Source organism: Artemia sp. Qi Xiang Cuo, chromosome 20 (assembly GCF_049724085.1).
Source record: "Artemia sp. Qi Xiang Cuo chromosome 20, ASM4972408v1, whole genome shotgun sequence".
Classification (NCBI taxonomy): Eukaryota; Metazoa; Arthropoda; class Branchiopoda; order Anostraca; family Artemiidae; genus Artemia; species Artemia sp. Qi Xiang Cuo.
The window spans coordinates 54,562,175-54,624,219 of record NC_142813.1 but is presented as its reverse complement, the minus strand read 5'-3'; the positions used below and the strand labels follow the sequence as shown (position 1 = coordinate 54,624,219).

Below are 62,045 nucleotides of genomic sequence, written 5' to 3'. Positions count from 1 at the left end.
ATCATGTAATTACATTTTATGTCTATATTTTAAATTTGGTCATATAGGAGAAAAAGTCCTACATTCAATGTAGCACGTGCTACAATGCTAGACATGATGAAACAGTGCTAAAATAGCACTTTCGTTCTACAGGTGGCAACCCTGACTACTATTCAAATGAAGACATATAATTACAGATTAACTAAATGAAGCCACATTGTTGAGGAATGGCCTAATGGCGATCACAATTAATACATATAAAGATTGATAAAGATGTCATCGTGTTCAAAACGTTGAAGCATATCTAATACTCTAAAAATGAGTTGGAAAGTGAGATTGATTTTTCTAGTAGTCTAGCTATAATACTCACCCTTAAAAGTTATAGAGGCGTATTTACTTTGATGGGATGCAGTCAGGCCTGCCTATGAATGAATACTACTACTACTACTAACAACTCACTCCAGCACCAAGCCACATGAGGCTAAAACAGCTACGCACGCTCCTCCTGCATCCCAGTCTATTCAAAGCCTCTCTCTTTACACCCTTCCAGGAAGTTCTGATTTCCTTTCTTTCTTTATCTTTCTTTATGACATCATCCTACCCCAACCGCAGACTACATGTTTTCCGCTTAGCCCTTGACGATTGGCCAAAAAGAACAATCTTCTGCAATCTGTCATCATTCATCTACAGAATGTGCCCAAGCCATCTTAAGCTTTCTCTCATTATAGCCCTATTATAGGCCACATATTATGAATGAATGAATTCATTTAATAGTCATCAATGAAGAAACAGACGGAGCACAAAAAAGTTAAACAAAACAAAAAACACAAGACACTAATCCTTCTGACACAAACAAAAACACAACAACGAGAAACAAATGCCGACTAGTGCTGTAAAACCTTAGTCCACGGGTGGGACTTGACAGGCAAATTATGTCGATCAATTTGCAACGAAACCGCTTCTTCAGGGTTGGTAACACTGTTCCGGCACGTAACTTACCTATTGCTGGTCCACCGTGGTAAACGCAGCAAAGACATTGCATACTTGTAGTACACTGATCGCAATTTCCGTTTATCTCTAGCCGTAAAAATGGGCTAAGGCACAGATAATGAGGCAAAACCATAGCATTGCACACCTGGGCCAGTAGACGACGGTCAAACTTCCACTTATTTGCCACTATACAGCTATACATGAAAGAAGGCCGCTTCTGAGAATGAGAAAAAAATAACATTCGCGTCTCTAGTATTCATTGTGTAATAGGAAAGGCTAGATATATAATGGCATCCGCGAGCTCAACAACAGAATCACCAAGTGTGGCCCTCCGATTTGGACAAAAATAATTTTTTATAATAAAAAAATATATCTAAAAAAGTACAAAAATTTATCTAAAAAAAAGTTTATAATCATAAAAATAATATAGACATTAGCGCAAAGACTCCCTGTCGTAATTTTAAACTATTAATCATAAGGAAGCCAATTTTTTCCAATAGTATATGATCTTGCACTTTTTTATACTGGTTATCAAGGTAAATCCTCATTATTCAGGTAGATTAAGTATTATGACATAATTTTATACTAATTGTGAAAATAAAGCCAGATTAATCTCAGTCACAGCAAAAAGCTGTATACCATTTATCAAAATAAAGTTCAATTATATGCCACAGACTATTTATCAAAACAGATACGAAAAATGTGATTCTATCCCACTTTCTAGGGTTTTATTGAGAGAAAGGTTGAGATGGCTCAGAACCGTTCTGCGGATGAAGGATGACAGATTCCCAAAGATTGTCCTTTTCGACCAACTGTCTAGGGCTAAACGAAAAGCTGGTCGTCTGTGGTACGGGTGGGAGGATGTATAAGAAAGATTTAAGGGTCCATTTCGACCAGCCATCTAGGACCAAACGAAAAGCACGTCGTCCCCAAATGGGGTGGAAGGAGGTTGCGAAGAAGGACTTAATGGAAATTGGAACTAATTGGGAAGGTGTAAAGAGGTCGGATGAAGGAGTGTTTAGCTGCGTTGGCCTCATGCGGCTTGGTGATGTAGTGAGTTGGTGGTAGTGATGAGTAGAATGGGGGGTGCTACTCCCGTACCCACACCATATATGGGCATAGAGTCATTAGGGAGAACACGTGGTTAATGGGGTCAATGACCTCTTTTTCCAAGGTCGATTTATTTGATGTTTCTTTGTGTAATAACTCCGGAACGAAGGTTGCACATGCGCATTGAATTCTAACGGGGAACAATGTTATTGATCTAGGACTCGAGGGGGAAGTGAATTTCCGAGAACTTGATTGCGTAATCGATCGTGAATGTTATGATCCAAAAATAGTATTTGTTATTGTTGCTCTCGCCAAATGTTATGAGTTTCGCGGAAACAGTTAGATCACGTGTTTCCTTCTCAGCCAATCAGCGATTCGGTTACATCCCCCTTCTCAACCAATCAGAGGGCTTGTTAAATATGGTTTTCCCCGTTACATAACAATTCACCCTTGAGATTTCGTATATAACGGGCATGCAATGTAATTCAATTATCAGAAAGTATTGTGACACAATTGAAACAACAATGGATAAATTTGATGAGTTAGAAGCCATGTCAACTTCAATTTGCAATGTAAGTACATTTTTTATTTTCAAACGAATTTTCCTTGGACATCCTCCAGTATATTCAACTAAAACGTAAATATATTCCTTTACCCCAAATCCCCCCCCCCCAAACCTTACAAACATCATTATAATCAATGGAAAACATAAAATATATTCTTTTTACCCTAACCCCCTCCAACCATTGTTTTACAATCCCAAATTCTCACAAAAAGAAATAGCATTTCGTTAAATTCCTTCCTTCTATATCCTAGCTAAAAGCGACCATTGACTTCCGTCAATTTTTAATGAAAATGCCGCTCTGGTTTTGACATAATGCTCTGCGTGAGGTTAAAATTAGCCTTCACCCTTTTCCTATGTGTTTACAAACACGGCAGCCAAAGGTTTTGTTTTGGCTGTCAAATTAAAACAGTTTTAAGCAAAAAGAGATTGCTGTATATTAAGCTTGTAGTTTCGTAAAAAGATTATTTTCAAATTAAGTTTAACAATATATTTAGAATATTATGTGAAAGGGGGAGGGAGCAATACAGTGCTTCTAACAGCTTCGTTGTAAGTAAATTTTGTAAAGGGGGAGGGCAATATCTTCGAGTCTACCGAAATCAGTGTAAAATGAAAACAAACAGTGCAGGGCTAGAAAAGTCTTTGGGAGTTGCATGTAGCTAATATTATGTATAAATTGAATAGCATTTTAACCTATGTTTGAAAAATATATGCCTACAGGTCGATGGGTTAACGATCTAATTTAAAGCCTATAGACCGGAAAATTTAATATTTTTCTAAATGGTAAAAATAGAAACAATGATTCCTATCCTATGGCTATAGACTACTGATTGTCTAATAAAAACGTTTGATTTCTAAGCCTAATATATTTCTCGCGAAATTTTTACTTTTTGCTTTACTGAAAAGGGAGAGGGGCATCTTTGAGATAAATGCTTTCTAGACAAAATTATGCCTGACAATAAATTCTGGTTAGGAGCGGGGGTACTAATTTTTCTACTGTAAAATGGGGAATCGTTATTCCATACTAAAATGTTTCTTCTTTTAAGGAAAATTTTGAAGAATGCCACCCACCAAGCAAGAGGGCTAGGCTAAATGAAGTGACTCCTGTAGGAGTATCACGGCCTTCCGTCATAAGGTATGCTGGGTTAACCAGGGGCGCACTACACCAAGCCCCCACGTCATCTATACAATCCGTAAGAGCTGAACCATCCAGAGCCACGCTTTACCAGCCCCCTGTGTCCTCGATGCAGATAGCAATACAGTCTGTTCAAAACCCAAAAATAGAATGGGTGACTGCTCACAGGATGGTGAACCCCGCTGGGTCATCTGTACAAGCCAGTGACATCGCCGCCGCAACCACATCTATGCAAGCCACTGATAGTGTTGCCATAATTACACAAGAGTGTGAGGTTGCCCTCCAACTCACGTTACCTGGTCCTTCGGGTGCCCAAGCCCAGACGGATTATGCAAATGTAAGCATTTTTTCCTACCTATCTATTTCTTCCAATGTTTTTTTTTCTTTTTCAATTCCCAATATAAACTTATCACAGCGGGATATTAGCCCCTAACCCCCCCACAATTGTTTTAAATTTATCCCTCTCGGATATATCTAAATTTAATTTTTTTGCAAAGAAACCACTCTTTTTAAATCTTTGCTATCCCCTTGATATTTAATAAGCGAATATTTTTAGGTAATTTCTATTAATAATCACCACCTTTGAAAATCAACATGCTATTTTTTCTAATCTTTACTATTTTCTCTATCGCTATCACATATATTTTTAGATACCTTTAAAACACCGACTGCTCATTTTCACCTAATTTTGAGAGAAATTATCCCATCTGTCACATATTATCGTTCTAATTTACACTGAATATTTCTATCGTGCCATGTTTCGTTCTTACATAGAATATAGAACTCAAATGTCCTAAAATATTAATTTTGCAGACAATTTTTTCTCCGCTATTTCAGAAATCACAGAATTACGCAAAGGCCATTGAAACCTTGATTGACTAAAACCGCTAGTGTAAAACAAAACAGGGGAAAGGAGATGCCAAAATTATTTATAACCTCGCACGGGGAGCTTTATGTCAAAACATAACGGTATAATGCCTAAGAAGTGTGTGGGGAAAGCGACTTAATGATTCTCAACATTTTGAAGTTCAAACTCGTTCATCTAACCTCCATAATTAAACACATGTATTTACCGAACCTGTATGGAATTAGAAATATTTCAACTTTTTTGGGACATTATGTAAATGACCGGGGGCCGCGGAGGCGGTGGGTCCTGGAAGTGCTGTGGGGCAAGGTTGGGGAAGTGCCACGGGTCAGGGAAGTGCCACAGGGATGCGCCACGAGTCAGGGGAGCGTTGGGGGAAGCGCCGTGGGTCAGGGATTCGCTGTGGCTCCGAAAAGCGTCGAAAAAAAAAAAAAATAAACAGCATGGTTGATTTGAACACTTTGAAAATAAGCTATTTTTTTAACAAGATCAAATTACCGCCTTCCATATAAAAGCGATGTTTGAGTTCGTAAATATCTCATTAAGTTGGAAATTGACTGCTTTCAGAATATCGATAGTTGTGGGGGGAACAGTGAATTAACCAAATGTTACTATGTGCATACTGCTACTACTACTAAGCGCTGACTTTAAATAATAATCCAAATTTTAACTGTAGGGATGATTTGAACGGGGACTGAAAGCCTACCACGGGTGGGACCCCCACCACCAAGGTTAGGTTTCCTAACATGTCAAGGTGACCACCCCCACCCCCCCAACCCCGGGGCCCCGGGGCCGAAAGCCTGATACGGGTAGGACCCTCACCACCAAGGTCAGGTTAGGTTAGGTTAAGTTACCTAACATTTCTAGGTTAACTTACATCAGGTTAAGTGGCGCGCCACTTAACCTGATGTAAGTTAACCTAGAAATGTTAGGTAACTTAACCTCAACTAACCTAGACTGACCGTTGGGGGGTGGGTCCTTCCCGGGGCAGGAGGCCGAACCCGTGGCTCCGGGGTGTGTGGGGGGGGGGGGGGGGGGGGGTGGGGGCACCTTGAAATGTTAGGTAACCTAACATTGGTGGTGGGGGTCCCACCCGTGGTAGGCTTTCAGTCCCCGTGGCCCCCGGGGGTGGGGGAGCTAGTCTAACGGCAGCCTCTTTTGTTAAGGTTTTTTATTTTGGGGGGGGGCTACGTAGGCTAAGCTAGTCTAACCTAAATTAACCTAACCTAACATAATCTAACCTAACCTAACCATACACCTAACTTTTTGTCTGTCTCTAACCTAATTCAAGGGATTTCAAGAGCAATGGTTGAGGGAGTGGGGGGGCTCCACACCTAAGAACTTTTCTTTCTGGTACATAGGATAAGATAGTAACCATACACCTAATCAATCTTTGATAGTTTTACAGAAATTCTCACTTCCCATTGATGTTCTCCTATGTCCAAAACAAAATCGAACGTAAAAATTAATTAATCTGCATTGAAGATGTCTCGTTTGACACAAATAGCCTATGTAATGTAAGAAGTATTGTTTTGAAACCATTCTCCGCGAGTGAAAAGTGGCAATTCTAGTGAGTGTTAATTAATATATAGAAAGGTAATTATTGTTCTAATTCAACTGTTTCCACAATTTCGTAAGTAAATTACCGTTAGGTTAGTATATTTATGAGTGTAGAAAAGCTTTAAAATTCAGTATATTCTGAAATAGAGGACATAATAGAAAATAATGGAAGGTTCTTCAAATGCAAGCCCGGCAATGTTAATGTGAGTTCAATAATATGTCTTTTCAGTGTGTTTTCCAACGAAAATAAGCAAAATATGATGAAATAAGCCTTAGCTAGTTGAAAATGTGTATGAATTCTTCATTTTTAGCCGTTTTGCAGAGGTAATAAAGGAACATTTTGTATTTTTTCTAACTTTTGTGTGTTTTTGCAACAGAATGGCTCATATTTAAAACACTTACCCTTAGCTAGTTGAAAATGTGTATGAATTCTTCATTTTTAGCCGTTTTGCAGAGGTAATAAAGGAATATTTTATATTTTTTTCCAACTTTTGTGTGTTTTCGCGACAGAATGGCTCATATTTAAAACACTTACCCCTAACTAGTTGGAAATATGTATGAATTATTCATTTTTCCTTCTGTAAAAAGGGGGCAAATTATTTTAATACTAACTTTTTTCTCTTCTTTTTAAGGCCAATTATGAAGAATATCTGTTGCCGCCGACCACTAGGAAAATAAGGGCCAATAATACACCCCCTGTGAAAGCCACAGTTGTACAGTATGGACAATGTCTAAATGCCCCCAAATCTCCTGGTCCATCCAACCTTCATATTGACTCTTCAAGACCGACGCTGCCTGTACAAGTCGCAGTCCAATTTGTACAAGAATGTAAGGCCACCGGTCCCTCCACCCTCCAACACACGTTACCTGGTCCTTCGGGCACCCAAGCCCAGACGGATTATGCAAATGTAAGCATTTTTTCCTACCATTCTATTTCTTCCAATGTTTTTTAGTCTTTTCTTTTTCACTATTTTTCAACACTGTAAAAGTTTGTGTCAGATATATGAAAAAATTTTAAGTTTGAATAATTATTAGTTATTATTTCATAATATCTATGGGTTATTCTGATAGCTCTTCACTTTTGCTCGAAAAGTGTCCTCTGGTGGGAAACGCAAAATATGATGAAATTACATTTCCCATGGTTCTAATGCATATTTTTTAATTTGATGGGTCGGGGCTTGGTACGAAAAAGAAATTTTAAATGAAAGTCTCACAAATCTATCGTTAAAAATGGATTTTCTGATTTTGGACTCTCTACAAACAGAATAATATGTAAAAATTATGTTCCCATGATTTGAATTCATATCCTGCTATGATGTTGGTCTGGACTTGTTACGAAAAAGATATTTTCAGTGAAAGACTCATAAATATATTTCTTAATATGGTTTTTTCAGTGTTTAATTATGAAAAAACTTGAAACAGTGATTTTGCGATAAGCCTTCAGCTGCAATTTACACCAAAAGGACAAGATACTTATCAAAAGCATGAAATTAAAAAATGTGATATGTATATTTCAATTAAATAATAACCTATTTAATAATTTAAAATCAATAAATCGTGGGAAGTTGTTTTCTTTAGTTTTGTTTTTGAATGATTAAAAGATGAGGAGTGACAGAAAACATTTTGAAACTAAACAAAACTTTAAATTTGGTAAATTGTCAAATGTTGTCAAAATGTAATTTTTTCCTGGCTCAAGTCCCCCTGTTCAACTGTGCTATTATCTAAATTAAAAAGAAAATCATCTAAAAACCCGTCAATATTAAAAGGTACTTCAATGCTATCGTCCCATGTTAAATTGTTGGGGGACTCCACGTGTGCATCCTCTCCTTCTCCAACTGACGAGCAGGGGGGAGATGGCGAGTATGGAACCAGGACAACCTGTAAATGAAAAAATAGCTTATTTTCAAAGTGTTCAAATCATCCCTACAGTTAAAATTTGGATTATTATTTAAAGTCAGCGCTTAGTAGTAGTAGCAGTATGCACATAATAGCATTTGGTTAATTCACTGTTCCCTCCACAACTATTGATATTCTGAAAGCAGTCAATTTCCAAAATAATGAGATATTTAAGCACTAAAACACCGCTTTTATATGGAAGGCGGTAATTTGATCTTCTTAAAAAAATAGCTCATATTCAGTGTTCAAATCAACCAGGCTGTTTTTTTTTTCGGCGCTTTTCGGATCCACAGCATATCCCTGAACCGCGGCACTCCCTATCACCCTCCCTAGTCACGTGGCGCCACCCTGTGGCCCTTCCCTGACCCATGGCACATCCCCCGGCACTTCCCTAACCGTGCCCCACAGCGCTTCTCAGACCCACCGGCTCCGTGGCCCCCGATCATTTACATAATGTCCCAAAAAAGTTGAAATATTTCTAATTCCATACAGGTTCGGTAAACACATGAGTTTAATTATGGAGGTTAGATGAACGAGTTTGAACTTCAAAATGTTGAGAATCATTAAGTCACTTTCCCCACACACTTCTTAGGCATTATACCGCTGTTTTGACATAAAGCTCCCCGTGCGAGGTTATAAATAATTTTGGCATCTCCTTTCCCCTGTTTTGTTTTACACTAGCGGTTTTAGTCAATCAAGGTTTCAATGGCCTTTGCGTAATTCTGTGATTTCTGAAATAGCGGAGAACAAATTGTCTGTAAAATTAATATTTAGGACATTGGTGTTCTTTTATTCTATGCAAGATCTAAACATTGCACGATAGAAATATTCAGTTTAAGTTAGAACGACAATATGTGACAGAGGGGATAATCTCTCTCAGAATTAGGTGAAAAAGAGCAGTCGATGTTTTAAAGGTATCTAAAAATATATGTGATAGCAATAGAGAAAATAGTAAAGATTAGAAAAAAGAGCATGTTGATTTTCAGAGGGTGTGATTATTAATAGAAATTAACAAAAAATAGTCACTAATGAGATAACGGGAGGATAGCAAAGATTTGAAAAGAGTGGTTTCTTTGCAAAAAAATTAAATTTAGTTATCTCTGAGAGAGAAAAATTGAAAACAATGGTTGGGGGTTTAGAGGTGAATATCCCGATGAGATAAGTTTATATTGGGATTGAAAAAGAAAAAAACATTGTAACAAATAGATAGGTCCGGAAAAATACTTACATTCGCATAATCCGTCTGGGCTTGGGCACCCGATGGACCAGGTAACATTTGTTGGAGGGCGACCTCACACTCTTGTGTAATTATGGCAACACTATCAGTGGCTTGCATAGATGTGGTGGCGGTGGCGATGTCACTGGCTTGTACAGATGACCCAGCGGGGTTCACCATCCTGTGAGCAGTCACCCATTCTATTTTTTGTTTTTGAACAGACTGTATTGCTATCTGCATCGAGGACACAGGGGGCTGGTAAAGCGTGGCTCTGGATGGTTCAGCTCTTACGGATTGTATAGATGACGTGGGGGCTTGGTGTAGTGCGCCCCTGGTTAACCCAGCATACCTTATGACGGAAGGCCGTGATACTCCTACAGGAGTCACTTCATTTAGCCTAGCCCTCTTGCTTGGTGGGTGGCATTCTTCAAAATTGTCCTTAAAAGAAGAAACATTTTAGTATGGAATAACGATTCCCCATCTTACAGAAGAAAAATTAGTACCCCCACTCCTAACCAGAATTTATTGTCAGGCATAATTTTGTCTAGAAAGCATTCATCTCAAAGAAGCCCCTCTCCCTTTTCAGTAAAGCGAAAAGTAAAAATTTGCGAGAAATATACTAGGCTTAGAAATCAAACATTTTTATTACACAATCAGTAGTCTATAGCCATAGGATAGGAATCATTGTTTCTATTTTTACCATTTAGAAAAATATTAAATTTTCCGGTCTATAGGCCTTAAATTAGATCGTTAACCCATCGACCTATAGGAATATATTTTGCCAACATAGGTTAAAGTGCTATTCAATTTATATATAATATAAGCTTCATGCAACTCCCAAAGACTTTTCTAGCCCTGTACTGTTTGTTTTCATTTTACACTGATGGCGGTAGAATTGAAGGCATTGCCCTCCCCCTGTACATAATTTACTTACAACGAAGCTGTTAGACGCAATGTATTGCTCCCCTCCCCCCTTTCACATAATGTTCTAAATATATTGTTAAACTTAATTTGAAAATAATCTTTTTACGAAACTACAAGCTTAATATACAGCAATCTCTTTTTGCTTAAAACTGTTTTAATTTGACAGCCAAAACAAAACCTTTGGCTGCTGCGTTCGTAAACACATAGGAAAAGGGTGACAGCTAATTTTAACCTCGCGTAGAGCATTATGTCAAAACCAGAGCGGCATTTTCATTAAAAATTTACAGAAGTCAATGGTCGCTTTTAGCTAGGATATAGAACACGTAAAATTGTATAAATTTAACGAAATGATAATTATTTCTTTTTGCGAGTTTTGTTGTAAAACAGTGAGGGGGGGGGGGTAGGTTTTGAGGGTAAAATAAAATATTTTATGTATTTAATTTTGACGGAGAAACAAACCAGTTCGATATGAGAAACCTTTTACAGGAAGTTCTTTAAAAAGGGGTGACATCTAATTTTAACCTCGCGCCAAGCATTACGTCAAAACGAGAGTGGCATTTTCATTAAAAATTCACAGAAGTCAATGGTCGCGTTTAGCTAGGACATAGAAGGAAGGAATTTAACGAAATGGTATTTATTTTTGCGAGAATTTGGGATTGTAAAACAATGGCGGGAGGGGGTTAGGGTAAAAAGAATATATTTTATGTTTTCCATTGATTATAATGATGTTTGTAAGGTTTGGGGGGGGGGGATTTGGGGTAAAGGAATATATTTACGTTTTACCTGAATAGACTGGAGGATGTCCAAGGAAAATTCGCTTGAAAATAAAAAATGTACTTACATTGCAAATTGAAGTTGACATGGCTTCTAATTCATCAAATTTATCCATTGTTGTTTCAATTGTGTCACAATACTTTCTGATAATTGAATTACATTGCATGCCCGTTATATACGAAATCTCAAGGGCGAATTGTTATGTAACGGGGAAAACCATATGTAACAAGCCCTCTGATTGGTTGAGAAGGGGTATGTAACCGACTCGCTGATTGGCTGAGAAGGAAACACGTGATCTAACTGTTTCCGGGAAACTCATAGCATTTGGCTCGAGAGCAACAATAACAAATACTGTTTCTGGATCATAACATTCACGATTGATTATGCAATCAAGTTCTCGGAAATTCACTTCCCCCTCGAGTCCTAGATCAATAACATTGTTTCCCGTTAGAATTCAATGCACATGTGCAACCTTCGTTCCGGAGTTATTACACATAGAAACATCAAATAAATCGACCTTGGAAAAAGAGGTCATTGACTCCATTAACCACGTGTTCTCCCTAATGACTCTATGCCCATATATGGTGTGGGTACGGGAGTAGCACCCCCCATTCTACTTTGATGGGGTCTAAAAAGAGCGCCAATATTCGGTCACTTACGTGCCAAATAGTAAATGCTTTTTTCACGATTCTATACTATTTGTCAAAATGAAGCCAGATTATTCACATTCCCTAATTGTCATATAGTACGTACTTATTCAGCTATGATACGTACCAACGCATGATTTTATCATATTTACCGAAGTAGAGCCCCAATATGTGCCCCATACTACATAATTTTATTATTCATCATAAATACTACACAAATGTACTGTTCATAAAAAAAAGCTACATTATTCAGCCATATTGTACAACACAGCACATGAAATGCTTAAGAAATACTCAAAAATGCACCAAAATAATGCAGCCCATGATTCCTAACAAGGGGTACAGGCCCCACCGGTGGAGCATAGCAATATTTTGGTGAGTTATGGGAAGGACGTGCACCTTTGGCTGACTACACTTTAGTCTTAATTTTCAAAAAAAAGAGAAAAAGATTTTTTATGTGAATGACGTCAAATACAAATGCATTTAAAAAGCAAAAAGAATATACGATAGGGTGTGCATGTAACTCAACTAACTGAACCCCAGACAATTGAACCCTCGTGCCTCTGACTCCAGGTACAACTAAACTCCAATGCAAATGGGCCCTCGTGCAACTGAACTCCCGTGCAACCCAGCCCGAATTAAATGAACCCTGGTGCAACTGAGTCCCCGTTTAACTGGACCCACTCACAACTCAACCCCATTTAACTGAACCCTCGTGCAACTGAGCCCCCTTTAACTTGATTCCCCCTGCAACCCCATTTAGCTGAACCCTCGTTCAAATGACCCCCCCCATTTAAGTTAACCCCCGTTAAACTCAAATCTCCTTTATCTTAACCTTATGTAACTTACCCCCATTTAAATCAAGCCCTGTTTCACTGAACTCAACCCAAGGCCTCAAAACAAGTTTTGACTAGCAATGATTAGAAGCTAAAAATTTACTTCTCGCTCCGTTCTTAGTTTGCAACTTATCTTACCCATTTGGGCAAGCTAAACTAGTTTGGACTAAAGAACCGGCAGGGCCACGAATACAGCTTATTTTCGTCACTGGTAGCCAATGAAAACGTTTCCCTTTCAGCATGCTACTTACGCGCTACCTTTCCGCGCACGGCGAATTTAATAATTGCTTCATTCAAGTTGGACTTTATCCAGTCCCCATCTAAATGACCAGATTTTGATTTCTTTTCCTGCACTTGATCAAATATTGCAAATAATTTGTTTTAAAATATGTGAATGGGGTGGAGGGAGGATTATTGAATTTGGGCCTTAGCTCTAAGATTAAAAACAGCTTTTTCTCTGGTCGGGCCTAAATTTTAATAGGATGCAATCTCTAATCTAGGAAAACACAACAACCAGAAAGATTTTAAAAAAAACTGCGAGGTAAATAATTTCTGAGACCACACTGGCTGATCATGACAAAACATAAAATCGCAAAAAAATAGAAAACGAGGACAATAACATCTAGTGAAAAATCAAAAATTATTCATATATTCTGGGTGTTAGTGCATTAGATGGTCACTTTTATGTACTATGCAAGGAAACCAGTCATGCAATGACAGACGAAACCCGCGAGAGATCGGTTATTTTCAAAGAGACCGCTATTAAGAAATAGAATGCAGAATAGTTTTCATTGCGTTTACGATATTTAAACTGTTGTTTTTTTGAGTTGGGCGGGGGGGGGGGAAGGGACCTAGGGGTGGTTACGTATTTAATATATGCTATGCTTTACCCCCCCCCCCCTAATGTGCAAATATACAGCCCAATTTTGCTTCCAAACTATTATATATTCAACCTATTTTATTTTAAATCATTAGCATTAACCAAACTTGACTTTTTAGAAGTGACCATCTAATGCTCCAGTACCATATTTCGATCACGACCTCCGCTTGACCGTCATCAGTGCAGAATAATACCGATGAAAATATAAAAAACCAAACCTTAAAAACAAATACAAAACTAAAATGAGATGACCCTTTCAGAGTAACGATGAAAGGGTAAATATTGTATGTTTCACCGTTACTCTGAAAGAGTCATCTTATTTTAGTTTTGTTTTAGTTTGCTTTTATGGTTTGGGATTTTATATCTTAATCGGTATTATTCTGCACTGAGGACGGTCAAGCGGAGGTCTTGATCGAAATATTTAAATTATTTTTTATTTTTTTTCACTGGCTGTTATTGTTGTGGTGACGCTTTCTAATTAAGTCAATTCGGAATTTAGTAAAATATTAAGACGCAAATACAAAAGTTTAGAAATACCACTTTTTATTAAGATAAGGAACATATCCTGGCAAGTGTATGCTTAACAGGAAATTGAGAAATTACCACTTCCTAGCTACGTGCGTCAGTGGGTCCCGATAAGGTGAGGTTGAGGAAATGTATAAAAGATACATTTTATGGGAAGGGGCGGAGAGATACTAACTTTATGCCGGACTGACCTCTGGTCCGTTGATTTAGAAATACCTTGGAATATTGTCAGATTGTTGTAAGTGTCTAAGTATCTTAATGTATTATACCTTATTGTAAATTTCTAATACTTGTGGTCTCCCTGGCACAACCAGTCCCGGCAGAATATATATCTATGATCAATCCCTGTACTAGTGTATGTTAACTGAATAAAATTATTGTATTATAGCCAACCTCTCTACAATCTACATTTGTTCCCTCGAATATACCCAGCTGGTACGCCTCATTATTCAGGTCATAGCCTAAGGCACGCTACCAAAGTTTAACTACCTTAGGGCCATAGTTTATCTCCCATATAAAAGGAAGAAAAAAGTCATCTACCACAACATCACCCCAACAACCATAAAACCACTTTACCACAACTGGTGGCGGTTGTAAAAACTGGGTCAAAAGGAATATATAAAGTTTAATTTTAGAAATAAAATGGCTTTACCAGAGGATAAAACGGCTTCCCTGTCAATAGTACCTGAAATTGCCAAAATTATACCAGAATACACGGGATTTTCAGATGTAGATGAGTTTATCGAAAAATTGAAAATTTTCAACGAATTAACTGAGTCGTTTTACGACAATGTTAAATAGCAATGCGTCGCAGCTAAAATTAAAGGGAAGCGCCCTTTAAGACCTTTAGGTGATTAAGGAAAAAAAGCCACGGGACATTAGTACTCTTATATAATTTGTTAAAACTGGCATCATAGAGGCAAGTGTTTCCAAGAAGTTTAGAACAGAGGTAAGGACATTCAGAACCTCAACTAGTATCAGGAAATATGCCGATAAAATTTGTCGGTCGCTCTGCTTAAAGTTAGAGAAGGGCGGAAATGACGAGACAGTACAGAAAGCACAATTACATACTTTTACGCAAGGGTTACCAAAAAAACTATAAACACTAATATTATCACGGAAACCTAAAAATCTAGAGCAGACTATAATCCTAGTAGAAACAGAGCTAAAAATTGACGAGGTCATGAAAAAGTTTGATCAGATGTCAATAGATAACACAGGAGCCCAAAAAAGTGTAAAATATTAAAGGGGACAGAGAGGGGCAAGCTTTGAGAAGCCAAATCTTTAGCCAAAAAGCGCGAAGGAAATCAAAGGTTACCATCTTGGGAAGTAGCTAACAGATTCCACGAGCTTGAGTCGTTATCAACTAATAACCATAGAAAATATGGGCACCCCCCCCCACCATAGAAAGACAGTTATGACTGATCAAGAATATTTAGAAGGAACCAGGAACCCAACAAACAATTTAAGAGAAAGTTTAATTTCTATTATTGTAACAAACCAAACCCCTATGCGGCAGATTTCTGGCATAGAATACCAAAGGACGGCCACACGTACAAGACAAGACACCAGTTCAGAACGCAGAGAGGACAGAAATTTAGGAAGGCAGGGAACAAATAATACTAGACAAACGCCGAATGATATTCCTGAATTTAGGCCTAGAAATCAAATGGTTAACAACATCCAGGGTCAAAATACTAACGCTGAAGAAAACTGGGATAACCCAGAATTTTTTGGTCAAACAGTGGGCATTTAAACGGAGAAACCAGCCTGTAAGGGTCGACAGAGCTGAATCATTACAAAGACCGCTTTATAGTTTAGAGTGTTGTGATACAAATGCAAATAATAATAATCTACCAATTTTGCGTTGTTTTAAAATTGAGTGTTTCCAGCATTTACCGTATTTACTTGATACGGGTGCGTCTAAATTCTTAATTTGAGAGGAAGTTTTTAAGAGGTTCCTCCTAGTGTCAAAAATCACGTAAGCAAATGCCAGAATACCCTGACATCAGTAACAGGTCACAAGCTGAAAATTTTGGGGAAATGTCCATTAAAATTTAGCACAGGGGATAAAAAAAATAACAGTAACGGAGATAATATATAAACAACTACTATTTCCTTGTAATCTAGGAGTAGATGCTATAAGAAAATATGGGATCGTATGGGAACCCCTAACTGATACAATAACCACAAGCCAGCCAAATGAAACTAATAGGGAAATTTGCGTAACAACAGATAAAGACAGTGACGATTCGGATTATAAATTACAAATAAACAGAAAAATCACAATAGAAAGGGGAACAACAGCTCAAGTGCTAGAGACATTAAATACTAAAGAAGGAAAGGCTAAAACAATTGATGCCATGATAGGGAAATACACCCTCGAAAAATACCCCACGATTTTCGTAGAAAATCAAGTTATTCAAATTGAAATTTATATTATATTTTAAAAATGATGAAATCTAAGTAATAACAAAGTAAAGCTGAATCAAATAGCGCTTGGGTCGGTGGAAAAGATTTCAAATTTAGAAACAAAAATCTCTAAGCAGCATAGAATTAAGAGTAAATTTCACTAGCCACGAACGAATGACGTCGAAACCGCAACCACAAGAACAGTATGGAATGACAAAAACTGACTTTGCAACAATTTGATTTAAAACATTTACTAGAAAACATAAAAACCCGGGTGGGAAATATTCTTTAGGATTTTAGATGGACATTCACAGGATACAAAGCGGGTTAGGGATTAACTTACTTAATCAGGCAAAAATACCAACACAGGGCCCTCCAATTAAAAAATCACCGCATAAAACACCTTATCATTAAAACCATGTCTGAACGATCAAATAAAGGAAATGGAAGAATAGGGTATAATTAAAGAGAGTGTTAGCGAGTGGTGTTTTCCACTAGTAATAGTCAGACAAAAAAACAATACCTGGAGATTATGCATAGAGTTTTGAGCGTTAAATGCAGTCACGGTAAAAGATGTTATGAAATTACCACGAATTGATACGATATTAGATTCACTTATAAACTCAAAATACTACACTAGTTTTAACCTCATAGCAGAATATTGGCAAATAGCCTTAGATCCAGAAACAAAGCACAAGGTAACAGTAATCTTAGATGATGGAAGAACGTTTACATTTGAACGTATGGCTTTTGGCTTATCATGTAATCCAGATTGTTTTAGTCGACTAATGAATTTAGTGTTAAAGATAACGAACCAGGAAGGAAAAAATATACTTTGGCTAACGTAGATAATCTGATTTTGTTTACTGAAAACCTGGAAAGTAATTTAGTTGTATTTGGAAAAATACTGTAAAAATTTAAAAAAGCAGGCTTAAAATTAAAACCAGAAAAGTTAAAAATAGTAGCACCAAAACTAGTTTTTGTTTGACAATTGATAAACCAAAGTACGATTTCGCCAAATCCAGAAAGATTTATGGTTAAAAAACAATTAGAGCCACCGAAAGATAAAAAAAGCTGCAGATCTGTTTGTGGTTTTTAAGTTGTTTCCGACGATATATTAACAATTACGCGACAATAGCACAACCCTTGACCAAACTTTTAAAAAAATCAGACAAATTCCAATGTTTATCGGGCGCAATACAAGCGCTGAGTGAAATGAAAAGGCAATTATTACAGGCGCCAATACTTAAACTACCAGATTTGTCACAAGACTTCTATTTACAAACAGATGCTATGGGATACGGAATTGAGGGTAAATTATAAAAAATAAATTAGGAAGAGTAGAATAAATAGTCCCATACGCCAACATGTCGATGACAGAGGCAGAAAGAAAATTTTCAACGGTTGAAGGAAAATGCCAAGCCTTTATAGGTTTTACAGAATATTTTCGTTAATTTTTGCTTGGAAAAAAATTAATTTTACGCGTATATCGAGAATCACTAATTTGGCTACATACAATGCAAAATAGTTTAGCGTGGCTGACACGATGGATACTACATCTCCAAGCATATTTATGTACCCCAGTATATACAAAGGGCGATGCAAACTTTTTACCAGACTATTTGTCACGGATCCCAAATACGGAAGGAAATTTGATAACCACCATCCATAACGATCTGGTCTGGGTAGAAACACTATCTAATGGAAATATTTCGAATTCTCAAGATAAAGATGATTTTGTTCAGCCATGAAATTTTTTTTATTAAAAGGAACAGAACTGCCGGAACACTTTAAACATTTTTTGAAGGACTTAGATAATTTTGATCTGGATAAAAGTAAAAATCTTTTGATAGTATATTACAGAGCATCACAAAAATATAGAAAAAATTACTTAAAAATTATTCCAGTAATTCCAAAATCGCTGGAAGGAAAAATTCTACAGATGGCACACGCAACTAGTGGCTGTCACATGGGAGAAGCGAAAACTATTGGAAGGATAAAAGAAACTTTTTATTTTCGAAAAATGTACTCAAAAGCAAAAACTTTCATATAAGGCTGCCAATAGTGTGCCAAACAAAAGTCGCCACCAAAGACCCCTAGGGCCGAGTTAGGTCAATAACTTATAACTTAACCTATGTTCTAAAACATCAGTATAATGAAAAGGAAGAAATAGTACACCATAATATAATGAAAAAAGGATTTTTCTCAAAACCATAGAAATCAGATCCGACTTCTTCAGACGAAGAAATAGATAAAACAATTTCATCAGTATCTATCAGAGGCCATATGAATTCTATGACCTTTTTAACGACCAGAAAAGTTGGGAGAAGTGGAAGGAATATTTATCACAGTCTTGGCTACAAACTTCCCACAACAAACAAGAGAAAAAGGGAAGAGTTCAATGCCCATCAGATACTAGTGATGACAGCGATAGAGAAAAGACTAAAAAACAACCTACTGGTTTAAGAGATAATAAACCAGAGGTTAAATCTAAAGAAGAATAAAAATTGGAAGAAACCCAAGAATTGTCTGATTTCCATACGATAGACTCGCCTACAGTCTTCACAGAAAAATGTCTTTTGTAACAAACGCCATCTACAAGACGCGAGCTAACAGAATTTGTTACCGATAATTCTTCTACAGATACAGATATAACTAAACCTGGGCCATCGTTAAGAAAAATCTCCTTTAGAGATAAATTATGGAGAACAGTAAAGAAGCCAGAAAGACAGCAGCAAGTTCCTTCTTCAGCAGCACAAGTGGCTAAATCACTAATGAAAAAGGCCAAACGCCAAGAGGAACGGAGGAGACATTTGACGAAGCAACAAAACCACGCTCGAATTCGGAACCTTGTAAACCACATTATAGAGACGACGGAAAGGGAGAACTAGTGTTGCTCCCAGTCGTTTAATAATTAAATAAAGTAATGATAACTGGAGAAAAAGAAAACGAGTAAAGAGCCTCTAAAGAAACATCTACATTTTTTCTCTTTAATCGCTATGTCAATAACGTAAAAATTTCCTTTATAATGTATCTCGTCAATAAAAATTATTAATGTAGAAAATAATATAAAAAAAAATTATAGCCTAAAGACGCGTAAGTTCCCAGACAAAAAGAAACTCAGATATAAGTGACATCACAGCTTTCCTTCACTAATTTCGTCTCTAGGACTAAATGAAACCTCACAAATAGGGTTCGGATAAGACTTGTCAAAATTACGTTTCATAAAAGAAATTTAATTATTGTCTCGTAACTTTTAATGGGTGTAGTGAGACTAATTGAATTATCAAGGAGGCACACTTGTGCCTCTTTAAAGAGGCGACCCACCACAATGTTAAGCGGTTTCCGGTCCTAGTGGTCGCAGAGAGACGGCGGTGACCGCATTTTGTAGCCTAAGAAACATGCAAAATTTCCCTCCCCCCTTCCGACTTTATCTTCATGGGGGAAAGTGGGCCGGAAGTTTCAACCCTCCCAACACAGCCCCCCTTTAACTTTGTCCCATCGGGCTGAAATTTAAAGGATAAGCTTTCCTAGGGCCTGGGAGCTTATCCTCAAAATACTAAGCCACTTAATGTTCATCAAGTTATTTTTTTATCAGCCACGCCTACAGGCCACAGTTGGCAACGGATCCGGGTGAATGAGGACTCATTTGAACCGGAATTCGGCCTTTTAGGCCTTTTGGTATTTTCAGACCAAAAAAATAAGCCCCCGAATTTACATTTACGAAAAACCTCGTTTTCCTATAAGAGTCCATGTTAATTTTTCCCACCACAGCCCCCTTTAACGTTGTCCGATCGGGTTGAAATTTAGAGAATAAGCTTTCCTAGGGCCTGGGAGCTTATCCTCAAAATTTCAGCTCAATCTGATCACTCCTTCCCTGTTTTCCAACAACCAAATATCAAGTTATTTCTTTTATTAGCCACGCTTACAGGCCACAGTTGGCAACGGATCCGGTGAATGAGGACTCATTCGAAGCGGAATTCTACATTTTAGGGCCTTTTGATGTTTTCAGACCGGAAAAATTATCCCCCGAATTTACATTTTACGAAAAACCTCGTTTTCCTATAAGAGCCCATGTTAATTTTTGAAATTCCTAAAAGCTTAGTATTTCATTATTAAATCAGATCAAAATAGTCCTCTTAACCTGACAAGACCGACTGCAAGCTTCCAAAAATTCCAGCTCTTTCCCAGAAGTTTTTCTGTCAAAAAACAAAATCTTACTTTGTATTTGCTAGCGTCGAAAATATATCAGACAGACTAAAAATCATTTACCAAGAGTCTCTGATGGTACATTGGTTATTATTCCTGTCTTTCATGCGGAAGACCCTGGCTCGATTCCCCATCAGAGTAAATTTTTATATATTGAATTTAAAGTAGTATCTCTTGAATTTAAAGTTTAAAAAAGAAACTCAGTTTCTTTTTTAAATCCAATCTATTAAATCCTTCGGCTCAACAGGCGTCTCCAGAAGAATATCAGAGTCGGCCTTCAGCTTACAGGTAAGTCTCCAGTGCTTTGATAACATGCCGTATACCCGCATGCACGAAGAAAAGTTGAAAAAAGAAAATCTTACTGTGCATTTGATTTGAGTGTTCAGGAATTAAAAGCCTTAACACAAGAATGTTCAAAAGCGGGGGGTTTGGGGGCGGGAGCCCCCCAACTTTAACTCCTGACACTATCAGCTAACAGTTAGTCAAGCAATAATAAGTAATAAACTGTACAAAACGTGCAGAAATTATTTGAAACAAAACTACGTTTTCTAAAGAGTTAAAGAGGCTGAGTCACAAGTTCGAATCTTAAAACATACAGGGATTAGGAGGTAAAGTTGGGGGGCTGCCGCCCCCCAACCCACCGCTTTTACAGCTTCTTTTGTTAAGATTTTTTAAGTCCTGTAGCCTGCAATCAGTTGGTCGTACCAACACGAATGAAACTATTGCAATGGCATTTTTTTAACCTTCAGGGACTTTGGCAATGACAACTCAGTCTGTTACAGTTATAACTACAAACTTGTCTCTGTGCCAGGTATAGTTATGTATTCAGTGTGATTATGTATGATGAAAAAATAGATGAACCTGAACCTAAATTGCTTTTTTATGCAGAGCCCTTATTCTGTTTCCTGTTTTTCTGTTCAAAACTGTTAAGTTCATCACATTATAGCTTGTTATCGGTTAGGGAAAAATCTCCAGTAAGAAATTCAGCAAACAGGCTAAGTAATGTTTCTAATCAAAGAGATGCAATAGGATGCTCTTACAGTAAAAAATTCAAGCAGACTTCGTTGGTGTTGCAAAGCATTTCTTTGCAAGGGAAAAAGCGGGCGTTGAGGGGGGCGGTAGACCCCAAAAATAAAAATCTTAACAACAGAGGCTTCAAAAGCGGGGGGTTTGGGGGGCAGCAGCCCCCCAACTGTACCTCCTAATCCCTGTACGTTTTAAGGTTCAAACTTGTGACTCAGCCTCTTTAACTCTTTAGAAAACGTAGTTTTTTCAAATAATATATATTTAGAATCAGCATTAAAAGGATATTCTTTTGATAGGTATATTGAAAAAAAATTATTTTGGGGGGTTGTTGAAAACAAAACGAAGGAGGGTATTCTACTGAAATAGGGTCATTGGAAGCTAGAAAATTTGAAGTGAGCTCAATCACTGCTGGTCTCTCGCTGTTAAGTAGATTCTATGCATCTACTGACCTTTGACCCTCTGAGGTAGCATCCCAAGTCGAATTTGAAAAAAAAATTGACGGGAATTTAAAATAATAATAGGAAAGGCAGCGGGAGTTTACATTAAGTGCGCATATGTATAAGCTAGCTGTAATCCTATTATAAATAGTAGAAGATAACAAATGAACACTCACCCAATCAGGGCAGTATACATATATAAGATCTGTAGATAAAAAATTGTCACAATTTAAAAAGTATAGAACAGAATAAAACAAAGTTTTTGTTTTTTGGGTATAAATAATTTCACATATTAAATAAATTCACAGCACACCATTAACAGAAATAACCAGGCCGAGAAAATTGCAGGCGAAGGACACCAATGACAAGACCATCGGCATTTAAAAATGAAAACTGCTAAACGTCTTAACATTGGGGGGATCCACCAATCTAACCAAATGTATATCAGAAACTAAGGTCAAACTTTGGAGGAGGTTTAAGCTGAATGTTCGGGTGAAGTCCAACATGCTAGAAAAAAAAATAAGTAGCATGTAGGGAACTTCACCCGGGTACTAAACCCATAAGCCTTTAGGACAAGTTTAACTGTGGTGAGAGGTTCAGAAATTCAAATAAACGGAATCTCTCTATCACAATCATACAAGTACCAACCCTAACAAAGGAGTGAGAGGGCACAATTAACCTCAATTACTATTAAAACTAAGGCAAAAATTAAACTGAAGATAAACGCCAGTCGCGAATAATATAATAGCCCCTATCGTAAAACAGAATTTGGCACGAAATAGGCATTTTTTTGTGAAGTACCATAGACAAAGAATAGGTGTCTGCGATGAAAACCACACAATTTTGCGGAAATCAATATATCGTAAAAATTACATTTTTATGAAGAAATGAGGGCTAGAAAATGTCGCGCAAAACTTAACCAAAAGTGCTCTAAAAATCAACTGAAAAATACAGTACTTTTAGAACACAAACACTTTTGGGCGGAGAAATTTAACTAATTTCAAAAAAATACAGGTTGCGACAATGGACCCCCCCTCTCTTAAAAATAAGAAGATAATGAATTTGACCATAGAATGGCAATCGGCACAAAAACTTGTAAAGGTTATTGAATAAAACAGGAAACATATAAACATAGGCTTAGAAAAGACCTGTTGTACTGAAAAAGCAGAAAAAGACTTAAAAAAACCCTTAGGCTTCATTGAAGTAAATAATCAAAAAAGAAGAAAAAAAGAGAAGGGTTCAAGTTGAAAATATAGCCAGACGAAAATGAAGGAAAAGAAATTGAATGGAGTCAGTTAAACTCTGTTATACGTGCATATTGAACTGACCGAACGAGATTAGTACAAAATATTTGTACTAAATAAGTACAAAATAAGTAGCATTAATACTAGGGAGCTACCTTGACAGTGGTGTAACTATGGCCGAGATTAATAGAAATATTGGAGATATGATCCAAGTAGACAGGAAAAATTATGCTCTCTTATTTGGGAGTCGTTTTCGGAAAAATGACTAGCATGGCATAAACAATTAAAAAAGGCGCATTAATAGCCTAAAGAACCTAAGTTGAAGTTAAAATTTAAGGCAGGATTACTAAAAGTCTGGGAAGTTAAAGCGAAAACAGTTATATCGCTTATATGTCTTAAAATAAATTACGTTACGTAAGAAAAAAAATAAAGGCAAGGGCATATTTCTTGTAGTAGGGCCACCTTTTTGATAAGAGAAAGAGCCCAAGAGAAAACTGGGGCCACAAATAAAAAGTGTGGCTATAAATAATTAGTTATTGTGCTTGCAGGTTCATAATAGTTCTTTTAGCTGTAGCTGATGACAAGAGAACCTAGAAACGTTGTAAGGAGCTACCAATAAGCAGCCCTGGTAAGCAAACATTAGAGTGTAAGCACAAGCCCATTGATAGTGTCATAACAGGTAAACAAACGAGCAGCTAAATTTTGAGCTTATCAAATCAAAGCTGTAAATGAAGCCTTGTCCCAAAAGGACATTGAAGCTGAAAAAAAAGAGATTAAAGGCGAAAATTTTATTAAACTGTCTCAAGTACCTATAATTTGAAAAGAATTAGAAAGCTAAAAAGTAGGTATAAACAAACCAACATAGAGTAAGCTAAAAACAGTTACTGACACAAGTTGGTTTTTCAAAATAGAACCAATGAAAAGTTGAAAACAAAGATAAGAAAAAGAAGCGAAAAATAAATGTATATAGTCGTATATGGTAAATATACATAGTGGTAACAAAAGTTAGTGAGAAAATATATATAGTTATAAAGGTATTTTGAAAACCTTTACCAAATATGGAATTAGTATCGTATAAAATTGTAAATGCATAAATTTGAATTGTAAGAACTGTTGCCAAGCCCTTATATAGAGGCTAATCACAGTTCTCAGTTATAGTATATAAATCTATTTCTTGAAATTGAATTTTTTTGTAAATACTTAACTGCAGTTAAGACTTATCAGATAAAAGTCTTGACGGACTTATGTACAAGTTATACAAAGAGCAAATATTGCAGTGACTAAATAAATTGTAAGGGTACATAATTATTGTTTTGTGTTTAAATAATTAAATTATGTAAAAACATAACTTAAGTCATTTTAAATTATCAATGTAAATATAGTGAATTAATCTGTTGAGTATTTTTGTTTTTGTATTTCTCGTTTTCTATCACTAAAGTATTATTATAAATTAATACTTTATAAGCAATAAACAAAACACTAATTGGAATAAATTCTCATGCTAGTCTATACTGTGTTTTATTTTTTTTAATGCTTTAAGTTTTAACCAGTAGTTTAATGTTCTATCTAAGTTTTGTGACCTCACAATGCTCTTGTAAGTTATTACACAACGCTTGTGTATAAAGTATGTTTTTATTTTTAGAAATAACTGTAAGTTTTAACTAGTGATTTAATGTTACATATATAATTTTGACTTCGAGTCAACGTATAAATATTTTTATTGTGAAATAATCCGTTAAGTGATTAATAGTTCTATATTAAGTTTGAAGAGGATGATGAAATAAATCGCCATCAAGAAACATGATGTTTCTATTGAAGTGGCATATTATGTTTAGAGTAAAAAGAGGAGAAAGTAATTAAAAGAAATTAACCTTCGTTTAAAAAGAAAAAAAGAATGCAGTGATATATACAAAATTGAGTGTTTCTTTTTACTGTATATGTAACACTTTATGCTTTAAGTGTATTCTAATGTGAATACTTATTTTAGATACAGCCTTAGTATTTCTTGGATATCAAATTTTTCGTAGCATCCTTTCGGATCCATTTTTTCAATCATTATTTTGGCACATTTTTGGAAAGTAGCAAATTTCAAAGCCAGTTCAATTGTATCCTCATACTAACAGCTCATACCATCAGAAACCAAGTCATAACTGGTCAACTAATATTTCGGAAACTATATGCAGTATTAAAGAACATTGCTACCAGTTCATCATAGAGTGAGAAGAAATCAGAACTTAAATAAGGCCTAGAAAATATCAAAGAAAGTGCTAAGTAGCCTAGATGGCTTTATATTATTAAAAAAAAACATGTGTAAATGTTTTGTGTTTAAAAACCAAAATTGTTATGTATAATTTATCCAAGGTATTTCTAACCCCGGGAAATAAACGGTAAATCAACCACACCACCCAGATAAATTAAATCATTAATGGATATTAAATTTAAACTCAAATAATTAATAAAGTTACGAATATAACTTTAAATCAAATATAAGCAAAAACACTAATATAATGCTTAAGCCAATGGGGGTCAAGCTAAAACAGAAGGTGCATATGAGAATGAGGGTGAAAAGAAAATTTTTCAGTCTTAAAGACAGAGAAAAAGAGAAACAAGAATAAATTTCAAAAATTGATATCCTTGGAAAAAAGGACAAGGCATATATTTGGCCATAAACCTGACCCTAAGGAAACCCATTGAGGGTATATGCGCAGAATGACCCAAAGATTGCAGCATAAGAACTATGTACAAAAATTAAGTTGTTTTAAAAGTAATATATTGAGAGATGAGGGCAACTCTTCTTAAAATAGGGAGTATTGTGGTGACGCTTTCTAATTAAGTCAATACGAAATTTAGTAAAATATTAAGACGCAAATACAAAAGTTTAGATTACCACTTTTTCTTAAGATAAGGAACATATCCTGGCAAGTGTATGCTAAACAGGAAATTGAGAAATTACCACTTCCTAGCTATGTGCGTCAGTGGGTCCCGATAAGGTGTGGTTGATGAAATGTATAAAAGATACATCTTATGAGTAGGGGCGGAGATATACTAACTTTATGCCGGACTGACCTATGGTCCGTTGATATTTGAAATACATTGGAATTTTGTCGAATTATTGTAAGTGTCTAAGTATCTTATTGTATTATAACTTATTTGTACATTTCTGATACTTGTGGTCTCCCTGGGACAACAAGTCCCAGCAGAACATATATCTATGATCAATCCCTGTAATAGTGTATGTTAACTGAATAAAAGTATTGTGTTATAGCCAACCTCTCTACAATGTACATTTAGTCCCTTGAATATACCCAGCCGGTACGCCTCATTAGCCCGGTCAGAGCCTAAGGCACGCTACCAAAGTATAATTGTCTTGGAGTCATAGTTTATGTCCCCTATAAAGTGAGAATAAAGTCAACAACAACGACCTCACCTAACAACCATAAAACCACGTTACCACATTGTCCTCGTTTTCTCTTTTTCGCGATTTTATGTTTGGAAGAAACTAGTTTTACAGAGTCAAAAATTTCTGCCGAGAGATTCTTTTAAAAGAAGCGATGAATGTTCGCTAGCAATTATTATACTTTTAAGCAAGTTTTTAAACAGTGAATCAACCTTTTTTTAACTTTCATGTGAAGTATGTTATTTTCCAAGAATTTGTTTCGTAACTAATTTTAGTAATGAAATGAAAATATATAATTTCCTATCATTAATCAGCATTGAAACTGAATTAAGTTTTTTCACCTGGTGTGTTTTCTGAAACTCTTTTTTCCACTTACAAAGGTGACAGAGAAGGGGATGTTCAAGAGGGAAACTTTGAAAACCAGAATGAAGATTTTCAACCATGGAGATTCCAGTGGTACACTTTTTATGGTTTCAAGCCTTTACATTCCAGAAATGACACTAAAATCGCGTTTTGGTGCCATAACGCATTTTATGATGGCGTTCTTATGACGGAACTATAGTATGAGAAACGCGTAAATGTGAGTATTAGCTTTCAAATGACATTAACCAGCTCTCTACAAAAAATCTTTAACAAGAGACGTTCAGCCCCACATCTTTCAAAAACGGCTATACAGACTTTCTTATTATTTACTTAGACTTAGGACTTCCCACACCGGTCGGCACATAAGGCAGCAATGATGCCTCTTCAGGATGACCTCCCTTTTGGGTAAATATTATCAAGGCGCTCTCAATGAGAGTGCTTTGTCTTTTTAAAAGCATTGTCCAGGTATAGCCATCTGTTGTTCGTGCCATTGAACTCCAGGAGGGGTCCAACACCAAACAGCATGTGCAGTCGATTGCTGCGTATTCTAACCAAATGTCCTCATTATCACCAACGACTGCTTATGACTTTATCAATAAAGATCGGCTACTTATTTTTCTCTCGAATGAATAAGTTGGTAATTTTGTTCGTCCAGTTGATTCCGAGAATTTGTCCAAGACACATATTTTCAAAACTTTTGGTTCTTTTCTCTAGCTGTTTTGTCAGCGCCCAGCTTTCAGAACCATACAATAGCACTGACAGGACATTACAATTAAAGAGTCTCAGTTTTAGCTTCAAAGAGAAAGTGACACTTTTCCACACACTTCTTTACTTATCAAAGACACTTCCTGCGCACACGATACGTGTGGCAATTTTAAAATCAGGGCTTCGATCGATGTTCACTAGACTCCCAAGATATCTAAATACCTCAACCTCTTAATTTCATTTGCTTTAACTATCAGCTGCTCAGCGGGTAGTTTATTCACATTATTGCACATGATTTTTGCCTCCTGCGTGCTCATTGAAAAATCTGTTTGTTCAACTACTTTCGAGGGCTCGGTTATGCTGTACTATAATTTAAGAGAGAACGGAGCGCTAAATTGTCTGCGAAGTATGCATCAAATAAAGTTCGACTCTCGTTCAAATGGATGCCACCTATGAAGTTGCATGTCCGAAGGATAAAGTCAATGAGCAGAGAGCTGGTAATGGAATACACACTTATCAACGTTCCAAGCTTTTTTTGAAATTTACCAGAAATTGGCTTCTGCAGCAAACTTTTAGTATCAAGATGAATTTAAATAAAAGCCTTCATTTGTGATACAGCACTAACGGAAAGTTTTTCTTACGAGATAGTGCTTTTTCAACGTGTTTTATTTAAGATTTTTGCTATTATGAGCAGTAGTTTTTTCTGTACTCGGTTGCAGCTATTGCTGAAACCATGACCTTCAAATGCGTTTGGACCCTGGGCATGAAAAGTTTCACTAATTTTCAAATGTAATGAATAAAATGTTGTTTTATAAAGGGGGGATAGTTTACATCAAAGCATAAAATAAATTAAAAACACGGAAGAATTAACCAATAAATAAATAAAGACCATTTCGTCAAAGTCAGCTTTTGTCAACCCTGATAAAAAGGGCTGAATTAAATTTTCTAGTTATATTGTTGATTTGAGTGTTTCTGAGCTGAATGCGGTTGATTTGAATGAGGGCGAGTCAGAAAGGTTTGGGTTGAACAGGGGTGGATTTGAATGAGGAATGAGTTAAATGAGGGTTGAATTTGCACAGAAGTTGAGGTGAATGGGGGTTGAAATAAATAGGGAGTGGGAATTGAGTTGCACGAGGGTTGAATCACACGGAGAGAGAATGACACGGAGGGAGCCACTGGGCTACCCTGTTATGTCTCACAATTGGAACAAATTTTCGGGGTATTGAAACTTTCAGGAACAAACCAGGGAGGGGGGGGGGGATTAAGAGACCTCGAATTTTACATTCAGAGAAAATGGGCAATATTTTGTTCAGGAGTAGCCTACTCAAAAACAACTAATTTGATTTTTTTTTTTCAGTTTTCTTCTTAGTGTCTGACTAAATAATCTTTGGCTAATTATTTTATAAAGTTTAGATAATCCACCATTTTCTGCTTGGAAAATTAAACGATAGAAATCACAGAATTGCATAGATTTCCATCCTGTAAATGGACAATGGTGTGTAGAAGATTAGCATTTTGTTAATTTAAATGGTCTGTTTTTTTTGTTTGTTTTTTTCTTGCAGACAAAATGTTTGAACAATTTTATACTATGCATAGGCTAACAGTAACAGATCATGCTTAAAAGGAAATAATCAGTTCTAAAAGCTTTTTTTTGTTTTTTCTTAACAAGAAAACATCTTGTGAGGCTTTTTGATAATCCCCACATTGTTTGTTCATTTACTTTCACTCTTTATTTACTTGCAGCAAATTTCTTTCAGGCAAATCATAAACCATCTCTACGTTATAATTATAATAAATGACAACAAAGAATTGTCAGAATTTCATTGGAAAGTTTTCCGATAGAGCATAATCAGACATACGTGACTACGCTTGCTCTGGCAAATCCAAGGCATGAAATGACAGCATCAACGCTTTCCAACTGGGATTCAAGACTTGTCGCAGAGAACACATCTGCTTGAACAACCTGAAATTGGGAAAATAAATTAATAAATGAAAATTTTATATCCCTAAGCCTTTTCTGCTGACCCCCCCCCCCTCCTTAGGCTTTACAGAAGGTTTTTTTGGGATTTTATATTCTATTTTCGCTGAAATGTGACAATGCATAAATAAATGAAAATTTTAATAAATTTCCGCATGATTCTATGCCATTCCTTTCCCCTAGATTTAAAAAATATCTTTTTGGGTACTTTCATTTTTTTTGGGTGGGGTGGATTTTCACCAAAATATGAAAATATACAAATGAATGAAGTATTCATTCCTCCGATATTCCCCCCCCCTCTAAAGTTCAAAAAACACCTTTGTTCCAATTTTAATTTGACTTCTTTTTGTTTTTTCACTGAAATGGGAAAATATATCAATAAATAAAAACATTATTCCCCCAATATTTTTTTTTGCCCATTTACCCCTAGACTTTAAAAATGCCATTTTTTCATTGACATTTGGATTTTCACTGAAGAAAACAGAAAAAAACCAGCCCTTTCCGATAGAAAAGAAAAATAAATACCCCCCCCCATCCTATTTTGAATTGACGCCACTGGAACAGAGTAAAGAGAATGGGAATAGAAAATAAATGAACTATTGAATCAAAAAGAAAAAAAAAACACAATAAAAGCACTGAACAAACCATAAAATGTACAGTGTGTCCAGGAATCTAAGCTTGCACAACTCCACAGCAATGGAGAGGGAGTCAGATTTCTCAGCATTATTTAAAATAAATAAGGGATCACTGAAAGAAGAAATCAGCGTTAAAACTTAAAACGAATAGAAATTATTCTATATAGCCTTTGAGGGGGGTTACCCCCTCCTCAATACCTCAGACTTTGCGCTAAAGTTTGACCTTTTGTCCCAATTTTTTGAGAATAACTCCTGAAACACAATTTAGCATAAGTTTGATTAGGATAAGAAGTTTTTTTAAAAGTACTAAAAAACTTTAGCGTGAAGAGCGAAGGATTCTGGAGGGTATAACTCCCACATATACGGAAAACTTTCTCTTTGTTTTAAGTTTTAATGTTGCTCCTTACTTTCAGTTGAAAAGACTAATTTTATTTTATTTAATAGCAATAAAAGTTTGCAACTTAACATCAATAAATCTCCTGAGTAATGTAGATGACTCAGTCACAAAGATCAATGCTAAGACCTCTTGCAATACTCATAGTCACAGCTGATGTCAACATATTAAATAGTAGGGGCCTCAGGACAGACTCTTGTCTAAGACCATGAATAAGCCTAATGGGACTGCTACATTCTCCATGAGCCATCCAAATTCTTGCACAACTTGACAACTACCACTAAGACAAGAGTGCTAACATATATGCATTTAGATTACACACGAGTAGTTTTAAGGAAATCCGACAATACAATGCCAGGTCAAAAGCAGCTGAAATATCTATACTACACATAAATAGAGAAGAACCCAAATCATGTGCTTTTCAATAATCAAATCAGGAGGAGCAGTAAATCCAAAATCTTGCTCAAAACACTAGACAAAGTAATTGGCCTAAACCCAGAACACTGGTTTGTGTTTTTCTTTTTTTGGTATGTTCAACGCAATACTGGTAGAAAACAAGTGGGGAACTGCCCCACTATTGATAAACAGCTGGTACGTAAGCATATGAAGATTAAAAAGAAGGTCTGAACAATAATGCTGGTGGTCAGGAAAAACAACATCAAGACCTGGTGATTTTCCGCATTTAAGCAGTCTTGCAAAATAGATCACGCCCAACTCTGAAATGAAAAAACTATTTCACTGTCTCAAAAAGGGCTCAAGTTTTTCTGCTAGAGACTTATCAGTATATTGTTCTAATTTTGAGTCTTTTGATCCAACCACTTTTGTGTATGAATAAATGAACGAATTCCACTTTTGAATGAATGAATGAAGTATTTTATTACCCATCAACACAAAAAGTGAAAACCATGGAGTGCAAAGAGAGAAAAGAAAACATGAGTAAATACTATACACAAAAATACATAACACAGACTAAAAAAATTCAAAAATAATACCCATCCTGGGGTGATCCATCTTTTAATTACACAGGTTAGAGGCCAGGTTATCAAACAGTTCGTGGTAACGAACTGTAAGTAAGGAGCGACCCGGCTCAATGGTAACCGAAACTCTAAAAAACGGGATTTTGATACCAATAGATACATCAAAAGAATCAGATTTTAATTCTGATTTCAAATATATTAGTTTCATTAAGTTTAATCTTACCTATCAAAAGTTACGCGCCTGAGAAAATTTGGCTGATTTTCGAAAAAAGGGAGAAAGACCCCCTAAAAGTTATAGAACCTTAATGAAAATCACACCATCATATTCAGCGTATCAGAGAACCCTACTGTAGAGGTTTCAAGCTCCTATCTACAAAAATGTGGAATTTTCCATTTTTTGCCAGAAGAAAGTGTTTATTTGTTTGTGTATTTGTTTGTTTGTTTTTTTGTCCCAGGGGTGATCGTATTGACCCAGTGGTCCTAGAATATCGTGGGAGGTTTCATTCGAACGGAAATTAAAAATTCTAGTGCTCTTTTTAAGTGACAAAAAAAAATGGAGGGCAATTAGGCTCCCTCCCACGCTCATTTTTTTCCCAAAGTCATCCGATCAAAATTTTGAGATAGCCATTTTGTTCAGCATGGTCGAAAATATGATAACAATGTCTTTTAGGATGACTTGATCCCCCAAAGTCCCCAGGGGGAGGGCTGAAAGTTATGAACTTTACTCAATGTTAACATATCGTATTGGTTATTGGGAAGTATACAGACTTTTTCAGAGGAGATTTTTTCTGGTTGGTGGGGGACGGAGCGGGGCGGGGGCTATATGGAAGGAACTTGCCATGAAGGAAGATTCCCAGGGCGCAGGGACAGTGCTATGAAGGGGGCGCCGGATTTTCCAGCATTATTAAAGAAAAAGATCAGGAATTAAATAAAAAAAAACAAGTTTTTCAACTGATCAACTTATTGTGATTAAGAGGTCATTTTAAAGAACTGGAAAAAAAATTCGAACTATAGTTTAAAGAACAGGGTATTGACTAGGGGCGAACCCCCTAGTATACGTGTTAAAAATTTATGAATATAGAAGTTCGTTATGTAAGTTAATTCTAAGTTACGTATATTTATTACTAATAAAAACGTTCGTAAATAAAATTAAACAAGCTTCGAGAAAGGCATTTAACCAAATATAATATGCAAATTTTGTTTTAATTATTCATGTACGGTGAGCCAAAATCAAAACCTGCATTAATTCAAAAACGTTCAAAAATTAAATAAAAAAAACAAGTTTTTTTAACTGAAAGTAAGGAACGACGTTAAAACTTAAAACGAACAGAAATTATTCCGTATATGAAGGGGGCTGTCCCCTCCTCAACGCCTCGCTCTTTACGCTAAAGTTTGACTTTCTCACAACTATATTTTTTTAAACAATAAAAAAACTTTAGCGTAAAGAGCGAGGCGTTGAGGAGGGGACAGCCCCCTTCATATACGGAATAATTTCTGTTCGTTTTAAGTTTTAACGTCGTTCCTTACTTTCAGTTAAAAAAAACTTGTTTTTTTTATTTAATCAACACTAAGAACAGAGTTGGCAATCAAATATTTTTTCATAGGGAAACAATTCTGGGACCAAATCAGGAGTTGAAGAAGGAACATATCAAATTTAAGAACAGTTTTCAAATCTCTCTCTTATACGTGGCTGTCAGAAGACATCAAAAAGGCACTACTTGAAGCAAAGCCATGGCATTATAAAGTTTAGCAAAGAGTACTTTTGTAATGCTTTTCTGTGACAGAACAAACAACGCACATGCACTGCATAATTTATTCTCTGTAAGGACAATAATCAGCTTACAGCTACAGAAGCACCAATTGAAAGGCCCTGACTGGTATCAGTTATCAGATGGGTATCAGTGATGGGTATATCAGTTCTTTGATAGGTTTTATAGCTGCACCACCAAGTTTTACCACTTCAGGGGCAAGATCCAGCAGCCAATTAAACGGAAAAACCTGTGACTTCATAGCATTCAAAAACAAACCAAGATGCTTATTATTATCCTCTATAACAGGGAAACTATTTTCAAGTCTAGCAACAAGCCAATTTAAAATCAGCAGATCATCCACATAACACAAAATGGAAAGTTCAGTACCCTTTACAATATACAAAAGGGTTCTGGATTGAGCATGAGCACCAAGTCCTGCATTATTATAAAATGGTAAAAGTGAAAGCTCCTTGCTTAATTCCGAGACTAACAATAATTTCACAAGGACTCATTAAATTACCAATTATTACCAGGAGTTTTAAGATTTTTGTACATATAAAACAATGGCACAATTATATCAGGGGGGACCCCTTGATTAAGTAGCTTCAACATTGTCTGAGAATGAGTTAACAACCAAAAAGCATTGCTTGCATCAAAAGCACCAATTGTCAAAAACTTATAGGCTTTTCCTGAATCTTTCAAAATTGCAGACAATGATTTAAGTGCCTGGAAACAACCCAATCCTTGGGTACCGAATTGGAAAGGGGGTATTTTACAAACATCATCAATAGTTTAACAACTAAGAACTCAAATGCTTTTGACAATATGCTCAAAACTGTGATTGGATGGTATGAAGTACAATTTGCAATAGGTCTACCCTTGTTTTTAAATAGGTACAATCACTCCCATATATAAGTTATCTGGCGCTACACAAGCATTAAAATTATCAACAAAGAAAGATAGACATATAAAACTTGACTACTGAACTGTCAAGCACATATTCCATTCAAATAACATATTTGATAGACATTAGTGACACTATGATAGAACTATATTTAGGTGTAAGCAGAGAACCAGTATTCCAATCAAACTTTGTAGCCAATTTAGGATTAGAAAATTTCTATTGCTCTGAAAAATGGGCATATCACTCAGAAATTTACATTTCATTGGGAGAACCAGCCATTGAAGACGTACTGTGATGTGTTTTCCACAAAAGAATTGGATTTTTTACTATTTTTTCACCATTATATGTTTCACCAACTCACCCTCCCAAATGTTCATAGCTGGGTCTGAGTAGTAGCTTGTGATTTCTTGAAAAATATTGCGACATCCAGGGTTGTTACTAACCAAAATGTTTGGGGGGGGGGCAAAATATTTTATTGACTGGCTGGTCATTTTCATTGACTGTTTTTTGTCAATAATCAGCATGATGTCCGTTTCGAAAATAATACATAAAATCACTGCACAAGTCATTAAAACCGCTGCATTTACCAAACGAGATTCAGATTTTGGTCCATATCATGTCAGTATTTTAATACTGTTTATTTAAATAAATAGAAAATTGTGGCACCATCTGTAACATCACGTCAGGAGTTGGTAAAACTGCTGCGTTTACTTATTAAGTTCGAAATTTTTATAGATGACATGTCAGTATTTTTGTGGTCTTTATTGAACCAAACAAAGAATTTTAGCGGCCTCGGAAAAATCGTTCCCGCAATTTTACCGACATTTTTTTACCGAGTGACCAAAAACATTGGGGGAGGCGGCATCCCTGCCCCCGTGACGGCCCTGGCCACATCACATTAGGATTCTTAGTTGTTTAGCCTGATAGTTTTTCAACTTCAAGATATTTTAAATGAGGTTTAAATAGTCTTTTTTGGTACTATAAAATAACTTAGATATAACCTCAGAGGTTTTCTGGCTTCACTTCAAATCTTGTACAAAAGTTAAGCATGTTTCTTGATGTCTTTACTGAAATTCTTGCTCCAACCAGCCTTTTGGGTCCAATCTGAACCTTGCACCTAGGTACAGCTGCCTTTTTAGGCAACTTTTAATGGATGACAAATTTCAGTGCAATAAATGCTGAGTGCCCTTGGACCTTTGACACTGTGGAGTAACAACTCGTATTTGACTATTTTTTTTTAGCACTTCATCACAAATATTTTTATACTGCACAGGATTGGTCTTGTTCCTGTCAGTCCTCCTAAAGTGCAGCACGAGTAATAAGCATCTGGAAAGGGACACAAAATGCTAGACTAGGGTGGTTGCTGTAAGTATGACCATAAATCAACAGAAATATCATTAAACAACTAGAAATTAGTTTTCACATGATATAAATTGCTAGTAGCCCTACAGTTACAAATATAGGTGAACTACTGGTCTTTATTAGATACAGAAATTCCATCAGGTAAGGCTGCAATAATAATGTCATCCAATTTGCTAGAAAGACCACAATAGAAGTATAGAAGGGTCCTTCATAAAGCTTCCCAGCACAATCATCATTCGAACTTGTCAGATGTTAGACATCAACAATAAAGAACTCATTGGTTGCAGCATTATGAACTAATCTGCTTGCTTATGCTTATATTATACTTTGCTATTTGCTTGTGCCTTACTAGGATATGCTTTGCTTGTGTATGCTTATACTATGCTTTTGTTCTACGACCTTGGGTTTTAAATAAATTATAAACCAAAGAATTCTACATGGTGTCAGAAGTCATGAATATCGCCCACCCACCAATCAACAGGAGTGTTGACAATTGAGATTCAGAATGTACTGCGTTTGAAAGTCATGCAGAGCTCATGTGTGAAGGCCAGTCCCCTTGCTGAAAAGTCTGAGAAAGTAAAGGGTGCATACCTCCTAATCTGGGTTGGTGCACAGGGCAGAGAGATCTTCAGCGCCTTTGAGCTCGAAGCAGCTGAAAAAGACAACGTCAAGGGCTACCCAAAGAAGTTCAGAGACTATTTAGCCTCAAAAAAGAATCAATTATTCTTTTGCTATACATTTCAGAAGCAAGACCAGAAGGATGCTGAGAATACTGACAAATACATAACAGAGCTTAAGATCTAGTTAAACCATGCAGATTCACCAGTGAAAGTGAATGTAAGAGACAAAATAATGTGTGGAGTCAGAAATCCTAAACTACATGAAAAACTATAAGCCACTGGTGACAGCCTTACACTACCTCAAGCTGTTACCATATACAGAGCTCATAAGTCAACCCAAGCACAGCTCCAAACTTTTGAACAAAAGGAAATAAAGCAAGAAGTGGATGCTATTGCAAAAAATAGATTCAGCTCCCCACAGAAGAAGACAGAGTGGTACTTCTGCAGTGAAAACTACTCACCCCAGCATGTATGCCCTGCGACAGGAAAAACGTGTGTCGAATGCAAAAAAAAGGAACCATTTTGCAAAAGTAAGGCTGTAAACACTGTTGGAAATGAAGCCACTAATATTCCGTCATTCACCAATTATATTCACAACCAGGAAGAACACAGAGGTGTTCCTATATGCCATCAGCAATGACTCCAACAAAGACGAAATTTTTGCTGAGATTTCTCTTTGTGGACAAATGAATCCCCATTGACTTCAAAATAGACACAGGTGCTCAGGCCAGCATCCTACCTTCCCAATACCTGAAAAAACTGTTGCTAAAGCTGCAGCTGCTCAAATCCACACAGCAACTCACCAGCTACTGTGAGTCAACCATACCTCATCTAGCAGTCTGCAACATCCTTTGTTGCAACAAAAATAGACCAGTGCAGTCGCTTGCCTTTTATGTGGTTGAGTCAAACACCACAACCATAATTGGTTTCAAGGCAAGCAAAGACAAAAATCTGATCAAGTTTGTCCTGAACATCAAACAGTCACCAGTAAACGAATATTGCAATGTATTTAAGGGCATAGGGAAACTTGAAACAGAATGCAAAATACACCTAAAGGACAACACAATGCCCACAGTACATCCAGCTAGAAAAATACCGCTAGTTCTGAAGCAGAAGCTCAAGGACAAGTTAGAATGACTAGAAAGTCTCAAAATCATTGAAAAGGTCAGTGAACCAATGGACAATGCCCACAGTACATCCAGCTAGAAAAATACCACTAGTTCTGAAGCAGAAGCTCAAGGACAAGTTAGAATGACTAGAAAGTCTCAAAATCATTGAAAAGGTCAGTGAACCAATGGATTTGGATAATGCCATGGTAATGGTTGAAAAACAGCATAGGGGCAGAAGACTTTGCATCAACCCTGTGGACCTGAACAAGGTGATAAAACGCCTCCACTACCCCAGTCCCAATGTTCAAAGAGGCTGTTACTGAGCTTGATGGAGCAGCAGTATTCAACAAGCTAGATGCCTACTCAGGCTACTGGATACTCCCACTCTCCATGTGATCTTCCTACTACACAACCTTCAGCACCATTTACAGACAATACAGATGGAAGAGATACCCCTTTGGTCTGTTGTATGTAGAAGACAAGTTCCAGAAGAAAATGGAAGAGGCATTTGAAGGATTAGAAGGTATTAGAATACTTTTGGATGATATTCTAGTATATGGGAGAAACCACAAACAGCACAAACAAAGGCTTGAAGCTGTTCTTAGAAGAGCCAGGGAAAAAAGAGTCCATTTCAACAGTATTAAATAAAAAAACAAGTTTCTTTAACTGAAAGTAAGGAACGACTTTAATGTCGTTGGGGCTGTCCCCTCCTCAACGCCACGCTCTTTACGCTAAAGTTTTTTATTGTTAAAAAAAATAGAGTTGTGAGAAAGTCAAACTTTAGCGTAAAGAGCGAGGCGTTGAGGAGGGGACAGCCCCTTTCATATACGGAATAATTTCTGTTCGTTTTAAGTTTTAACGGCGTTCCTTACTTTCAGTTAAAAAAAACTTTTTTTTTATTTAATTTTTGAACGTTTTTGAATTGATGCAGGTTTTGATTTTGGCTCACTGTACATGAACAATTAAAACAAAATTTGCATATTAATTTTACTTTTATTTGGTTAAATGGCTTTCTCGAAACTTGTTTAATTTTATTTACGAACGTTTTTATTTGTAATAAATATACGTAACTTACGAATTACCTTATGTAACGAACTTCTATATTCATAGATTTTTAATACGTATATTAGGGGGTTCGCCCCCTAGTCAATATCTTGCTCTTTAAGCTAAAGCTAGAGTTTTTTTCCAATTCTTTAAAAATGACCCCTTTATCACAAAGGCCGTTAATTAGAATAAATAGTTCTTATAAAAGTACTAAAAAATATTTGGCTTGAAGAGCGAGGTATTGACTAGGGGGTGAACCCAATCATATACGTAATATTTTCTGTTCGTTTTAAGTTTTGATGTTGCTCCTTACTTTCAGTTGAAAAACTTTTTTTTTATTTAATTTCTGATCTCTTTCTTTAATAATGCTGGGAAATCCTTCACTCCCTTCATAGCAATGTACCTTCCCCCATGAATGAAAGATCTTAAGCCGAACTGGCCAGCCATGACAAAAACCAACAAAGAGAAAAATCTTAATGAAAAAAAAAAAAAAAAAACAAACGAGACTGCGGCCAGTGGAGAGAAAAAAAGAGACAAATCCAGAGCAACGCGGATATTTCGCCTGTATCACAAACAAGGCGTCTTCAGCACAAAAGACAGAAGAAGAACAAGATAAAAAAAAAACAAGTTAAAACTAAAAAGCCAATAAAACCACCACCAAAACAAAAATATACAATTGGCGCAAACTGATCCACGTAGGGAAAATATGCTAATATGGAGTTACTTCAGTGAGAACACCACAGCAACTGCGGAAATATAAAAAAAATGGAAGTCACTCGGATCGGGTTGGTTTGAAGAGGTCTTTTAGTTGTCTGTTGTTGAAACAGATCATTTTCCTCTAGCACGATAAATAGTCCCCGGGGGCCTCGTTCTAATCTTAACTCACTTATTGACTATTGACTCTCTCCTAAAAAGATTATCATAAATTGGGTCAATATTTAGACTACCTGTGTCCCTATTTATTGAAAGGTTAGCAAAACATATGTTTTTTAATTTCAATGGCTTCTCTCGCCCATTGTGTATACCCCTTATCATTTGAAATAGCTAAGGCATATTTCAATATAAGGCCTATTGGTTTTTTTAGTTTTAACTTGTTTTTGTTTTTTTAGCATCTATTCCCTACGTGATCAGATATTAGCATCTTTTCCCTACGTGAATCAGTTGGCGCCAATTGTATATTTTCTGTTTTGGTGGTTGTCTTGTTGGCTTTTTAGTTTTAACTTGTTTTTTTTTATCTTGTTCTTCTTTCATATTTTGTGCTGAAGACACCCTGTTTTTGATAAAGGCGAAATATACGCGCTCTTTCTCATTTGTCTACTCTTTTCTGGCTACAGTCACGTTTGTTGTTTTTTTTTTCATTTAGATTTTTCTCTTTGTCGGTTTCTCCCATGAAAACTTCCTTCATGGAAAGATCCTGCCACATAACCCCCGACCCCCCCCCCCACCTACCAGAAAAAATCCCCCCTGAAAACGTCTGTATAGTTCCCAATAACGAATACTATATGTTAACATTGGATGAAGTTCATAACTTTCAGCCCTCCCCCCGGGGACTTCGGGGGATTATGTCATCCTAAAAGACACAGTTATCATATTTTCGACCATGCTGAACAAAATGGCTATCTCAACATTTTGATCGGGTGACCTTGGGAAAAAATGAGCGTGGGAGGGGGCCTAGTTGCCCTCAATTTTTTTGGTCACTTAAAAAGGGCACTAGAACTTTTAATTTTCGTTCCGATGAGCCCTTCTACGATATTCTAGGACCAGTGGGTCGATACGATCACCCCTGGGAAAAATAAAAAAAAAATAAAAAAAATAAACACACATCCGCGATCTTTCTTTTGGCAAAAAATGCAAAATTCACATTTTTGTAAATAAGTACTTGAAACCTCTACAGTAGGGTTCTCTGATACGCTGAATATGATGGTGTAATTTTTATTGAGTTTTATAATTTTTAGGGGGTCTTTCCTCCTTTTTTCTAAAATCAGCCAAATTTTCTCAGGCGAGTAACTTTTGGTGGGTTACATTAAACTTGATGAAACTTATATATTTGAAATCAGCATTAAAATCTGATTCTTTTGATATAACTATTGGTATCAAAATTCCATTTTTTAGAGTTTTGGTTACCATTGAGCCGGGTTTCTCCTTACTTACAGTTCGTTACCACGAACTGTTTGATAAAATGCAATTTGCCAAAGACAAAGTCAAATATTTTGGACACATTATTAGCAAGGTCAAGATAAAGCCACACCCAGAAAAGATCAGGGCCATAAAAGACATGCCAAATCCCCAGTCTAGAGAAGAGCTACAGACATTGTTTGGAATGCTCAATTTTCTACAAAGTACCTACTCAGCCTATCCTCCAAAAATAAGTCACTGAAAGATCTGACTAAAGCCATGGAATTCAGTTGAGAAGTTAATCATGAATCCTAAATGAGAGAGATCAAGAGCTGTATGTAATAAAATCAAGCATTCTTTGACCATGGATGCAAAATATTTGAGCTCAAGGTTGATACCTCAAAGCATGGACTTGGAGCAGAGCTATCTGCAAATGAAAAGATAGTAGGTTTTGCATCCAGATCCCTTAGCAAGACAGAACAGCACTTTTTACAGCTGGAAAAAGAACTCTACACAATTGTGTTTGGGTGCAAACACTTTCATCACTATATCTATGGGTGCAAAACCATTGTAACAACAGATCATTGCCCACTAGAGACCATCCTGTTGCATCCACTCCACAATGCACCAGTACAATTGCAGCAAATGATGATCCACATCTGGCTGTATGACCTAGAAGTACACCACAGGCCCAGATCAGATATTCTGGTACCAGATGCACTCTTGTAATGTTCTTAAAAGTTACTGTTCTAGGTGACCTGGGTTTCTATGTCTAAAGAATAAACGTTGAGACATCCTTCATGGTGTCAGATCATCTAAAACAACAGGGAAGTCAACATCCCATACCCTGCAATGGATTGGACAAGTGAAAACCTCAAAGAGGCATGGACAAGATTTAAGAATCATGCAAAGCTGATGTTCCAAGGACTCCTTAGTGGAAAGACAGAAAAAGTGCAATGCTCCTTCCTGCTGATCTGGCTTGGAGATAAAGGGCGAGACCTTTTTAGTACCTTTAAAATTACAGCTGAAGAACAGGACAAAATTCAACCCTACATGGAGAAGTTCAGTGAATATTTCCTCCCTCAGATCAACAACATGGTGAACTAGTAAGTCAATACATAACTGATCTGAATCTTTAGGCTCGTGAATGTGCATATTCCATAACAGCCATGAGAGACTAAATGGTAAGAGACCAACTTGTATGTGGCGTCTCTTCAGCAAAAGTCAGAGAGAAACTCCTCCAGCAGGTTCCAATCTAACTCTGTCACAAGCAATTACTATAGTGTAAACACATATAGAAACCCAGGTGCAGCTCAGGACAATGTCACAGCCCAATACATGTGGCAGACAAGCTTATCAAGAAACATGCATAAAGCATGAAGTGGATTTTGTCAGGAGGGCAAAGAAATCAAACCATGCCCCACCAGCAAGACAATGCTATTTCTGTGGGGGGGGGGGGTATTCACCTTCCCACAAATGCCCAGCAAAAGGAAAAATATGCAGTAACTGTGACAAACCAAACCACTTTGCAAAGATATGCAAAAGCAGCAAAAAGGTTGTGAACATAATAAATCAACAACATCAAGCATATGAGCATCAACTGGACAGCAATGATGACCTCTTCATTGACACTATAAACATGGACAAAGGTGATGATCAACCATATGTGAAGCTCACAATCAATGAACACATCAGTATCACTTTCAAAATTGACATGGGTGCAAAGGCCAACATCATACCTGAAAAACTTTTTAATACTCTCAAACCAAGGCCCAAAGTCAATAAGATGCTACAAATCCTTACTAATTTTGTGGGACAGAAGATCCCAACGCTTGGCGTTAGCAGCCTTAACTGTGCATACACCAACAGATGCACTGAGACACAGCCATTCTTCATAGTGAAAGACGCCCCTGTCCTAACCTTAGGCTTCAAAACCAGCAAAAAACTAAAATTAATTAAGCTGATACTTGGTGTGACAAAACCAAACCCATTCATAGAGGAATTCAAAGACATATTCCAAGGTATAGGACAGCTCGAAGGTGAGTGTCACATAACACTCAAAGAAGGAACCAAACCTAAGGCTGTACCAGCCAGACGCATCCCAATATCCCTCCAAAATAGGTTCAAGAAGGAACTAGATAGGATGGAAGCACTTGGGATCATCAAAAAGGTCACTCACCCCACAGATTGGGTAAATGCTGCAGTTTTGGTCGAAAAGCCTGAAAAAAGCCTCTGGGTCTGCATTGAACCATAGGATCTGAACAAGGCCATCAAAAAACCCACCACCCAATGCCCACATTTGACAAAGCAATACTAAAACACTAAAGTGCCAAATTTTTCACTAAGCTGGACGCCCGTAATCTTGTACTTGACAACAAATCATCTCAATTAACAGCATTTAACACTCCATACAGCCAATTCATGTTCAAACGCATGCCGTTTTGGTTGATTTCAGTGCAGGATGAATTTCAATGCTGCATGGAAGAGGCATTTGAAGGCATCAAGGGTTTTTCTGTCATAGTTGATGACATCGTTATATCTGGGGAAAACCATAGAGGAGCACAACACAAATATTTGTAGTGCACTAATCAGAGCACGTGAAAGGACTGTCAAATTCAACTGGAAAAAATGTGTATTTGGGTGCAATAGCATACCATACTTTGGACACATAATATCAAAAGGTGGCATCCACCCAGACCCACAAAAAGGCTGTGCACTGAAAGAAATGAGAGCCCCATCTACCAAGGATGAACTAAAAACTATACTGGCAATGAAGACCTACCTACATCCCCAATAAGTTTTTCAAAGAAAAGTAAAGAACTCCATTAAACAAGAAATTAGCAAAAATAAAATCAAATAATCTACCAAGCGTGAAACTACCACAAACCAGCATCAATAAATAAATGAAACCCAAAACAAACAGAAATTACAATAATTAACCAAGTCAAACTCAAAACGAGCAGAAATTAACACAAGTTGGGCACAAAACCCCTATGCCTTCCCAAGGCCAGAACAAAATTTGCACTTTACAGAAAAAGGGTACTATCCGTTTGATTTTCAAACTGTATGATCCATCTTCCTAGTCTTAACGACAATGATCTAACTAAAAATCCCATCTGCTCCAAGGTCATAACTGATACTCCTTACCTTGCGGGTTTCGGAGCATTGACCTCCTCCAAATTATTAATTCTACCAGGAAAAAAAATATGTTGAACAAAATGAATATCTACAAATTTTTATTGGATGTGTTTGAATCATAGAATCATTTTAATGAAAAACAGCTGTCATAGACACATTAAAAAAAATGCACTAAAAGGTGCTGTTTTTTACATGAAAACTTTTTTACATAAAAACACTTCTCTACATTTTATTAAAAGCACTTGTAAAAAAAGGAACAAAGGAGTTACTAAGTCTGTTTGTGCGGCACGAGACGGGCATAAGTTTGCTTTTGCTTCTGGTATTTGCGTGGACAGGCATTTCAGGTGGTAATATTGTCCTATGTACAGGACTAGACAATAAAAACTGGCCAAAACGAATCATCAGCTGAAAACGGCGATCGCGAAGGCTTGGTATTTCAAGTGACTTCAGAGTGGAGCTGTAATCTACATATTTGTCGCAAATAATGATCTTTACAGCTCGTTTCTGGATCCCCTCCAAATCATCACTTAAGTAATCTATGTGATGAACTTGTGGGCCCCAGACGGGACACGCATATTCAAGGAGTGGTCGAATAAAAGTGAGGTACGCGATTTTCAGCTGATACACTGGAAAACCTAGGTGGCGCATCGCCACCAGTGTCCGCATAGCATAATGTCCCTTCTTAACCAGCTCTTGTACATGAATAGAGAACGAACAGTCCACACTAAAGGTGACGCCCAAGATAGTCGCACACAAAGCAGAAGTGAACAAAGTCGCGGGGCAGGTAAAATTGCGTTTAAGTGGGTTGAACCTCAAAACCTTTTATTTATTCTCATTAATTTGAAGACTGTTCGCAGTACACTGTGATTTAAACTGATCGAAAAAATTTGGGTCGAACTGGGCTACAGCTTGCGAATCCTTTACGTGGTATTTAAGAAGCGCAGACAAATCATCGACGAATTTAAAACGATCGTCAAAGTCAGAAAGTACATAGTTGATAACAGCCAGGAAAAGAAGAGCTGCTAATTTGGTACCTTGTGGGGCGCCACATGTAATTTCCACCCATTCCGATTCAATATCACCGGGGAAAAGGGCGTACACTTTTTGATACCTGTGACGTAAGAAATCAATTACTAATTGGAGGATGTGCTCACGGGCACCCATTGACTTGAGATTCTGGGCGGCAAGAGGGTGCTTAATCAAATCAAATGCCTTTCGGTAGTCTACCAGAAAAAAATCTACAAACGAGCTTCCAAACTCCAACCATTCAACTACTAGGTGATAAAGCCGTACTAAATAAACAGACGTGCTGCATCCCTTCAACCATACTGGAAGGGGTCAAGTGACGGTGAAATGTCCGTGAGAAGTTCACGATATATGAAAGATTCTGCAACTTTAGCAAAGTTCAGTGTGATCGAAATAGGTCTTAACTGATCACATGTCTTAGGTCCTTTAACTTTGGGTATTATGCGAACATAGGCTCGCTTCCAAGCATCGGGAAAGGTTTGTTCACTGAAGCACTGATTGATGATCAATGCCAATGGTTTGGCTAAAAACAAGGCATATTCGCGAATAAGTTTGACCGGCAACTCACCAGGGTAGGAAGAGCAATTCGGTTTTAGTTTTTTAAGTTCTTTAAAAACAGCAAATTCGGTAAACTGTTTTATTTTGTCAGTTTCACAATCGAATAAGAGATCAACCAGTTCGGCCTCTGTAATTGAGGGGTAGGTGGTACAAATGCCAGCAAAGAACTCGTTTACATCTGAAGCGCTCATTTGAGATCCATCAGGCTTGGGTATTTTTAGCTCACTGTTAACTGACTTGCCAGTCATTTGTTTCACTGTGGAATGCCACTTCCGACTGCTACTTTGGAGAAGGGGTACTACCTTTTCCTGAACATAATTTCTTCGCTTGAAACGATTGCCGGCCACGATTGCCGCCACAGCTATTTTTCCAGAACTGTGCAGCTTGCACCTCATCTTGATCATTTGTTTGAGGTCGCTTGTGATCCATGGCTTATCGGACTCACTTACCACTACAACTTTAGTGGGAAAAAACTTGTGAAACATCAATGATGGGCATGGGGGGGGGAGGGCTGTTTGCCATCCAACCACTTTGACTATTAAAAAGGGCACTAGCTCTTTGAACTTCCAATCTAATGAGCTTTTTTAGAAGTTTCTACAACAACGCCTTCTTTAAAAACCTTATATGCTCCCACGGCATAACTTAAAATCCTTGCCCTGAGGGTTGTGGGGGAGTGTCCTCCTCAAAAACGTATTTTCTATCTGGAAATCAACTACGCTGAACAAAAGGCTATCTCAAAATTTTAATGGGATGTGTTTGGGGAACTAATGGGTGTGGGGGGGGCTAGTTGCCCTCCAATCACTTTCGACTATTAAAAAAGGAACTAGCCCTTTTAATTTCCAATCGATTGATCCTGTTTTGAAGTTACTACGACAATGCCTTCTATAAAAACCTTTATATGCCCCCAGGGCATAACTTAAAACCCTTGCCCTGAGGGTTGTAAGGGAGTGTCCTCCTCAAAAACATATTTTCTATCTGGAAATCAACTATGCTGAACAAAATGCCTGTCTGAAAATTTTGATTGGATGTGTTTGGGGGAATGATGGGCGTGGAAGGGGCTAGTTGCCCTCCAATCACTTTTAACTATTAAAAAGGGTACTAGCCCTTTGAATTTCCAATCAAATGAGCCTGTTTTGAAGCCTTTACAACAATTCCTTCTATAAAAATCTTATATGCCCCCAGGGCATAACTTAAAACCCTTGCCCTGAGGGTTGTTGGGGAGTGTCCTCCTCAAAAACATATTTTCTATCTGGAAATCAACTATGCTGAACAAAATGGCTGTCTGAAAATTTTGATTGGATGTGTTTGGGGGAATGATGGGCATGGAAGGGGCTAGTTGCCCTCCCAATCACTTTTAACTATTAAAAATGGTACTAGCCCTTTGAATTTCCAATCAAATGAGCCTGTTTTGAAGTTTTTATGACATCAATTTCTATAAAAACCTTATATGCCCCTAGGGCATAACTTAAAACCCTTGCCCTGAGGGTTGTGGGGGAGTGTCCTCCTTAAAAACATATTTTCCATCTGGAAATCAACTATGCTGAACAAAATGGCTATCTTAAAATTTTGATTGGATGTGTTTGGGGGAATGATGGGCGTGGGGGGCTGGTTGCCCTCCAATCACTTTTGACTATTAAAAGGGTACTAGCCCTTTGAATTTCCAATCGAATGAGCCTGTTTTGAAGTTTTTACAACAATGCCTTCTATAAAAACATTATATGCGACCAGGGCATAAGGTAAAACCCTTGCCCTTGGGGTTGTGGGGGAGTGTCCTCCTCAAAAACATATTTTCTCTGGAAATCAACTGTACTGAACAAAATGGCTATCTCAAAATTTAGATTGGATGTGTATGGGGAAATCATGGGCGTGGGGGGGGCTAGTTGCCTTCCAATCACTTTCACCTATTAAAAAGGGCACTAGCCACTCTAATTTCTAATCGAATGAGCCCTTTCCGAAGTTTCTATCACGACTCCTTTGATACAAAGTGCCTGGGTATGGAGAAAAAAAAAAACACATTGTGCCCACATCATTCTTTACTTATGGATAAATGCATACTAGTTATTTGAGACATTTTGAAAATAAAATAATTTTCTTTGTCAAATTGTGCAGTCAGCTCAAAGTCATTAGTGTTTAAGCAGAGCATACAGTTGACAGTCTCCCCCTCCAGACAATGCTTTCCTCTTTCCCCATCCTGATGTTTGGAAACCATCTGAAACAATGTATGAAAGAAGACAAGTGCACAGGAAAATGACACTTCTTACTGCCAAGTCAAAAATTTTTGTTGCCTTGCAGCTTAAAACAACTTTTTAATATTAATTATTTCCTAGCAAATTGTGTGAGAGACAAATCAAAAGGAAAATTCATGGTTTAAGGGTACTTTGCATATTTTTACAGTGCTTTGCACTAGAAAATAATGTTCTAGGCCCTCCACCAAATTCATTCTTAAGTAAATGAGTAAAATGAAATTCCTCAAATTCTGAATTTCAAAGAAACTTAGACCATTTGCTATACAATACTTTCTTTAAGCATTCTCTTCTCTTAAATAGGTTTTCAAAGGGATGCAAATATAGAACAAATTATAGTAAGTGTTACTACTTCAAACTTTTGTTTAAGAATACAAAGTGGGCATGATTTTGAATATTTAGGCATGTTTTCATGGTCCATTCCCAAAGGAAAAGGGGTAGTGACAACCTCAACTACCAATGTTTGAGCAAGTGTAAAATGTCTTTGGATAGCATGTGCTGCAACCTTGCTTTTTGACGGACTCCCAGCTCCCCACTCTTCTTCTCCATTACTTTCACCGCCCTCTTCCTTAGACACTGCATCAGTTTATTCAGATTCTTCAGCAAACATATCTTCATTTTCGAAGTTTTCAGAACAAGGAATAGAAAGACCATCTGAATCATTTTCACCAGTTGGATCAACATCTTCAACTTCATCAAAGGATTCCAAGCAATCTCCTTTGGGGATATCATAGGCTAAGCTTCCAGTGGACCAAAATCCAAGAATGCATGCAACAGATGAATGAAGACAATGTTAAAATCATGAAGTTCAGGAAAGGGCTCATATCCTACAGGCTTTGGTGACATTGTTCCCAGAATCAGTCACAATGCAGAATATCTTATTTGTCATTGAAAACTTCCTGATTGCAATTTGAATTGCTGAAAGGATGTTAGTATTTGTATGAGAATGATTATGTCTCTTGAAATGTGAAAGATAGTGGTGCAACCTCTGCTCATTTTTCATCTTCATGTGGTAAAAGGCAGTGATACCTATAAAGCCAGATCCTTTTGCAGACCATGAGTGAAAAGTCAAGCTAGTCTGAGTGGCAGATCTTAAAGTAGCCTTCTGAACTTCTTTTTTTTTCTGGTAGAAAAACTTATGTGACAATGGACAGTTCCCCAAATGGTGCTTTCAAGCCCCCTGTTTTTTTTAATTAAGCTGTTTCATATTTGGCTTATCAAACACAGAAAGTGGCAATTTGCCTTTAAACAGGGTTTCAAAGCAAAGCATCCACATACCAGCTTGTTTGGATTGATTGGAAATAAAGAACCATTGTATCTCTGCTCTTCTTATTCCAGACTTCCCTGATCCATTGTCCTCTGTGTCTCTTGCTTTACTATCTGGAGCTTTCTCAAGGGAAGCAGCCTGACTTGATATTCTTTTTAGTTGGTTTGGGTTTGTTATTTGCTGCACCAGCCACATATACTTTATCTTTGTGCATATCAATTGTGTGCTTCCTTTTAACATAGTATATAAATGTCATGGCAGAGATTCCCTTAGCCCTTAGAGATGGTCTTCAGAAGTTGCACTTAATACTTTCTTTGCTTCCTTTTTTCTGCAGGGTACCTAGAGAGACGTCTTGGAACATCCAAGTTGTAATGAGAAAATGACATCATACTTGTCTTAAAACAAAGGTTGATTTTAGGATTTTTCACAAAATTAGAAGCACCTTCCAGTAGCCTACCATTTTGAAAATTGCACCTCTAGCAAGACATCTGACCTCTTTCACCTCAATGGCACAATTGGGGGGAAAGGGGCTAATTTCCCCTTGAGCAGTTTTGTTTGCACAATGTGCCAAGAAAACCTGTTGGCAAATAAAATCAAAATGACAGCTCCTAACTACGGTTTCCTAAAATCTAAAGACAATTTGCAGCACAATATTAATTTTTATGGGAATTTACTTGTCTATAATAGGAATTTGAGAGACAGATACAAGAAATAATATACTACTTAGTGACAATTTTTTTTAATTTATTGTGCTGCACAGCAAAGATTTACCCAAAAACTGTATAGGGCATACCCAAGCTTCTTCAAAATTTCATATTATGATTTAAAATAGTATTTTGTAAGTTCAAAATTTCTTAATAGCTTATCTCATTCTCAAATCAATAAAGTAAAATCAAGAACAGAAGAAAAACAGTTAGAAAAAACAAAGAAACAGGGCGAAATAATTATTACAAAAACAGAAACATAACAGGTAAATAAAAAACAGGTTATGGTCAATATATACCAAATCATATTATTGAGTTTCAAATAAAGTGAATACACCATTTGATGCCTTTTTTATGCTTATTAAAAATGTAAAGCGCATTTCTATCGTAAATTAATTTCAGCCCCCCCCTATAAAGGCGATACCTAACCCAAACAACCCAAACCCGGAATTGGCATATATAGAGGGGGGGCTGAAATTCATTTCTGATAGAAATGCTTATTATATTCGTAATCAGCATAAAAAAAGGCATCAAATGGCGTATTCACTTTAGTCCTAACTCAATAATATGATTTGGTATATATTGACCCAGGTTATCTGTTTCTGTTTTATTTCTTGTAAGAACAGAAACAGGTACTTTAAAAACAGAACAGAAAACAGACACAGTGCCCATGATTGGTTATAAATAAGCATTTTTGAAATAAATCACTCTTTAAGAACTTATTTATAAACTAGTGATCTGTTTTTAACCACTTTTCAATAACTTAGGCTAACTAGTGTTGAAGCTTCTTTGTGTGGTTACAAAAAATGAAATACATTTGGGGCCCCTTTAAGGGCTCAAGATGTAGCTAGCAACAGAAGCAATTCTTTAATTATGAAAGAGCATAAAAAAACCATCAAATGATGTTTTCACTTTTATCCTAGCTAAATTAGATGGCCTACTGCAAATTTACCAGCTTTAGTCTGTAGATCTATCCTTGAAAGTTTTATTTTCCTAATCTAGCCCCTTTCCAAGATAGTAAAAAGTAGCTTGTTTAGAATTTTGGCAATTTGAACTATACCACATACCTTCAGATTATCATCTTGAATTTTCATTTTTTGAGGATCCCTCACAACAGCAACAACATTGTGGTTTGATTGGAGAGCTAGCTTAACAAGTTCAAGCCCAGTTTGCCCTGTTGCTCCAAGAATAGCTAGTTGCATATTTCGCTCTATCTCACTTCAGTTATTTAAGGTTTAAAAGAAAGCTTGGACAAGATGTTTTGTTGATGATTAATTTGACACGTCCAGCTTTTTTCAAACAGTTTGCCAAAATGTAGAAATCCTTGAATCGTTAAAAGATGCGTCGAATTTTTGCGCCTTTCGCAAACCCACAGTCCATTTGTAAACTTGACATTGCGTCCAGAGTGGGACCAGTAGTCCCCGAAGCCGCACCACGCCGAAATGATAGCGGCGAATGTGTGATTCAGTATCGGCAGTAGCGCGCCGCCGATACTTTTTTTTTGGCGCTGCGCTGCCGATTTTAGACCGGCGGCGCGCCACGGCGCGCCGATTTTTCTGATTAAAAATAATAATAAAAATTCAACTTCACCAAACACGTTCAACTTTGATTTTAGTAAGGATTTTTAAATGGTTGGCTAAAAATATACAAGAACCATATGACAAAACAGGAATTTGTTGGGCCGTGTGGAAAGTGTTTATGTTCACCGTCGATCAGACCAAGTAGAATTCTCATTTTTAGCCACTAGACCCAGGGAAACCTATGTCGTGTTTCTGTTTAACATCGCATTGTTCCTATAAAATCCCGTTTTTAGTCATTTCCTTCTTGTTAATAATTTGGGTTAATGTGTGTATAACTTTCAAAGTTTGAAGTTCGAACATCTCCTGTTCATCAAATGCATACGAAAAGGAAGTGAAAAAACAAAAACAAATAACAACATCGAAAAAACACTGTAGACAAATCAGATACCATGGCTTAACAACACCAACAATTTTAAATCAGCGGTTACATCACTTCAGTTACAATTGATGTAACAAAAGTGAGTTTGTTCACTCTGCCTGGAGCCATTGATCTTTTTGCAGTCACTATCAGTCCTGTCGTGCTAAAAAGCCGTTTACTGGGGCACTTGTGGCCGGTACAGCCAGAACTTGTCGAGCGTAAACTGCCACTCGTGGGATCTGATACTAGTATTGGACCTTGGGGTCCCACAGAATGCCGCAAATGGGCTTCTTCTTTGTATTTGCTGAAATAAGTTGTTTTATAAGGGAGAACAAACCTGCACCTTCACCATAGGGCTCCTGCGCCCCTACACTACAGGAAGAACTAAACTGCACCTTTACCCTCTTTTCTTATCAACACGGAATAACCCTCCGAAACTCTTTTCTGAAAGAAGTGGTCAAGTTATAACGTTTCAACTCAAAGTTTAAGGCTACTTCAACTTCAGTGTACTCTGCTCACTGTGCAAAAAAAGTAATTCATTTCTATAGATATATTTCTATACTAGCTCTAGATAATCTACCAAGCGGGAAACTACGGCAAATCAGCATCGATAAATAAATGAAACCCAAAACGAACAAAAATAACAATAAATAACTGAGTCAAACTCAAAACGAGCAGAAATTAACATAAGTTGGGCTCAAAACCCTTATGCCTTCCCAAGGCCAGAACATAATTTTCACTTTACTGAAAAAATATAAATGTTTTTACTTTTATAACTTTAATAAATCAAATAGTATTAAGAGTTTGATTACTAAATATCAGTATATGTATATTAAACTGACAATGCAGATTCATTTGTATTGTTTTCAGTAAAGTACAAATTATGTTCTGGCCTTGGGAAGGCATTGGGGTTTTGAGCCCAACTTATGTTAATATCTGCTCGTTTTGAGTTTGACTCGGTTATTTATTGTATTTTCTGTTCGTTTTGGGTTTCATTTATATATCGATGCTGATTTGTGGTAGTTTCACGCTTGGAAGATTATTTGATTTTAATTTTGCTCATTTTCTGTTTAATGGAGTTGTTTACTTTTCTTTGAAAAAACTTATTTTTTGGAAACAGTTTTTTTAATTAATTTCTGTTTGTTTTATATTGACATAGTCTTTTCAGGGAAAAAGAAAATATTACTTTAAATCTTTTCGTTTTTTTTTAAGAATTTATAGTTTGGCCTGCTATTTGTATGCTGGAAAACAATTTTCAGCAAAATTTAACAACATAGACCCTTTTAAAAATCTGGACACATATAGTAGTGTTTAATTTAGTTTCATACCTCCTCTAGTTGATCTGAAATGGAAAACTTAATAACATTCGCAAAAAAATTTTGTTTACTTTCTTTGATAGCTTGGATACACTTACTCTATTTTGATTTGGTCAAATTTTAAGAGTAGAAGAAGCCCTGAAAGTTTGAACATAATACCCTCAGTAGTTCTTGGGATACTGCTGAGATGCTTTATTGGGAATTAGCATAAACACAGTGCATTTTGATTTAATCTTAAGGCAACATTTAATTTTTAAAGATAATAGGTACTTCGGTAGGGGAACGTGGATAGTAGGTAGGTTGCCCACTCATACTTTTTAACTATTAAAAAGGGCAGCATCCCTTTATGTTTTCAATTGAATGAGCATTTTTTAATTTTCTAGAAATATATACATTGAAATACGATGCCTAGGTCTAAACAAAAACAACAACAAAAGAATGATACATTATACCCACATCGATCTCTATTATAAAAATGTCAAGCCTTCCAATCACTTTCGATTATTAAAATGGGCACTAGGTTTTTCGATTTCCAAACGAATGATCCCTTTTTGAGTTTCTACGACAACGCTTTCTATAAACACCGTATATGCCCCCAGGGCATAACTAACAACCCTTCCCCTAAGGGCTGTGAGGGTGGTTGTCATCCTCTAAGACCTAATTTCCAGAACTTTCAACTACTTTCAACAAAATGGCTATCTCAAAATTTTGATTGGATGTGTTTCGGTAAATGGTGGGCGTGGAGGGGGTGTTAGGTGGCTTCCAATCATTTTCGACTATTAAAAAGGGCATAAGCCACTCCAATCTCTAATTGAATGAGCCCTTTTCAAAGTTTCTACGACAACTTCTTTGATATGAAGTGCCCTGGTACAAAGGAAAAAATAATAAATAATACATTGTGCCAACATCGTTCTTGTATACCCCCAGGGCATAACTACAAAACCCTTGCCCGAAGGGTTGTGGGGGAGTAACCTCCTCAAAAAACATATTTTCTCTCTGGAAATCAGTTACTCTGAACAAAATGGCTATCTTAAAATTTTGATTTGGTATGCTTGGGGAAATGGTGGGCGTGGAAGGGGTGTTAGCTGCCTTCTAATCACTTTCGACTATTAAAAAGGGCACTAGCCATTCCAATCTCCAATCGAATGAGCCCATTTCTAAGTTTCTACGACAACTCCTTCGATACTAAGTGCCCTGGTATGGAAAAAAAAAAAAAAAAAAAAAAAAAAAAATACATTGTGCCAAAATTGTTGTTTAATTAGAAATCTCGATTGCGCTGCCTATGACAAAAACCTGAATTGCCTAATGCTATTTTACCTACCTCTTTTAATCCGAAAAATCAGAAAGAAAAATGAACAGAATTTTAAAGTGGATGGTAGAATTTTTGTTTCAAGAAAAATTTCTTCTTCTCCTTCTTACGAACCGATATACATGGCGAGCCAGAGATGACAGTATTTATTTTTAAGAAACAGATTAGCCGGGATGACGGTTGAAGCCCGGAGGTCGATATCGATAACCAAAAAAGAGAGAAAAAAAAACAAATAAAACGGCGGCGTATTAGTGACTGAGCTGAGAGGGGGGGGGGGTTGAGAGGGGGGGGGGTTCTCATCCTCAAACACCTAGTTTCCAGAAATTTCAACTAATGTTAAGAAAATTACTATCCCGAAATTTTGACTGGATGTGCTTTGAGAAAAGGTGAGTGTCAGACGAGGGTTAGTTGCCATCCAATCACTTCTTAATATTAAAAAGGGTAAAATCCTTTTCAATTTCCAATCGAATGAGCCCTTTTTGAAGTTTCTACGACAATGCTGTCTACACAAACCGCGCGTTTGCGTCAGCGCGCTGATGCAAACTCGGCGGCGCGCCGCCGTTTTTTTTTCGGTGGCGCGCCGCCGACTTTTCGGCGCGGCTTCGGGGTCTAGGGACCAGGAAACTCAGCAAAACGCTTACTTAACATTTTTAGTTTGTAAGAATTTGCTGTATATTAAGCACACTTTAGGCTCTTCTCTGCCGCAAATTGTGTGCTAATATTGAAGCTAACTGTTTGTGTTTATACAAGGGAAGCCTAAATTCTACAAAACTTTTCCAAATTTTACAGAACAAATTATTTTCCCAATTGTCACTGAAAACTGCTCAATCATGATTAACTTCAAAATGATGGTCAAATAATTTGATAATCAATATTGTTGATAAGTTAAGGTTTCATCTAATTGAAATTTTTCCAGGGCCACATAAACGGTGGCAGGTGTTTGCCCAACCCCGGAAATTTTTTGGGGGGTATTTTACACGGGGTGGGGGATTTTCTGGGGGGGATAAACGCCTAGCACAAATACAATAAACTTCGAGAAGGATCTAATTCACAGTTTAGGAATGGGGGGTGATTAGTAGAATTAGTTTTTTACATGCATTTTTGGGCCCTTTTTTCAATATTTGGGTAGTTCAGTCTCTTCGCTAAAAATGTTATCAATACTGTTAGTGAAATAGTTAATAATAAAAATATATATTATCTAATAACTGAAAGTAACTTTCACACCAACCAATTTCCAGAACCTCCATTTTGTTTTTATTTTTCGGTATTTTTCATATTATTTGTCTTTTTTGTTTTGAAATACGGATCCCCCTGAATAAACTTTTGTATGCATACCCGATAATTGCAGAATGATCTAGTCAGTGGAAGATCAGACAATTTTATTTGGGAGCACTGAAATCTTCAAAAAGAATATTTCGGATGAATTCTGTCAAAATTTCACTGTAGCTCCTTCATATATTAAAGAACACGTTTTTTTTTACTGGAAGTTAGGAACAACATTAACAATTAAAACGAACAGCAATTACTCCGCCTGTGAGGGAGCTGTTCCCTTTTCAAAACAGCGCTCTTCACGCTAGCGTTTTTAATTATTAAAAAAAAATCTTATTCTAATTAAACGGCCCTTGTATTTTAAGAGTCATTCTGAAAGAATTGGGACAAAAAGTCAAACTTTTGCGTAATGAGTGAGGTGTTGAAGAGCGAGTAACGCCCCTCATAAACGGAATAATTTCTGTTTGTTTAAGTTTTAAAATTATTCCTTGATTTCAGTTGAAAAATCTTTTTTATTTATTCCGATCGTTTTTCATATATACCTTCCCCTACTTGGAGAATTACTGAAAATTACTCAAGGGAAATTTCTAGCGGACAATTCCGCCTGAAATTTTTTATATTTTTCTTAATCTACTTTATTTTGAAATTAGACTTGTTTTTTATTGAATTTCTGATCGTTTTTTTAAATCATGCGGGAAATACCCCCTTCTCTGGAAATCTTTCTTGGAAATTCTCCCCCCCTCCCTATGGAAAGCTCGTCCCGTGAAAAATTCCTCCATGGAGAGTTTTCCCGTGCGAAATGGGCCCCCTTCCTTTACAGAAAAAATTTCACAGACAATTTCAACACCACTGAAAATTAAGTCACCAATGAAAAACTACGACAAATAAAAAATTTCGTATACGAAATCGGGTAAATTTTCCCCGTGTAAGATTTCCCCTAGAAAGTTCATTCCCAGAAACATCCTCCCCAGAGTCCCCACAAAAAAAATGCTCGAGCGAGATGGATCGATGTTTCATGTAAAATATGCGTATGCTCGACGGTTTGTCTGCCTTCAACCCTTCAAGTTCAGATTTTCTCAAATTTACGAAAGTTGAAAGGGTAATGTGTCAATATCAAGTAATTTTTGTTTATGATGACTATGACCTAGAATATCAGCTTTCTCTTGCAAAGATGCATGTTTCAAAATGTGACACATCAAAATTGGATCTTCTCCGACCCCCCAACTCTCTCTCTTCTGCAGTGCTAAAACTGATGAAGCTAGTTGCTATTTTGACTTTATACGCTGTTAGCAATAGTGGCGTTTTTTTTTGCGTGGTTGGTTCCGTGGTTTAATCGTGTTTTGCCATTTTTGCGTTTTCGACAAAACACGTAACAGCATGTTTTAACAAAACTTCGTTTTTTTGCGAAACACGAAACATCATGTTGCCTGTTCGACTGTCTGTTTCCTCAAACTTGGAACTTGGTCTTTGTGCGTGTTGCGTGTTCGATTGGTCCCTATCCAGATAGAAAAAAGTTATCTGTAGATGACAAAAGAAAGGATAAGATGGAAGGGAAGAAAATGGACATAGATCCTGCTGAATATGTGTTTTTGAATAGAGGCCAAGATGAAACATAATTGTACAAGAAAACAGGCAAGTAAAAAGCTCAGAATTTTTCCACATGTTTCCACAGTTTTGAATATTTTGCCACTTTTCCTAAAATGCGTTTTTAGACGTTCAACCAGGAACATGGACAGAGATCACGAAAGCGACAAAAACTACGTTTTTGGGTTAGAACATGAAACTTGGAACATGAACCATGAAACACGGAACTTCGAAAAAAAACGCAGCTAATGAGCGATTCTTCTCGGCACTAGGACGTGTGAAAGACCATCTGCAATTGATAATGGGATATGGTAGACTCAGTGATTGTGATTTCATGATCATGGCCGTCGAACAATAGGAAGTTGAGCAACTGGATTTGGATAGATTAGACAACGAAAATCCCTCCGTTTACAACAATAAACGCAGCTACATTTTACAAAAAAAAAATAAACAACCACATAAAAGACAGAAGTCCTGTGAGTGGATGTATCTTCTAACAATTTTTTTAATTTAAATTATAAAAGTAATAAAAAAAATTATAATTTTTTAAAAAAAGGCTTATTAATAATCAAAAATAAAACATACAAAAGAAAAATCATCATAAAAAATAGGCAAAATTTTTTGGTGATTTTTTTTCAAAGTTCCATTTAAGAAATTATGATTTATCCCTTTGCAATATCATCATCATTCTTAATTGACGTTTAGTATGTAAATATCAAAGTTCAACTTTTTGGCTGAAAATAAACAAGCTGTATCAAAGCATCACTAAAAGCTATCGAAAATTTGGACTGTTAAGAAAACTTGCAACATTGCACAATATTTGCTAAAAGGAGAAGGGATATTACATTTCAGATATCTGTTTCAAGCGGATATTATAAGAAAAGGAAACGATCAAAAATGGGTTTTTTTTTAGGTCAAATGACAATAGTGAATAAAAAAACAAGGCATAAGTTGGTCGCTAGTATCCGTCGATGGCAATTTATAATTTTACAGATTTTGTACAAATCACGGATATTGGCGGATGACTTGCTTTTGTGGTTGTTAGGTATTTGGTTTTAATTCTTATAATTTTTGGCTTTTATTGAATTTTATTCATCTTTTAATTTTTTTTTCATTGTTTTTTTTGGTTCTTTTCACATTGACTTTCCGCGTTTATTTTGTTGTTTTTTTTCTTCGGCACGTTCCTTGAATATATTATTTCGTTTCGCGCTGAAGAAGAGAGGCGGTTGTCCTCGCTGAAGAAGAGAGGCGGTTGATAGTTTCCTTTTCTTATATTATGACACACCAGTGTGGTTTAAGAAATTATCTTAAGCGGATATTATGATCAAACAGTTCGTGGTAACGAACTGTAAGTAAGGAGCGACCCGGCTCAATGGTAACCGAAACTCTAGAAAACGGTATTTTGATACCAATAGATACATCAAAAGAATTAGATTTTAATGCTGAAGTCAAATATGTACGTTTCATCAAGTTTAGTTAGACCTGTCAAAAGTTACGCACCTGAGAAAATTTGGTGGACTTTCATAAACGGGCAAAAAGACTCCTTAAGAGATATATAACCTTAATGAAAATCACGCTATCAGATTCAGGGTATCAGAGAACCATACTGTAGAGGTTTCAAGCTCTTATCTACAAAAATGTGGAATTTTACATTTTTTGCCAGAAGAAAGATCACGGATGCGTATTTATTTGTTTTTTTGTTTTTTTTTTGTTTCTTTTCTCAGGGGTGATCTTATCGACCCACTGTTCCTAGAACATCGTGGGAGGGATCATTGGAATATCAAATTAAAAGTTATAATGCCCTTTTTAAGTGACCAAAAAATTGAGGGCAACTAGACCCCCTCCCACGCTTTTTTTCCCAAAGTCACCCGATCAAAATTTTGAGATAGCCATTTTGTTCAGCATGTTCGAAAATATTATAAGTATGTCTTTTAGGATGACTTAATCCCCCGAAGTTCCCAGGGGGAGGGCTGAAAGTTATGAACTTTACCCAATGTTAACATATAGTATTGTTTATTGGGAAGTATACAGACGTTTTCAGGGGGGATTTTTTCTGGTAGTGGGAGGGGGGGTTCGGAGGTTATGTGGGAGGCAAGGGCGTAGGCAGAATATTGTCTAGTGGGGCAGATATTGTCTAGGGGGGGGCAGTCAATGGTGTGATGGAGTTTTATCAACTGCTTTTTCCAAACCATCTGCTTTTTCAGCCATATCTAATGTAAATTTGAAGGTTTAGGGGGGGGGGCAGCTGCCCATTCCCCCCTCCCTACGCCCATGGTGGGAGGGTCTTTCCATGAAGGAAGTTTTCATGGGGGAAGGGACATTGCTATGAAGGGGACGCCGGATTTCCCAGCATTATTTAAAATTAAATAAAAAAAAAAGTTTTTTTTTAACTGAAAGTAAGGAACGACGTTAAAACTTAAAACTAACAGAAATTATTCCGTATATGAAATGGGCTGTCCACTCCTCAACGCCTCGCTCTTTACGCTAAAGTTTTTTATTGTTTAAAAAAAAATAGAGTTGTGAGAAGGTCAAACTTTAGCATAAAGAGCGAGGCGCTGAGGCGGGGACAACCCCTTTCATACACGAAATAACTTCTGTTCGTTTTAATTTTTAACGTCGTTCCTTACCTTCAGTTAAAAAAAACTTGTTTTTTATTTAATTTGATGAAAAGAGCCGATGGCGTAACAAAATATTTTCGGTAGTTTCTAGTTGGAAAGATCTTTAAGAGTGCATGGATTTAATGTCAGCTTAAAAGTACAAATATGTCCCTTAAAAAGCTTATATCATTCAAAATTTATACTTTTCTTCAACACCTCCGGCATGCAAAGCATTTTCATTTCTCTGTGGCGATTTTAGGTGGTATGGCATCAATATTACTAAGAATTTACGGTTTCTCCGTTCTCAGCTGGTTTCTTACTAATAAATGAAAATTGTTATAAACAGAGGTAAATATAATCGCAAGACTTTATGCGAATTATTAGTAGTTTTTTTTTGATCATTTTGTTATAAATATGTCTGGGTTTTATGTTCTGTTAATTAAGAATAATATTTCTTCCTTACGTATTCAGTATTTTTGATAATGTTTTCTTTTTCTCCCTCCATGTTACTGTAATGGGAAGATTCTGTAAAATTCGGTATAAATTGTGTATTTAGTGAAGTTGCCGTGCTAAGTAGTAAACTTTCAGAAATTAGATAAAATACCTCCTTTCCACTGTCTTAGTATGTATTTTTCATAGTTTGTACCTTCTTTCTTTTTCTCTATGTTGCACTTCGCTATTTACATTTTATTACTAGTGGATTAAAAATAAAATATACGATATAATATATATTTTAAGTCTCTTTCTAAGGATACTTTGGCAGCCATCACTTCAGAGTTATAATTTCTTAGAAGGGGTTTGTTAACAGTCCATTTCAGCTCTGGTTTTGTCATAAAGAGAATGATTGGATAGAAATTTTTTGCAGCGAAGGATTATCCCCAGCTTTTTTGTGCAGGGGGTTATCACTCGATCATGGTGGATGCTCCAAGAGAGATCTGGAGAGAAGTGAATTCCAAGGAGACAAAGCTCGTCGACTTTCTTTAGAGCTTCGTTCAAAAAGATGAAGCTGGGGTGTATGCAAGGTGTAAAGAGGTATTTAGGTTGATTTGGTCTTGTCTCCTTTCCCACTTTTTTGGTGTGGGGGAGGGTAAGGTATCTGAAAGAAAAATACCTTCTTCAAAAGTATGAAGGCACGCAAATAAATATAGTATTTTACATCGCACTCCCTATCTTTCCTCATTAACAAATCATTGACCAATCCCGAGAAGGGAAATTATTCGTTCTTTCACTTTTAACCACAAGATCCACCACAAAAAGTCACTTTTGAGCTTTAAGCACCTCTACCTTTCCCCCTTCCGCAAACAAAAGTGCTTTGACTTATTTTTCTGTATTTCTAGAAAAGGTGGAATTATCTTCCATAAAAGGGCTGGAAAACTTGATCTCTTCAATTACATTAAAACAAACAAGAACTTAAACTCTGTTTGACTGATTCCGTTTTAGTTTTTATGATCATTAGTTCCATTCAGAGGGGCAGATGATAGAGGGAGGACACTTGTTCTTTTTATACATGTCAAAAAACATACCATATTCTTATTTTAAAAAAGATGGCTGGAACCTCTCTTCAAAGGTATTCAAACGTACTGAATTTGAAAGTTATGCTTTCAAATTCAGAAACTTATGCTTCTCACATGTCATTTGGGCTTTTCTTCTTTTTCGAAAGTTATCTATTTTTTTTTTTAAGCTAAGAACTTTTCATTGGTAGCTTCAAAGTCTGAAAATTTAAAATTGTTGGCATCACCACAAACATAAATTCTTTTTAATTCATTGTTTTCAAACTTGAATTTTTTAAAGTTTCACCAGGGCCGAGGGCCACGAACGGTTTGTTTCAGTGAAATAATCTATACTATTTGAAATAACAACTAATGTTCACAAAATTTTTCTATTTTGTTCATATGCAAAATCTATGAACTACGCTAATTCAGGCATCAAAGTGCAGTAACTCAAGACTGATGTGTTAAGTCTTAATATGTCCACTTGAAAAACAAATGACAGCTGTTAATATTAGAAATGGAACTGCATAGTTTTAGATATTTTATGTTCCACTTCCTTGATATGCATTACTTGTTTAAAAGAATGTAGCAGGGGGAGGGGGATTTAGATTGAGATCAAATATTGAAATACCAATGAAGTATTATTCTCTGGTTAAAAATGGCGTGAGAACTTTGCTGTTATCGTAGCTAGTTTAAAAGAGTAGTTTTCTAGAAGACATAATTAGCAATTTCTCAAAGAAACATATGTGCAACAGCTTTTTACAACCTAAGGCCGTATCCAGGGGGATGGGGGGGGGGGGGAGTTGAACCCCCCGTGAAATGTTTGCCCGATTCATAAAAACGTATACACAAACGCACATTACGCATAAGCAAATAAAATGCGCTTATGCGCTTAAACAAATTTTTAATGCATTTTTTTAAAGTTTGGCCCCCCCTCTCCTGAAAAAGTACTCCCTGCCGACCAAAAAAATATCCCCCCCCCCCTGAAGAAAAATCCCGGATACGGCCCTGGTGCTAACCAACTTTAAAATTGGGAATAATACTCCTTTGCTAGTCACTACTTCGAAATTCCTAAGCCACGTGAG

General features: G+C 36.6%; 1 protein-coding gene across 1 annotated transcript; it reads right to left on the bottom strand.

Moving 5' to 3' along the window:
• Positions 1 to 29,448: 29,448 nt before the first annotated feature.
• LOC148940378 (uncharacterized) lies at positions 29,449 to 50,757 on the bottom strand. Its single transcript, XM_089106253.1, has 2 exons — positions 50,525 to 50,757; positions 29,449 to 29,595 (listed from the first exon to the last, which is right to left on the bottom strand). Exons 1-2 carry the CDS (start codon positions 50,657 to 50,659, stop codon positions 29,482 to 29,484), a joined length of 249 nt encoding a protein of 82 aa, XP_088962379.1. The 5' UTR covers positions 50,660 to 50,757; the 3' UTR covers positions 29,449 to 29,481.
• Positions 50,758 to 62,045: the final 11,288 nt, after the last annotated feature.

Coding starts and splice junctions, on each gene's coding strand:
- LOC148940378 (XM_089106253.1), bottom strand. CDS start 50,659: ATGCAACTAGCTATTCTTGGAGCAACAGGGCAAACTGGGCTTGAACTT. Junction 29,596..50,524: donor TTCAAGATGATAATCTGAAG/GTATGTGGTATA, acceptor TCCCAATTTCAG/GTTGTTCAAGCAGATGTGTT.